The sequence below is a fragment of the Megalopta genalis genome, chromosome 11 (assembly GCF_051020955.1).
Source record: "Megalopta genalis isolate 19385.01 chromosome 11, iyMegGena1_principal, whole genome shotgun sequence".
Classification (NCBI taxonomy): Eukaryota; Metazoa; Arthropoda; class Insecta; order Hymenoptera; family Halictidae; genus Megalopta; species Megalopta genalis.
This window is the reverse complement of record NC_135023.1, coordinates 5,398,977-5,451,978: the sequence shown is the minus strand read 5'-3', so window position 1 is coordinate 5,451,978 and position 53,002 is coordinate 5,398,977. Positions and strand designations below refer to the sequence as shown.

Below are 53,002 nucleotides of genomic sequence, written 5' to 3'. Positions count from 1 at the left end.
GATAAATATCTGAATACCTGGAAAAGAGATGGCCTCGTATTATCTTCGAAGCCTCGTTCGACGCGGGTGGTCGAGCTGTCAAAAATCGTGAATGCCACCGGACGATCGAATGCCACCGGCGAAACCGAACGAAAGGGTTGGTCGCGATCCGAACGAGGAAGCTTCAGGGGTTGCCGAAAGGGGGAGAGAAAGAGAAACCCGGCGACCGACGACATAGTGGGGGCACAGAGAGGAGAGGCGGTGGGCACGATGCACTCTCTCGCGTCTCGCCTCGCGTCTGTTTAGTTTAGTCGTTCGCCGTGCGCGCGCCATGCTGTATCGACGATGTTAGTTCCCCGGTGTCAGCTGCGAGCACAGACCTTCCCTTCCCGGTGTGATCCTCCTTGGGGATCCCTAGGGTGCCAGTGATCGTTGACAGCGCTTTTCCGTCGGGGGGTTTGGGGGGTCGTTCGCGGCGAGTTTCGTCCCTTGACCACGAGCAACACGAATTGTGACAGTGTCGAGTGCCGAAGAGATTCGACAATGTTTTCGAGTTGTTTCGGCGCGTCGGAGCTGCTCCGCGGTGAGGAACAGCGGTGAGAGGCTCGGTTTGTCGTGGTCGGACCGATATCCAGGTTGCCGGACAGTCGTCGAATCGGGTCGCTTGTGAAAAGTTAACCGTTCGCACGTATCGCGTGCTGACCGATACCCGAGCTCATTAACGGCTCGTCGAAGGCGAAACCGACCGATAACGTTATCTCCGGCAATTCCAGGCTCCGTCGCGACCGCCATTGTCGTGGGACGGGGGCGATATCGTTTACCACGACGTCAACAGGTGATCCTATGCTGCAGCATAGAGCCAAAAGCACCGCCGAAGCTGCGGGCCTCGGTTTCCTGTCGGCCCGTCGAACGAATCCCGATAGCGCCGAGCGACGACATCCGATCGCGAGACGAAAGACGAAATAGGAGAGACGAAATTTCCGTTGGACCGGACTCGGTCGTTCCGACGGCCGATAAGGTCACGCTCGCATGTGCCAGGGGACAACGGAGATAAGCCTCTAAACAGAGAGTGGAAAGGGGCCCGGCTTCGTCTCGTCTGGCGCCTTGTTCTACGCGCTAAAGTGACACGTCGCCTTGGCCAATAAAGCGACAGACGGTCTAAACTGAACGGATCGGCAGCTGCACTCTTTCGCCGCTGTCCCGGTCCCGGTGTGCCTCGTTCGTTGGCCCCATACCCGACCGGGTTAATTTCGGACCGAGTAGGCGGTCCCCGCGAGGGAGAACCGATCCTCCGCGCCGCGCCGCGCCGAGCCGAGCCGAGCCGAACTAAACGCGCCGCTCCGCGCCGCGCCGGAAAGAAAAGATAGAATAAAGCAGTGGTTGTGCCGGAGTGCCGGATCCGAAATGACTCGCCGGAACTGAGCCACGGGAGAAGGGTTCCCGAGGATTTCGCCAGGATGATGATGGCGCCGCAGGTTGTGGGTGTCCTGCTGAAAAAACCAGGACAGCAGAGCCACCCACGGTTCCCGCCGCTGGATCCGCAGGAGACCAAAATTAGGGGTGAGTTTTGATCTCGCTTACCAGCGTTCGTCCTCCTCGGAATCGGCGGAGCGACAGGGGTGGTTTTACCACAGCGCAACATCTGCCACCGTATCGTTTCATCGCGGCCACACTTCCGTCCTTGTTCAGGAAGTTGTGCGTGCTTGATATTGTTAGGCAACGCGAGCGTAATCATTCCTAGGCTTTCACTTGTTCAACCGTGCTGTCTCGGCTTGCTTCGAAAACTATTCCGAGTTCACGGTGCGCTTAAACGAAACGAAGCTTCCGAGGCGAGCTGATAATAGAGCTAAACGACGTTTTCAAGTAGCTTTTTAATTTGGTTTTTCGGTCAGGTGTTATGTCAAGGTTTCTTTGATTTAGCATCGTCTAGAACTTGTTCGATATCGCATAAATTTCGAGCACGTCCTAGGATCCGTTTCGACGACGAACAACTGTCTCGATTTAACCAATGTCGTTCGCGTTCTCGCTAAACACCGCGCAGAACAAGTACACATCGGGACCGTCTAATTTGTTCACTGATTTAGACACTGCACCACGCTGCACTTTGAACGCTGCACTCCACGCTGCACTCCAAATGAATCGACAATCGCGAGCAAACCATGTTATATGTAGAGCCTGCTCAATGAAACAGCCACGCTAGGCTACGCGAACTTTGAATGAAGCAGGCAAACCGAACGTTCACTGGAGAGATACCTAATCTAGTTTAGATAGAATAGGGGCTCTATCGGACTACGAATGTCTCCTAGAATTCCAGAAGTCGCCAAAACTTCGTCAGCTATCCTCTGATTCATCGTCGAAGCTATTTGAAATCTATTCCTCTGCGATCTCCCCGAAATAATTAGCGAAACGAATGAACGAACACCTTTTCAAGCGAAAGAGGAATCACCGAATCCGCGGAGCACGGTAGTCGCGATAGAGCTACGACACGAAGACATTGTACAAAGTTTCGGAGACAGCAAACTGTTCGCTCGGCAAATATTAGCCTAACTCTTAACTAGAAAATCGACGGCCGAGTCACGACCTAGGTCACTGTTCCGCCGGCCGTCTAATCTTCGTTATCGCAACGGCTCACCCGGGTATGGTCGCTCCATTTTTCACGATTACCACTTCGTTTGGAGTGCTTGAATCGATAACTAATTGATCGATCGAAGGATCTCTCGCTCTCTCTCTCTCTCTCTCTCTCTCTCTCTCTCTCTCTTCCTCTCCTTTTCTGTGGAGAATCTATCCAGAATTACCGTACTCCTGGGTACTGTACTGTTTCTCTAATTGACGCCCAGGTTGTCCAGAAAAATGGACAATTTGGGAAGAGGAGATACGATTATTCGAGCCTTGCAGCCAGCTGTTGACAATTCGTGACTATAAAAATGAACCGCAAGGATCGAACAATCGTATCTCCTCTCCTCAAATTGTCCATTTTTCGGGACAACCTGGACGTCAATTAGGGAGACATTACTGTACCCGAGAGTACGTAGATTAGAAGTTTCAGGGATCAAGCGAGCGTTCACTCTCGTTACAAACAGCGCCTCGAGTTACGACCTGATAAGACCGAGTGTTGTAACAACACGGCCCAATGAATCATAACATCGATAATATTACAAGGATCGGGGCCGAGGAGGCCGGTGAATGGTGAGTTGGTGTTTTCGCGTGCGACGAGGAACGTCCTCGCTCTCCTGTCGCCAAGCGAGCCGCGTTTCTTCGTCTAGTTTGTAGCACTTTCTCGTTGCATCTTCGTCGGGCCATCCGTTTGATCGTTATTCAGGCTCGGCGGGGGGAAATAATTAGAACCGTTCGATGAGAATGCGAGTCATTAGGACATCAATCGCTAAACGAGTCTCTCCATTAACGTTTCCCTCAACGTTGAGCAAACTTTGCCTCGTTGTACTATTTCTGACAGGCTGAAATCGTCGGAGGGAACAAATTCACTTTCGTTCAACTTCTCTTTCTTGTCGAGATCAAAAACTACGATAGAAATCGAATAAAAATGTCACAGAACCTCGCATCAAATTCTATTCTAAAAATTCTAAAAAATCTATTCTAAATCTATCCTAAAATTCTATATTCAAATTCTATCACACTGTGTTTCGTTTGGCACAAGGTTTCCTAAGTTTGATTGTAGTAGGATCTTCACAGTCTTTATTACTATTTTGTAATAACAAATATGAAACCAATTGTTAGCGTTGAAAATATCCTCTGTCGTAAGTCCGATAAAATTCGGAGAGCGCGCTATAGAATGGCGCCATAAAGTGAACTGTGTCAAAAATTCCAAAATAGCCTGACCCGTGACAAATCCAAAAAGGTCTCGGCTGACTAAGCTGTTTGGAATGGTAATCCGAATTCGCGTATCGCGTATGGAATGCCGGGTCTACAGGATTCCGGAGGGCAGGAGGAACGCGAAGGACTCGCATAAAACTCAAAGTCGTCGCCGGTTATGGCGCGAAATTAGCCCAGGTGTCGTCAACCCTGACATTACGATCGCGGAGACGGTGTCAGGGCTAGGATCACGATCCTCTCCGAGCCGGCGCTGGAAAAAGAAACGGCGATCAGGCCGCGCTTACTTAGGCCAGCCAGTTTTCATGTTCCCCGGTGCGGGTAACCGCGTAAAAGTATCCCGTTACACCACGGTAGCCCAGATACCGGGTTACGGTGCACGAATTGTCAATCGAACCAGAGGTTGCGAGTTTCCGTCGACTAGCCGGCGGAAAAACGCAGACCACAAGAATTTCGTGGCGCCATTTTTTCCCGACGTCCGCCTCCAGGCTGTTTAGAAACCTCCGTTCCGAACCCTTGAAATTCTGCTTCGATTCTACTCGAAACGGAGGTCGAACGTCGACGCTTCTGCGCAATTTTCAATCCGAGGTAAAATAAATTTGTAAACGCTTGCAATTAAGCAGAAGGTGTTGAAAGTTTGCGTACAATTTTAGGACAGCTTCGTCGTGCTTTAAACCAAAATTTTCCCCCAGTTTAACAGAATTTGCAACGACGAAAGTATTCGACATTCGGTGCAAGGCCGGTAGAACCTTGTATAAAGTTTTTTAGACAGTTCAATTCGATCCGAATGTCCAATCCAGCTTGGCAAAAAATAAATCTTGTTCCATGAAGCTGATTTTTTGCTGGCGATGCACGGTACTCGCCGAGGAAGTGGATTACGCGGTAACGTTCCTTTTGTACCGATTATTCTAAAAATGATTGAACTACATAACTCATCACCGTGTCCTCGCAACGTTTATCATTAAAGTCCGCTAACGAGAAATGGGGCGTTACCGTTTCCAGTTCGCGCGAAACAACGCTGCGGCGCGTAGATGATACACGCATAGTATTTCGATCGTGTCCGACTCGATTTATTTGCGCATCGATAAGGAACATATCTAATCTGGGATATACGACTTGGAGTATTTGTTGCGCGGCTTTGTGGACGTTGTGCGATTACAATTAAAGGAGTCATCGACGGAGAACATAAGTAAGCGGTCTGACTCGAAATCTATTAAAATTGACACAAGAACGTTTATCGTTATTTCCGAAAAGATTTATCGGGCACGCGGAAGTTGGTGCACTCGAGAATCCAATTAGTTTTTATTCTCCGGATAATCGAAGCTCTCCGCTCGTTGTTCCACGAGAAAGATAACCGATTGGAGCGTAAAATTGCTATCTCGAATACGATATTTGATGTGCCATTTTATTTCATTCTTTCGACTGGAGACCTAATCCTCGACGTTTTTATCGCCATTGCGCGCAATTAAGGAGACTTAGAAACTCTCGAATTTTCTTCGGAAATGAAATTTTCTTCGCTTGCCGCTGCCGAGACGTTTCTACCGTGCGGCGTAGCTTAGCAGCAGTTAGATCGAAACTCGCTTCTTCTCCACAAAATATCTGAACAAGTTAATGACAACGTACAGCGAAACGTTATCAAATTCCCCCGATACTTTCCCCGTTCTATCTTTCACTCGCCCCCTCTCGCGAACGCGTGGATTCGCAGTCGAGCGATTCGCGGTCCGTGTCCGCGAGGTGAAAATTAGAGCCGCGCCCCGGATACGTCGAAGTTGACGGATCCCGTCGATGTTTAGGTCAGAACGTTTGTTATGCGGATGGTTAATTGTAGCCGGCAAGTGGAGTACCTAAATTCCATCGTTTACGGCAGGTCAAGAAACAGTAAAAGGAAAGCAGGTGAGTCTATTAACGCGTGTACACACCTGTACTGGTTCTGACGCGGTCGAGACCGAGACACGTCGCGCCGCTGAATCCCTACCAATCCCTGCCGTTCCTCCCCGCGCGCGCAATTATCCTAGGCCCTTTCTCTTCTAACGGTCCTCCGAGAGACAATTAATCTAGAGCGATGTAGAGGAAACGCTTTTCCCTTTCCACTCGTCGTTATCGCGTGCCAATGAAGATTCAGCGAGCTTAAACAATTCGTCGGAAAATTTGATCTCATGATCAGGAGTCCTGCTATGAATTATATAATAATTATATAAATAATTCGTCGATGCTCTTAACGGATTCTTAACGATCCTCTCGGGAAGCTTTTTAAATATATTTTACACTCGAGTCTTATAAAAAACGAGCTAGAAGGCTCGAATAATCGTGTCTTCTCTTCCCAAATTGCCCTATTTCTCTGCACAATCTGAGCGTCAGTTACGGAGACATTACTGTAGACAACTTAGAGAGGTAGCCACCCTTCGGATTTCGTCTCCCTCGGACGCTCTTCCGTTTCTGTCTTTCTCGCCTCGGGGATTCGCGGCGATTTTTCGCGAAACGCGAGTCGCAGCTCGAGGGCCTGTAGACGGTTTTTCTGAGGGTAAATAGCCAATGGGGCCCCGTCGAAGGGGCACGCACGAGTGTCCGCAAATGGTGACACACGTTTCACACTTCGGTGTCCGCGTGTGCGGCACAGGAACAGGATCTTCGAGGTGTCGGGGCTGCTAACTCGATTTTTTTTGCAGCCGCTGCAACCTTGCCGGAGGATTCCCCATCGAATCCCCATGTCTGGGCTACTCGAGGCATCGATCTCGGAACGAGTGCCAGTGTGAGACAATGTTGCGAGAATTGCTACTGCGTTCTCTGTTCTTCGACCCTGTCGGTGTTCGTGTATTTTACGATTTTTCATCCTCGATAATAGCATCGCAGTTTTTCTGCGAGATTAAAGCGATCCGCGCGAGTTCTATGGGAAAGCAGAAATTCGGTAGAAAGTTGCTTCTTCCTGCAATGATTTTCATAAATCATCCTTGTACTCTCTTTCATTTCTCTGTCGCAAATCCATCGAATCCGAAGCCTAACTGTGTCACGCTTCGAAGAAATATATCCTACAAGAACACGTGAAAGGAATCGGACGTTTTACAGTTTTTATAGCAAATACAAGCAATTTCGCATGGAAAAATTGAATTCAACCTCGAAGAAGACGCGCATATCGTCGTGCTTCTTCTCTCGACAGAAGGACGACAGAATTGTTCGACGGAAAAGCAGAGACGCGTTCGATCGAGAACACGGAATCGAAGTGGACGAAGAGTAACTAACGAGGCAACTGGAGCGTGCCCGATTTATCAAGATCGTCGAATCGATCGGAGGATCCGGATAGATACGTGGCTGTTGAACGATCGCATCCTCGAAAACCGCTTACCTACGGGATTACTTGCCGCAGAACTATTGACGCAAGAGGGCAAACTTCTCAGGAGGATCGGCCGTGTGCTGTGAAAGGATTCGCGGACAGTCGAAGAAACTCGACGAATGGGGTCCAAACATTATCTCCGTGTATACATCTTAATCCCCGGTCGCAGCGGGTTTTCGTCAATAGCACTTGTGAACCGTACTTAATTCGACGCTCTGACCTAAATCCCAATGGCGTGCACGCAACGGGAATCACGATCGCGATCGCGACGACGATCGCGATCACGGTGCGCAGCGCTGTCGGCGCGAGGGTACCAATTTCCGACGATCCCGTGGAAACGACATTCCTTCGGCGTTTTTTTTTCGAATTTAACCTCGCGAAACGACCGAAAGCCGTGTCTTCAAATTACTTCGATTATCGGATCGCGCGCGAGACTGGTTAATTTCGAGCGCTCCGCCAATCGGAGCTTCGGTTCGTTAGCTTTTGTTAGCTCTGTTGTATCCTGTAATGGATAAGTGCCGGCAAACAGGTCGATACGGCTATTTATGTAAGAAAGGATGCCCGAAGAAACTGTGTTGCAACGGCGGATTGATTAAACGTCGCTAGCGAAACGCTCCGCAAAATCTTGTCTAGCAAAAACATAGAAATTACGATGACGCCGAAGAAACGGTCGGATCTGGAACACCGAAAGGATAAAGTGAAATTTAGGAAACGATACGGACAACTGTTCTTTCTCGGAGGACAAAGTTTCACCGGGTACGTATTAACTTTCCAGTTTCAAACGTTGATCGCGGTTATTCAGGATTTCTTTCATAAAAGCCTGCGAGAAGGGGGAGCAAGATAATACTCGCGCGTAGCCAAGAACGCGGAGGAGACCGCGGTTCTACGCGAACGGAGCTCCGGCAGGCTGTTCTAACACCTAATTAACGAAATGCCACGGGATCAACGAGCTCCGGAGACGCGGGTATCGAAGCGACACAGGAAACCAGCATCGTCGGAATACCGATCGACTTGGTCAGCATCCAGGGACTAATTAAGTCGATGCGCGTCGATCGGAGCCGCCTCTCTCAAAGGCGAACGCGATCGCTAAAAAGAGACCGAAGCCCCGCGAGGCGACGCGACGATCGTTGTTTAGAATTTCCCCGGCGTCCGACGCTAATGAAACGATCCAGAAGAGCCGAGGGGAGACGATTGGCCGCGCAGAAGCGATGAAAAATCGTATGGGGAAAGAATCGGAGTAGCGACGTGTCGTTGAACGCGCCCGAGGATCGAGTGCAAGTTGCGAAGAAACGACATCGTGACTTAGGTTCGTCGATCGAATCGAATCTCGGCCACGGAAGACTCGCGTTCTGCCTTTCACTAAATGCTCGGCCGTCTTCTTTTACACTTTACACGTATTCGGGATTCAAATGGTCGACCCGGTCGTGCCATTTACCATTCGAGGCTCCTCTGTGTGTCGGCGCCGCGCGCCGCGCGCCTCGCGCCGCTCTTCTTCGCGTCGAGCGAAGACGGAGACACGAAGACCGCCACGTACGAGGAAACGATCGTCTAAAGCCCTTTCCACACCTGGCGGAACCGCGATCCCTCGATTCAGACCATTCGAGCAGATGCCTCGGCTCTTCCTTTCTTCGAGAAATCTTATTAATCGCAGCCGTGTAGGATTTCTTTTTTCTTCTTCTTTTTCTTTTTTTTTTATAAATAACAATGGTACCTTTCCTTCTTTGCGATCAGTTCGAGGATGATCGCGGAGCAGAATTTGAGAGCTGTAAAATCACGGAGCATCGGAGATTTTAGAAATCGAGTTGATTAGCGGAATGCCTGCAATCCGCTAAACAATTCGCCAGGAATCCCATTATCATTGTCCGAAAGGAAAGTATTACCGTAGTAACATAATTTATTCGAGCAACTTCATGCCCCTTTCACGGTCGACCTGTTTTAACAGCAAGAACGACTTCGCGACCTAAAAAAATTCAGCGATATATTCCTTGTCTTTGCAAAAACTATCTCTTGTCTTTGCGAAAATAATTATATTAGGCAATTGATCGAAGAAAAATGTACCTTTTTACACCGACCATTGGAAAGAAACGTACGATCGCTTTAAAAAAAGAAAAAAAAACATTCGGATAAAAGAATACAATACGCTGCGAAGAAGACAGCGATCGTTGCAGAGGAATGGAACACCGAACGAACGGACGAACAAACGAGTCCTACTCGTTTTCACACGAGAGCCAAGAACACAATCCGAAGGATTCCTCAGAAATCGATACACCTTTTTATCGCGAAGGAGAATCATAGTATTTGAAAGTGAATGCACACGAGTAGGTCATTGTATGTAGATAGTTTTGCGGTGAAAAGAAAATAGCATCAAGCCCGTTTCACACCCGATGACCCGTTTAATCGTGCAATCGCCGTAAAAGCTCGACGCTGATTATCATTAATATTGGAAAGTGAATTTATGAATAATATCGTCCTAGATAGGTAATCCCATCGGAGAAAATCGGCGACGTCGAGCCGTCTCCGCGCTGGAGCCGCGCGATCGGATAACCGTTACAAAATACAGTTCATGTATCGTCTGGAAAAGCAGAGTACAGCTATACATATACTCCGTGTAAAATTACGCTGGTGTTTACATCGAATTATCGAAGCGCTCGAGGTTGGAGATTAATTCGGTGAATTGGCACGTTGGGGAACTGTGCCTTATCAACAATGTAATGCACCGATGCTGGGCAGCTAACAATACACGTTGCCGCGAGTGCGCACAATCCGCTGTACACTCGTCAGTGAGTCATCGGCGATGCAAATGTTGCGTTCGTTGCAATTCAGCTTTAAAACTCTGCGCAAACTTACGTTCTTGCGCAAGAACTCGGGCATCCAACGATTATTAAAAATTCCGTATCGTCTATTAATCGATCCCGGTGATTCGAGAACGAGGGGAAGCTACGTTATACGGTAATGTCTCTCTAGTCGACGCTCGGATTGTCCACAGAGCTGTTACGAGCTGCAAGGCTCGAATAATCGTATCTCCTCTTCCCAAATTGTCCATTTCTGTGCGCAATCTGAGCGTCGGTTAGGGTACAGACACATTACCGTACTTCGCGAAATTCATGTTTTACGGATTCCCGACGATTGCGGCGTATCCGGGCGCAGGAAATCCGCGGAGGAAAATATTTTGCCGAGTCGAGGCACGCTCGACTACTCTTCGACGCTCGAACGAAATTTCTATCGGAACGGCGATCGAACGGCGACTGGTCAAAAGCCAATAGAAACTGTTCGTTGGCCAGGGGAAACCAGGGAAGCGGAACGACTCCTCTTCCAGCTCTTATTTGCAGGTAAACAGGTGTCCGAGAGAGGGACGTGGGCGTCCGGGGACGCCCGTCGTTCCGGTGGGCGACTTCCAATGATTCACTTTCATCGGCGCGGGCCTACGTAAAAGAGACGGAACGGCTGCTTTTGGAGGTGTACCGGGCTGTGATCGGGCTGATCTTGAAAGCGAGTCCGAGATCCGACCTTGCCGGCCGCAGAAACGCTCGCGTTCACGGCGGATCCGTGCAAAATCTGATCGCTTTTTAACGACCGTCGAAGAAATTCCATCGGGGCGAACAGAAAAGGAAACGGAGGAAGATAATTAAAATCGCAGGTGCGGCAAGGTGATCGGTAGATCTCCTTCGATCCCTCCAACGACCGCCGTGATCGGTGGGTAGTAATGATAAGCCCTGATCGCCGTGCACCGGCCTCGAAACTAATATTTTATCGTGCAGCATACCTTCGCCCGAAACATTTGCAAGCAACATCTACACAAATTCATCGATATCGACGCAAATTCTATTTACAATTTGCTAGCGACTAAAAAAGAGAATTGCGTTCTCCCGGATCCGCGAATTTGCGGAAGCCTAAATGGAGAAATTGCCGCGAAAGAATTCGCGGAGATTTACGAGTTTCTAAATGCCAACGGTGCAGGAGACTGTTGGTCCAGTAATGACAAAAGAAATTACAGTTAATCGATGGAACGCCGTTGCCGGAGTAAAAGCGCGCGAGACTCCGTGGATCGGGGATCGATCCCGGATCGATCATGGATCCTGTCGCTCGAACGCCGAGTCCACAGGGCCGCGCATTGCTACGGTGAAATCCTGTCGAAGAAAACTCGACGCGCTTCTTTTTTAATCGATCTCTCCCTTTCCGTCTTTCTCTGCGCGTCGATAGATCAGAATTAACCGACGAGAGGAGGCCTTGATCATATTCGCTTTCTAATTTCAGAATTCGCGGCTGCGGAGCCCGTTCCGCGGCTCCCGATCTGTCCGCGATCGATCCGAATCGGCACGATTTTTCGCAATCGACTCGACGAAAATTCGCGCACGGTTCTGTTCGCGTTAATCGACGAAGAGCCTCGCGATTTCTCCTTGCTCGTTCGATTCGAAATGCGAGAAATTCATCGACGGTAATTGGACGGCGATCGATCGATTTTTGGACCGAGCGAACGCGGACTGTCTCTTCGCGTTAATTGGACGAAGAATTAAACGACTATCGCTTCGACGATTGGACGGATAAAACGGAGAGGCAATTTTGAAATTAATTGCATCAGAAATTACACATTTTTTTGTCGCGACCGAGAAATTGATCGAACCGCGAATGGATCGGTAATTGGTAAAAGAAAAATCGTACATTTTTGCGCGTTACAATTTTTCTTCGTTGTCCGAAAGGAAAATTGAAATAATTGAACCAAGTTAATTAATTGGAAATTCTCGTATAAATTACATACTCGAGTAAAGAAGTAAAAGTTGACTTTCCATTGACCCAAAGAATTCGTCTGTATTAATTAGTTAACAAATTAAGCCGATTTCTTCTGTCGATACGATCGAAAACAGCGGATTCTCGGGCACTGGGAAAATCAAAGGAATTTTGCTAAATCGAGCGAGCCGCGTAGTTCGGGTTGGAAGCGTCACCGGTCGTCCAATCTCCGCGTTAATTGGACGAAGAATCGCGGTCGATTTTTTCCGCTAATCGATAGCTGACAGAAGGTCCGAAGAATCGAGAAAGCAGAGCGAATCGAGAGACAACAACAACTCCAGCCGTCGAAGGCTATCGCGGGGCGTGCACGTCTACGAACCGCCGCGCCGCGCCGTCGTTCGTCAAACGTGTATTAATTATTCGCGACGGGCCTTATCTAAATGGATTTTGCATAGAGTTCAACTGGTTAAATACGAGCAACCGTTGCACGCGATCCCGGCCAGAAATAGTAGCACAATGGTGCGCCGACTCTTGTTCATACGCAGAACCAGCCGTTATCTCGTTGTTCCTTGCTCGTTATCACGGCCACGGATGATAAAGCATCCGGAATTATTCAACGTTCAACGAACGCTGGACCGAGACTCCCTTCGTCCGCTCGCTGCTCCCAAACGGTGCTGGTAAATACCAGCTGCCAACAGATTTTTTTGTTCCCAAGTAAAAAGAACGCTCGCTCCGTCAAACGCTGCCACCGGAACTCTCGAAAAATGTTGCAGCCCCTTGCGGTTTTACGAACACCAACAAACGGTGTGTGGTGTGCTGTTTTCCGATGATTCCCTAATCGATCTCTTCGTTCGATCGCCGTTTTTCCAATGCAGGGCGCGATAATTCAAAGTCAAAATCACGGAGAAATTTCATTTTCGTTCACGGTAAAGATCAGAATAGCGCGATCTAGACGATCGAATTCGATTCCGAATCGATCGCGCGTTTCGCGAATAAGTTCCTGTGCAGCGTCGACAGACTATTAATCAGGTTTCCCTCGGCCGGTCTCGTTTCCCAGTCGGAGGCACGCGGACCGGAAACCGAGCGCCTCCGATCGAGAAGAAATCGTCGCCCGATTATTCGATCCCGCGGTGTAGAACGAGTGCTTTCGAAACTTTTTGTCGGCTCGCCGCGATCTTTTCCTCTTTGGAATGTTTATTAAGTCGCTCCCCCGTTCCTCCCGTTCTCCACGCAAGATCCTCCCTTTTTTCCCCCGGCGCTAGGCCATTTTCTCTCGACAGCCTCCGACGACGAGTCGCTCGTTGCTTGTCGCCGTTGCACGTTGCTCGTTGCTCGCAGCTCGCGTCCGACCCCCTTTAAGCTGGATTTCTACGAAGCTACAGGGCCGCATCCTGTCTCTCCTAGGCCTTAAATGTATCTTTGTCAGCCCCACCCTTCACCCCGAACCCTTCACGTTTTTACGAAAATATTCGGCAACAGGTGGAACAAAGAACGAGGGACGATACCGTTTAGAGGAGTTGTCGCGGTTGGGTTATATCGCAAGTTATTGTAAATTGAACGATTGGCTCGGTAGCAAAAGTTTTGAAGGCGAAACACCAGATACGAAGGTGAAAGGTCAAGTACAGATAGTCCCTGTACAAATTGATCTCTCCTTTGAATTAATCGGAGGCGGACCGAGTTCCAAATCGTTCTTAAAAAAAGTTCAACGCCTTTCTGACTCCTGGATCCATTTGTTTCAATGCAAAACAATCTTCCGAGTTTAAAAGACACTTTCAATCGAAGTCTGCCTCGATTCTCGATCATTCCGACACACGGACTGGCGTTCCTGGTCGACGCGTAAACTGTTTTCGCTTCTAAACACTCTCTCGGTACACGAGATCTTTTCGACTTCTAGATCCAAAAAATCTGGAGGGGACCCTCTTGGGCTAAATCATTGTTATTCGAAAACGCAGACGAAAAGCGAAGACATTGTTCGAGATTCCATTTGAACTTTCGTATAAACGATATTCGGCACGGCCGAGAATTTTTCTGAATGAAATTTCGTGGGCCCAGGATGAGACGGCCCTGGAGCTCGCAATAGAGCGGGTTCCCTCGCTCCCTGTATTTGCAACCAGTCCTCGCGAGGGAAAAGCGGTTGTGAAAATGTCTCGGCTCGGCTCGGCTCGACTCGACTCGACTCGGCTCGGCTCGCGCGCGAGTCGTGCTCGCCACGATCTACGCGATCCAGGATCTACGATCGGAGACGAGAAAAGAACGAAGCCGCTCATCGTTCTTCGTCGTCGTCGTCGTCGTCGTCGCGCTCGTTTCTTGCAGCTTCTTCCGAATCGAATTATATTTTCTTGTTGGAACATATGTGCGCGAGAGCCTTTTGACTGACTGGCTACACTTTCACTGTGTTTCAAACTGTTCCGCGATGCTTTGCGCGTTCCCTTCTCTCCCGCCCCCTCCCTATCTCTCTCTTTCTCTCTCTCTCTCTCTCGCTGCGTTTTTCTCCTCGGCTATCTCGACGCGCTTTTTTTGTTACATAATTTCGGAATTATGTTGACGGGAACGCAGAAGAAATTCCTCGCGAAAAGTTTATGGTGTGCTCCTGTACCGCGCTATATATCCCGACTTACGTAATTCATCGTTATTGGGTGCTGATCGCCGATACCGTCCACCGAACTATCATTGAGGTATCACTGCTGCAGGTTTTGCATTTTGTCTGCGCGAATACCGACGATTTTTATGCGACGTTTACTTACAGCGATCATAAACTACAATCGTAACTCAGAATTTCTCCGGTAAAACGTCGATAGATTGTACGAGATCGCGTTAGCAATTTAACCGTGCTCGTTACCAATTGGATGGCACCGGGCGAGATCGATCGTTCCCCGTTCAATTTGTTCGAGAATCGGCTTGGGAACTAAAGAGTAAACAATGGCGAAGAAAAAGCCAGATTTCCCCTTAGACAATCGGCGGCAGTCCGCCATCGTCGTCGCGCCGTGCCGCGCCGCATGTATAATTAATAAACAGACTGTTTAAATGCAACCGGTAAATATTTTCGCTATTGTTTAATCGCGATCAATATTAATGACCGCGCGATTATTTTCACGGTTCGCGGACGGAACCGTCTGAAAACGCGAAATTGTGTACGATGCATATACAGGCGCGCGCGGGCGAACACGCGCGTCCACACATCCGCGCGTGCTTACACGTACGTATCTCGACGAGATCGTTTTCTATTCGGACGCACCGTTCTTGGCTTTCTCTTTCCTCTCTGTGCACCGTCGTTTACATCGCTCGTCGAGAGCTTTAGCTTTCTTTTCGCTTCGTACGACGTCGCTCGCGGTCTCCGCGTCGCGCCGCGCTGCGAGCGCCGCGAACGAAGCGAGGGCGTCTAATTACACCCACTTGAGACCGGCTGCGCGACTCCTCGTTCGTCGGCCGTCGCTAATTAATTTGTGGACGACGGCGAAACACGTGCGCTCGCAAAAAATCCGTCGACCACGCGGCAAAAAGCCGCGAAACCGACTCCCGACGATCCAAACCGACTCTGACGTTTCGCAGACTCGCCAGACCTATCCGCGGTTTTCATAAAAAGAAGTTCCGCGGAATTCCTCGAGTAGCCTCTTTGAAGTCGGACCCCGAGAGGCAGACGCTTTGAGCAACTCCGAAAGATTTTTTCCTCGAACATTCAAGTGGACCGCTTTCAGACTTTCTCGAATTTCCAACGAGTCCTCTTCGCCGATGTATATTTTACTCGAGAGGCCGTTTCATTGTACTTATTGTGCGCGGAATCTGCAAAAAGAAGATTTCGCGACGGCTTTCTGCGAACACGCGCACTCGCGGAATGCCGTACACAGTGTATTAGTAATAATTTGGGCTTCGAATAGACGCGAGATACGACGAAGATTGTTTCATCGAAGGGGTTAAATACAAAATAAACAATAAAAGGATTTTCGACTTATTCGAGTTATCGAAGGAAGCACAATTCCATTTAATTTCTGTGTCTTACGATCGAGACAATTTTCATTTCGCACGAAGATCCACGGTCTAACAATTATAATAAAATATCCGCTTCGATTATTGCTCGATCGTTGTCCAATTTCTTAGCAAGAGAAAAGCAACTTCTTCCAATTTCATTTCCATCGTTCGGATCTTCCAGTCCGCTTCCGTGATTTCTGTTCTCGTTTTCTCGTCTCTACCCAATCGATTTTCTCGAGCTTTTCAGTTCTTCGCGAGCAACGGAACAAAGCGCGGAGCTCTCTTTCCCGTTTCCTGGGTTTCTAGTCCCGGCTGGAACGATTCGACGGTAACGAGCAAACTCGCCGGAATATATTTTTGCCGCATGCAAATCATTTTTAGAAAGCGGCGTCCGCGGCTCTACGCTCGAAAACTGATTACAGTAAAATATGATATCTGCCGGGAACTAGCCGGTTCTACCGGTGAAATGCAGACATCCTGTATCGCCGTTTCCGATCAACTTAACGAGCTCTCCTCGAATGCCTGCGTTTCGGAGAACCCTCTCGATAATGCACCGCGGACACAGATAGCGAGCATAGTTCTGTCGTTGCGCAATAACAGGTAGGAAAGGAAGCGTGAACCTAATGGGGTTTCTGTTTCGGATTCCATCGTCCTTCGGAAATACTCTGAATCACCAGGAATTCTCTCCAGCTCCGCGATCGTTCGAGCCGGCCGAAGAATTTCGATTTTTCCAACCAGAAATATAATTCGTCGTTTTTGTCTTTTCTTTTTCAGTTACGTATTTACGGTCTGCTACTTCATTCCACTTTACCTCTTGACATACAAATTCAACGCGACGTGACCAAACACGCTATACGTTTTTTAGCTTATCGTTCGTCCAACGCGTTCGCTGCCGCGACAACGGCGAGCTCAAAAATTTCATACAATCGAAGAATTTCATTCGATCGAATAGGTCTGCTGTTCTTAATCAAATAAGGAATACGCAACGGATCGACCGATAGATCATTAAAAATAAATTTTGAATTCCGAGAAAGGAATTCCGTCACCCATACACGGGTGACGCGACGCTCGAAGCATGTACTCAGCTGACGAAGAGCTTTCATAGAAATAGATACGTCGGCAGAATCGAAACAGTCATGCATCGAGCGGCGTTCGCTGGCTAAATTAAATAACATCTGACGTCGACGTGCAGCAGCGTGTCCACGTTAAGTACGAACGTTCCGAAATTGGCAGGCGATAAAAATCATCGACGCCGTCCGCATCGACGCAACGTACCAGCATTTGGTGAAACGTCCGCGGCGTTTCTAATCCACGGTGTTCTAATCGCGGCTGTAATCGGATAATGGCCGGCCTAATCGATTACGAACACCGCGACTTTCTTCGTCGATCCGAGAATAATGGGAAGGTCGCCGATCTAAACCGGACGCGACGCGCGACGGTCCGCCGTCCATTAATTCTGTAAAAGGACCGTTGCCAAGTGCCGGCCGAGCTTTCTCGAGATCCGCGAGTGGCCAATAACTCATCGAACTCGGTGCCTAGAAGAGGTGTCACGCGATTAATCATCGTTTACGCGGGTTTCTCTGGCTCGGTTCCGACCCGGGCCCCGTTGCCGGGTTCGCGCGTTGCCGGCGCGGACTGTACTTCATCAAGATTGGGTTAACCATGTAGATGGGAAACATCTTGCATAGCGGGGCGTTGGTTCAATAATGATAGAGCAGACGCGATAACGGGAACGAAACAGACGGAGCCGAGTTAACGAGACGAGGACGCCGAGTCTAATCGTTCTCTAGTATGCCGTCGTCCCCCGGCCTTCTCTTCTTCTTTCGCTGCTCTTTTTCTTCTCGAGAGTCTCTCTTTCGCTCTCCTTTCCTCGTCCAGCCACCACTGTTTTTTCTTCTTTCTCTTCTTTCGCGTACCACTTTTTCTCTTTTGCGTCTTTTACTTCTCCGCCCTGCTAGTTCTCCGATTCCCTCTTTCTCCACCTGTCCTCTGCTCTTTCTCTTTCGGTCTTCCTTCGTTTCATGCCACGTATCTTCTTCGTTCTCCGTGGAACTTTATTTTCCAGCTGCGTTCCTTTCGTTCTGTTTTTTCCTTTTTTTTTGAAATTTGTCTCTCCGCAATTTCATTTATTCCGTTCCTTGCGCGAACTCCTTCAATCGGTTCATTATTCTCTCCTTGCCTTTAAAAATTTCTAATCGCGTCTCTCCACGACTCGCTTTTTCCTTTTATTTATCTTCCTCCGCCTATATCCGCCCCATTTTAATTCTCCACTTTCTCACTCCAACGTCACCATTTCTGCCTTTTACTCCTTCCTCCGCTCCTATCTCTTCTGCCCATCTCTTTAATGCGTCCCCGTCGTCTCTATCTTCCCACCTCGATCTCTCTTTCCTCTCTATCCTCTCTCTCTCTTTTATCTTTCTCTCTGTCTCTGTCCCGTTCCCGAACAGCTGATGAGAATAATGGGTATGTTCTCGGCGGACAGGAAATGGCCCTCTCCCTTCCTTTCTTTCTGGCTGCACGCGCGCGACGATAAAGCGAGGAGGAGGAAGGGGAACGGGTTATGAAATTCATAAAGAGGAAGAATCTAGAGGGAGAGAGGGAGGGAGAGAGAGAGAGAGAGAGAGAGAGAGAGAGAGAGAGAGAGGAGGCGATAAAGACGCACGAGCATCTGGATGGAAGGTTCGCTTGTTCGCAGGTTTAATTAAAAATTCGATGCTCTACGAATTGGAGGCCATTAAAACGGGTCCAGAGGATCGCTGGGTCAATTAAGAGCGACAAGAAATACGATGCTTAACGAACGAATTACGTAAATTGGGATATTTATCTGTATTGTGCTGCTTGACACGGGGAGTATCTAAAAAAATTTATGGACAATCTTATAAATCGTGGGCCGAGCCGATTCGAGGCGTTGTTAACATCGTAACCCTTTGTATCTTGCTTGAAATTTTATCGCGGTTAATTGGTATCGCAGGATGTCGTCGGAAACATCTCAGGAACTAACTACAACGTGGTCGCGAACATCTCGAACCACTGCGGCTTGTACGCGTGGCGTCGACAATTCTTTCCGCGCGCAGATACGTCGATTAACAAAACGAAACTAATTTATTTAACAAGCACGAAAACAAAACGACCTTCGATATCGAGGCAACGTGTTCCAGCTACCGTTACAGGAGGCACACGATTTCCATACCGGAACGATTTAGTCGTCGAACACACAGAAGCGACGATCGAACGGGGGCACGGTCTCCCATGGTTGAAAAAAAAACACCGTCGAAAAACGAGTGTCAAAGGGTGTAAATGAATAACATCCCGGCCGGGGCGGAGACCCGTCGAATCTCCGTGTCCCGAAACAACTGACAAATAACGCGGAAAGTCGGTCCCAACTTTCGGAACCGGTGAAGTCAACGGAGAAAAATCGGTCGTCGGATCCGTAATGTCCTCTGCTCAACAGTCGGTCGGAAGGGCGGGGAGATGAGGAGGGGGGGATTGATAGAAAAATCGCGGGGGGACCGGAGGAGTCAGCGAACAGCTGACTGGCACGTTTCACGTGGCTGGCAAAGCCACAGGAAGTTCCGAGTTCCGAGGCGGTTTAAACCTAGAGGAAGCGCGGACACTCGAACAGGGGCCCGTAGACAAAGATGGGGCACGAGGGGGACCCGGTTGGCCGACCAGAAGGAAAGAGAAAGAGAGAGAGAGGAGAGAGATGAATGAGAAGGGTACGCGAAGATCGGAGAGACGAGGACGGGGATGGATCAGGGCGTTGCACCGTTTGCTGTGACCTAGTGTCCCTCGTGCTTGTGCTCGTGCTCTCGTGGCTCTCTCGCTGCCTCGTGGACTCCTCTTCTGCTTCCTCTTCGACCCTTATGGTCGTGGGCGATCGTGTGCGTCTCACAGTTTTTTCTGTGACACGCTCTCCGGACGCAAGATAATGCTCCTTTCAGTGACGTCAAGGCATTCCTGTTACGTCTTTCGGAAGATCTTCGACGATCTTATTTAGAGTGTGCTCGATAACGATGAACTTCGTCGATCATGCTCTAAGGAGATAGCCTCGCCATCTTCTCTGTGGGTTATTCACCGTGGACTTCGACGAGGAAGTTATTACAACTATGACGCATTACTGCAGTACCATTTTCTTTCCTTGAAAATGTGCAAGCGAAAGACGAGACAGCAAAGAATGAAAAGTCAGAAAAATGAGCATTTTTTATATCGCTATATACTTGAAATGGTTGCGGTAAACTTATGGCTTTCAAATTACGTGGACATAGAGCCGAAGATACGCCTTCCAATGCTGCGCAAACGAATTTAGCTTAACTCTTAACTGCGCTAAAATGTAACGAAGCGAAGGACGCCATTATCGTGGAGCAAATTTACAGTTTTTCTTCATCTTGAACGAAAAATCGTGTACGGTGCGATCCTCGAAGAGCACCCACCAACAATTTCGTGGCGCTTCGTCCAGCACAATCGACGAGGAAGATGTTTGCCTCTCGCCAAAATACGCGGTCCGATGTAACGGTACGAATGAGCCAGGAATAGTTGCAACGGACGTCCCTGTGCATCGCGAACGCGTAAGATCCGCAGTATGGTTATACATAGAATGGTTCGTGGGTACCGGTGTCCGCCTCTCGCCGCCTCTCGCCGCCTCGATTCAGTCTTGGATTCGTCCTTGAAACTGGTCTAGGCATCGAGGAGTATCGATCAAACGAAAGAAAACGGCATCGTCGGCAGAATTACCTGCTCGCTACCGCGATCTGTCACCGCGAATGGAAACCGCAAGCCAATAAATTCGCCACGGTTCTACGCAGTCGGCTCCTCTAATCCGTTAGATTTTCCACGTCTCGAACTTGATAAACAAGCATTTTCTTAGACAAGAAGCCAACTGGAACGGGGCACTCGTGAAACGGAAGCGGGCACTCCTGAACGCTTGCCCTCCTTTCTGGATCTCGATGCCTCGAAATCCAACGAGCTCCTCGAGATATCTACACGGCCTCTACTATCTCCGTGCATTTTTATTCCTACCTTGGATAGTCGCTGGAGCTCGTCCAAGAAAGTTTATGACGTTCACGGTGACACTTTGCGTACAGGAAATTTGCTAACAGGCCTCCGAACGGCCGTGCCACTTTAGATGGAAACTTTTTCGATCGTGGAACCGAACGATCGCCTTTCGAAGAATGTTCGAAAGCTTCGTAAACGGTTAATAGATCGAGCGAAAGCATCGAAAAGTGGAGAAAGAGGAAGGAAGAAAGAAAGAGAGAAAATGTCGGTGTTGCTTCGGAAAGGAACTTTATCGATCGAGAGACCGCGGAATAAACTGCTAATCATTTTTGAAAGGTTCCGAGCGCGGTTGATAGATCGAGGATTGAAAAATATTTAATAATCGCAGGAAGAAAGAACGTTGTGTGCAGCGTTCCAGCGTTCCGTGTGCGGCCGTTCCACTTATCTTTGAACATAGCGGAATGCCGGGCTAGTTAACCCACAAAAAAAAATCAAATGCAACAGCGGATTCGAGCGCAGCCTTGCTGAAATAACGAGCACGTGCGCGGCCAGTCGCGTAGGTTCGCGAAACGCGAGGCGTCTAAATCGTGAATGGGGAACGGAAGAAAAAGCGACTAAACGATTGTCGTTCGACTGGCCCGGCATAGCAGCGATTAAATCGGAAAAATGGAATTTTTCGTTCGGAAATGATTTCGCATCGCGTGAAAACGGTCTGCCTCTGCCGTCGATATTAAACACGATTAACTGGTTCCGCGTTATTAAAGGATGCACTCGTATTACGTTTTAATTCGTTTCGCAGCTCGGCTTCCATTCCCGGCACACGTTCCTCCCGAACGCATTTCATCGGATCCCCGTAGAATCCGTTTCTGGAATTCATGAATTCTCATTTGAAAAATCAGTTTGTTGCATCGCCAGTTTAATTAACTCCGATCCTGCTTAATTGGACGGTCGGACTTTTAATGCAGTCCCTCCTCGCAGCGAATCTCACTCTCCGTTTAATTTGCTTTATCAAACGAACCTGTTTAAATGAGGAATCTCTGCAACGTGCTGATTCGAAATCGTAAAGAGATAGCCGCGGTAATTCTCGAACGGAAATATTTCATTCGGAGCTGCCCGGAGAACGGCGGCCGTTCCGATGGAAACTCCGATGTCGTCGCTATTATTTAAAAGCCGTTGTCGATAATGGAGATAGCGCTCGAAGAAAATGTTGGTTCAAGAAAAATATCGCTTCGAGATAAATATGACTCGAAGAACAACGTCGCTTCGATGCCGGACACAACTTCGAAATAAACACTGCTCCGGAAATAATCTCTCTCTCTCTCTCCCTCTCTCTCCGAAAGCAATCTCGTTCCAAAATCAATGAAAAAAAGAAACTATATAGCTCCATAAACTGGGAGCACCGAAGCAGAGCAACGAACTGCCAATCGCGGCGACATTTCAGACTTTTTACTACCCAATAAAACTCAACCGAAATCAAATCACGGTACAATAAAAGAAGCAACGTTGATCTCCAACGTTGTGCCAGAAATCGCCGCAGCTGCAACAAAGAACCGAAGGAAATCGAGTTGAACTGGCCTGTGCAACAAACTGTTGGATAACGAAATGGAAAAAGAGAGGCGAAGCGAAGAGTGTCCCATAAGACGGCGCGGCGCAGAGGGAGCAATAAAATAACAGTTAAGCGCGGTCGAAAAACGACGAGAGGCAGGGGGTTGAAGATGGGAAAAAGGGCCCGATGAAGGACGAGGCGGCTCGAGAGGAGCTCGAGCGCGGGCACTGGCGCGCGAGCAAGAGCGCTAGGCGCGAGTATGAGAGCACGTGGAACCGAGAGCGACGGTTATGGCGATCGGGCGAGTTAGAGTTTCTACTCGGATGGACACGCTCGAAGGGACACCGTTCCGAACTTACGGGAGCCCGTAGCGGCGTAATTGCCGGCCTGGGCGCGTTGGATCGACGTGATTGCACGATTGCGTGCCGCTTTCCTTTTGCACGTTACGCCCCTGGTTTTGTCGCAACGCTCCGCGGGCGGCGCGGCGTGTCTTTCGCTGCACAAGCTCGCCTCCCGACTCCGATTACAATTTCTGGGCCGTGTCCTTTCACCTGGCCGCACCGCCGTGTTTTGGGTACAATAATCGTTTCCCTCCTTTGTCCCTTCCTTTGTCCGCTGACCCTTGAGTGGGCCCACCGGGGAAATTGCTGCGCCGCGAGATCATTAACGACGGGTCCCGAAAAGTAACTGGTGCCGGCTCGATTCGCGACATTCGCGAGCCTCGATTTCTTTGGACGTCTTGGAACAATTGTTGCCACTATAGTGCAGGAGACGAGACTTTAGAAATTACAAAGACTTTAGAATATCGATGGGAGATCTGTCGAAAATGTGAGATCGATGCGATGGATCCTCGAGCGTTGCACACGATGGATGCATTCGAGCAGATTCGACGGATTGAATTTTCTAGGAAATTTTCCAAGGATCTGCACCAACTTCCCAAATGACGTTGAACAGTCGAAACGTTCGGAGCGTCTACTAATGAAAAATTGCAAGGGTTGTCGCTTGTTAATTTTTCCGAAATTCTTCCCGCTTCCGTTTCGGCCATCGAGAGGCGCAGCCCTCCGCGTCCATCGTCGAAATAAATCCTCACCGTCGGAGGTGCCGTCCTCCTCGGATTCTTTTCGAGAACCAGAATTACACGCAGAACTGGTCCCTCTGTCTCTGCCAGCCGAAAAATCCGCTCGCACGATGCACACGTGCATAGCCGTGCCATTTCGTGCCGGTCTCGCTGTTCTTGCTGCAGACGGCTTGACGTCACCGCCAGGATGTCTGAGAAGCGGTGAGAATCTTCGGTCTGCTCTCCCTCGCTTTTTTCATTTGCACCCCCTTTCTCGTCGGTCGCGTCCTTCGCCATTTTCCGGACGAACACGCGTGCAACTTTCGAGACTACGTCCTCTTCGGACGTCGCGCGATTCCACCGTCTTACGAAGATTGCGCGTCGCCTACGTTTCAGTCGGAATGCTTGAAATACGAGGGAATACGTCGCAATCGGTTTTATTTTAATGCCACGGGATTTTCGTTCGGATTCAGAACTGTTCTGCCTACGGTGTTGCCTAATACATAATAAAATTACATCGAACGATCCGTCGAACGGAGGGAAATTGCTATATCGAGCATACAGCATCCGTGTTGTTGCCGAGAGCAGTGTAATTACTTGTTACGGTTTAATAAAAGTGCGTGATTACGTGCGGAATATGGGTGCGGGTCAGCGATAATTGCTGCTTCATTATCTAACCGTACTCTAATAACAGTGTTGCATAAAAGTCACGTACGTCATGATCTGTTGGACGAAAAAAAAAACCATAAATTGCATGAGATTAAATGGAACGAGATCGGACGAGTTCTCTCCGTAATCGTAGCCTATGGAAAATCGATCGATCGAAAGAGTCCCGCCGCTTTATCTTCGGTACAGTCGCAGCAGATCGAATATACAGTACCGCGTGCGCGTGCTTTTTATTTCGAAAAAACTCCGGGCAGCAGCTGTATCCTAGCTGGCAGACACGAGCCAGTGAATCATTCCCCTAAAAGCTTCCTGCTCGACGCATGTAATTTCCTCTTTTCCGGCATTGTCTCCGGCGGCCGGGCCCGCACACGCGGCCACCATGGGACGCGAGTCCATTACAATCATTTTCATAATCCTCCGCGTCTCGGCGATCAACGGGGACTGGTGGCCTCCATCCAAAACAAGCACGGAGCAGCTGTCGCAACAACGGATAACCCAGATCCGTCTAATATTTTCGAAAGAAAAAAAAAATGACTGACGAGCGAAAAGAGAAAAACGTAGGTTCGTTCTTTCTCTCCTCTCTCTTTCTCTCTATGCTGTGTGCATACGGATACCGCATGCAACGACCCCGGCTCTCGTAATCCAAACTACACGGTGCCCCTCTAATAATTGTCACGTGACGAGCCGGTACGCCGCCAGCTGTTGCTTCAGTTTCGCCCTAGCAGAGAGAATGAGAGCGCTTCGATGATTCGACAGGGCTCTGTCAACCCTTCCTTCCGTCCCAGTCCCCCCTGAAAATCGAGCCGAAACCAACCCCCCCCCCCCCCTCTTCCTGGCAAATCTATGCACGCCCACGGTGACTTCCCGGTTACTTTTGCCATTCCTCTACGTGGGGAGATCTCGCAGAATGTCTCCAGATAGCTTTCAGCGCCTTACGAACTCTTCCGAATCGACTGTGTGCTCCACCTCGAAGAACCGCACCGCCATAAAAGTCAAATATCGAACGATTCCGAGCTTTTCAGCTTGGAATTGAACACAGACTTTCGCAACTAGATCAACTAGCTTGGCTAGTGCTAACCCTCGTGCTAACTTAGTCGCCACGTTTACGCTTCAACGTCTGTATTTCTGCAACCCTTTCGTTAACGAAACAGTGGAGCACAGCTACGAAGCATCTGCCTTCTTCGATCATTTAAAAAATCGCTGCAGGCACTCATTAGGAGCTACTTCAGCAGGCTCGAAATCTCCGAAGAATCGCTGGAGGACTACACCGATGGCCAATTTACAGTGCTGTCTCCCCAATTGTCGCCCAAATTGTGCACAAAAGTAGACAATTTGGGAAAAGGAGATACGATTATTCGAATCTTGCGGCTCGTTTTTATAGTTACCGATTGTCAACGACTATAAAAACGAACCGTATATATATAATAATAAATAATTGTATCTTCTCTTCCCAAATTATCCATTTTTATGGACAATCCGACCTAGGCTATTGGTAGCCTCGGCTACCCGGTAGTCCCGCGGCAGAAGATTAATTAAAAATGTAACCAGCGAAGAAGAAGCGTTCTCTGCGGATCAAATGGCTGGTTTAATCCAACTAGGTGTCCGCTCGAATAAACGACTCGGAAAGAGCGTCCCGCGGGCCGAGGTTACGGTGGCCAAAGATCCGGCAGCCGGTTCTTGGCGCTTCCGCAAAGCGGATTACACCCGAGTCCCGTCATCCGATTGTCAGGCTCTCCGACGGATTCCCTCAAATGGACAGCCAATTTGTAGGGGCTTATTTTTCATCGTCGGGGTGTAACGGTCGCGAGGACGCACCCCTCGAGGTCAATTAGGCGTCCTCGAGGCGTCCGGGGTTGCGATACCTGCATCGTGTTACAGCTACACGAGATCGTGGCAGCAGGGTGAGAAAAGACGGCCTACGACGAAGGCCCCGGAGAGAATAATTGGATTCGAAGCCTCGACGGTACCCGCGAAATGGCGAATTTCACCGACGATCCGAAATAGATCCTCCTTTCTTTTTTTTTCCTCGGGGAGGAAAAAGATCCTGGAAGTCGGGACCGTGGATTCGTCACGGAGACGGCGCAGTGTGTTTTTCCGCACCCCAGTGACCATTAATTCTGGAAAGAAAGAGTTGGGCCGTCTTCGGTGGCTTCTGGAAGGGTCCGGGGCCTGATATCCGGGGATCGAATCGACGTAATGGCGGCGCAACCCTTTGACCAGATGCTCGGCACAATGGTAGTCACGAAAAATCCGACACGACAATGTTATCTCGATCTGCTCGGCTCCTGGGGTCCTGGATTGAGTCGTCAGTCGGGGATGCTGGCCGCAGGGGTTGCCGAACGGGAGCGATCGCGATGATAAACGGCGATCTGTGTTCCTCAACCTCCGATTCGTCCCTACCTTTTTTTTTCTCCGTGTAATGGAAAATCGTATCCCGGATCGTGCGCAATGCCACCTACAAATCACCCCATCGGTTCGATTCGTCCGAGCATCCTCTTTATTTTGGACGCGGATACCGACAGGGGAGGATTGCTCGCAGCGAACGGACGAGCAAATCCTTTCTCGAATTGCACGCTGAAAGGATCAACCGAGCCTCCGTTTTTGCTCGTCGTTCTTGACAAATATCGCATATTTTAGCTGCTTCTCTGAGTGCACGAAGCGGGTCTTTAATCTGGATTAATTAAATTAAATATAATCTGGATCTGCATCGTTGTATTTTTGTCTCGATAAAATGGATAGAGTTTCTACGAACTGTTCTACTAAAGCTAAAGGAAGATAGGGCAGGGTTGAACGGAGGGTTGTTGAACGGTTGAACTCCAATTTAATGCCAAAAACGGGATAAAAATGGGAGGCAATTGTAAGAATGGAGGTCGACGAAAAAGCAACAAGTAGATCTCGAAGACAGCCCGCGATCCTCTAAGCAGGGCTTATCTAAGCACTCGAGCTAAGACAGAAGAAAACTGGCACAATCGCGAGAAAGGGGTGAAACTTGCGGGTCCCTGTTAGGGCGGCTCCCATAATAAAAGGGCAACAAATTAGTCATCATTTGGTGTTGTCGCCGGTGAAAAGGATTGCCGCACAAAGCGGTGGTTTGGCTTTCAGGAAAAAGCAAACAACAGCCTAGCCCGAACCCTCCTGTTGCTTTCTCTGGAGAGGGGGCGAGAGGAAGAGTCAATAGGAAAGCGTATTTTGGTCAGCGATTCTCTGAAGAAAAAGTAGGGTAGGCCTCGAGAGAGAAAGAAGAGGGAACAACCGGTCCTCGACCACCGTGCCACTTTGTCCTCGCTACACCGTCTCCTTTTGCTACCGCAGTCTCGTCCTTGGCGCTACTAATTCGGCCGGCATCGGTTCTGGTTGACACGGCTCCGCGAGAGTTCCTCGGGCTGGCCGGAGCAACCACGAGGAAAGGAACTCGAAGAAAGGGTTGGAAAAGCGAATCAGGTTTCTGCGCGGATGGCTCTTCCCGAGCTTCCCGCCGAGGAAGCAGGCGACAGAAAATCGTAATCACCGACAAAAGGCGTCATGCCGGGCTGCCGTGCCGCGTAGACGAGGCGACTGCACCCCTTTCTCACGCGACACCTTAGCGTCCTTTCTTTCTTGGGGACCGTGTCCATGGGGGGTATCGGTGATTACTCGATCCGAGCACCGCGAGCAACGCTCTGGTTCCTTTCCACCCGAATTTTCGCTTTTCCGGGAGGAAACTTTCTCTCGAAGTTTTCTCTGCAAATTAATTTCAACACCTCGACGCTCGCGAATTTTTCGCATCGCCGCGATGTTATTAATTTTATCATTTGTTCGATCCAAGGAGAGGCAGAGAGGGGACGGAATAATTTTCGCGTCGGCAACGGAACAGTGTTTCACGGTCGGCGATCCTGAAACAAAGGGAAAAGTTTGAATGGCCGCGGACCAACAAGGTTGATTATTTCACGGGGTGCAGTGGTGCAGCATTCGTGGGGTTCGTCGGTTGATTGGCCCGCAGCTTTCGTACCACACGGCCGCTTCTCTGACGCGGCTGATTGTCATGCAAATCTCGATCACACGCGTACACGAATCCATCCCGGTGCACGAGCGATATTTTTGCCACTTTATTGCCATAATTCCGTAACGGCACGCCAGGGGCGTCCCAACTTTCGGCCATGCGATATTCCGTCGAAACACGACTCTGGATCCGCCACCCCTCCGGCCTCTCTACCCTGTCCTGATTTATGAGAGCCGGCATCAATTGTGCGCAACTATGTGGCCACCCCTTTAACGCCGCTTTCGTCACTCCCTTCGATCGACGAGGGTTGCCGCCGAGATCGAGACGAGCGTGGAACGAGCGATTCTACGGCTTCCACTTCCGTCCACATTGCGTGTTTGTTTTCTGGGGGGATTCTTTGAAATTTCGGATAATTTATCGGACGGAGAACCCTTTTCGAATTTGGTTCGAACGATAATTTCGATAAGAAGTCTTTGAGCTCGTCCGATCGCTCGATGAGAATTAACAAGAAGAAATGCATGTTTAAATAGAGCTCGACGGATGGATTTTGTTACAAAAAATTCAACTCAATTCAACGATGAATACATCAGCTTCTTATTTATGCTGTCGCAAGCGAAAATTGGAATTATTTTTCAGGGGTAATTTACCCGTCGAGGTGTCACGTGACAGAGTCCTCGGAACAGGGGCGGCCCAATATTTCAACGAGGTCCAACCCGCTCTATAAAATTGTTGCTTTCGTCCGGAGCGGGTCGTGGTAGACAAAAGGGCTCGGTACACCGTCGAAAATCGGCGCGACGGTTATGCCAACCAGAAAGAAAAAGAAAGAGAGAAAGAGAGAGAGAGAGACCCTCTGGGCGAACAGTTCGCGATCGCCGGCGCCAATAATTCGCCGAGTAAATTGCTGGGAAGAGAGCAAAAGCCTCGTCCAGAGGCGAATGGAGGAAGCCCCGGTTTCGTAGTGGCTTTCGACACGGTCATTTTCCGACCGGTAAATTTCCATACAAACAGCGGACCGCTGCAGCTTCGCAGCGGGGTTAAAATTAACTGACTTTCGCACCGCGCCCGTTCCTCCTCTCTCTCTCTCTCTCTCTCTCTCTCTCTCTGCATACGTATTGCCAGTTTAGAGGCTATTACCGCGATCATTAGAGCAACCGTCGCCGGGGACGCAGGGATCGCAGCGCTGTGACACACGGGGATCACGGTCGGTTTCCATGGCGAGAGAGCAGATTTAATTGCGGCCCCGGAAGCTGGTACCTTACCGTTTTGTCCCCGGGAATATGGTGACGATGACAATGATTTCAAACGATATATGTATACGGTTCCCGGGGTGAATTCATTCGCGCGTCGATCGATTGCACGGGCGACAGCAAGGAAACCGTGGAAAATCGAGGGGTGCACATATTTGGGATTTTATCGCCGAGCGTTTATGCCGTGCAATCGTTCGCGATGTTTTCCGTCGTTCGGATGCACTCTCGAAGCGCATGGAAGAATGTTTTTTTCATCGTTCTCGTGTCATGGTTTTTGTAATGAAAATACGATGGGAGATGACTGTTCGGAATCAGCGAAATCGTTTCCGTAATCGCAATAATTATGTTTCATGCCAAGACCGGTGATCTCGACGAATATTATACTTTCCACGGTTCTCTACAGGAATCGCATCGAAAGACGATTGCAGCATCGAGTTCCTGCAGAAAGCGCGCCAGAGATCCGATTAATTTACGTCGAAAAAATCAGGAAGAGACCGCTAATTGAGAACCTAGATAGATAGGTAACGCGATCTCTCTAATCTGGACACGCGTTTGTTATGGTTATGGTGCAAATCAGGATTTCGTTGGGATCTACGAAACGGGAGAAAGTGGAAAGAAAAGTCGCTTTAAAGCGAATTTTCTCCTTTCAGTTCCTGTTTCAATAAACCGCTCTGCTTTTGTGAGATTTTATGGTCTAGCGCTGGTTCGGTATTTTTTACTTTCTTTCTCGCCGAGCCAGGCCATTCATTCGGACAATGAGCTACCATTGAATTTTTCGAAAGCGAGTTCGCGATGATGCGATCTTGCTTAATCGTCCGCTATCTCGTCATAGAAATCGTGGCGCAGCTTCTCCTTTCGTTGAAAAGCGAGTTTCGATCTTTGGAACATCGACTATTCTTTGTCTCGAACATTATGCATTTTCGATCACTCGAATTGTCGATAAAAATGAACAGAAGAGGAAGGTGGAGAATGAATCTCGCGAAGCAGCGTCGGTTATCTGGAAACGAAATCTGGTAGCACATGGCAATTACAACGGACACGCAGCTTCCTCGACACCTTTTATTAGCTCGGAACGCTCGTAATCGCGATTAATCAAGGGCCGAGGCCGCAGATTCCGGAAGTATCTATGAAAAACCGATTCCCACAATTCACCGGCAACGCGAACGTGCCGAATCATCGAGCCACATTGCGCATCCTCGGCATTGTAACAGTAATCCAAGGGTATCTGTTGGTTGCGCGATCATTAGCGTTCTCATCGAGGTGAACAATAACCGGCCGCGGCGCGGCGCTTCCTTAATTAGCGCCGAATAACGCCTCCGGTTGCATAATCCCGAAACGTCGCGTTTCAACGAGCAAGTTCACATTCTCACCGTATCCTAGAAACCGTATCAACCCTTCTTTGTCTTCTATTATTCCACCCGACTGAATGCAAACCTTTCGAACAGCGTTTAATAAATATGGATGCCGCCTTATTCCTTAGAAATCGAAATAAAATTAATTATGCTCATCCAGCGCGAAGGGAACGACGTTTAAATTGTTAGTCGAAAGCGGCGGCGGGTTTTATGCATTCATGAGAGAACTAAGTGCATGCAATTTGAAGCGGCAGAGAACCAGATCCGTTCTTTTCGGCTCGTTAAAATTATTATATCATGTTTCTCCTAACCGATGCGCACAATTAATATTTCCCATAAAGATACGAAATCTGTTCATTAAAAAAAAAAACAATATCACCGACCGTCAACTCCGCGGACCGTGCAATAATTTCTCTTAGAAAACAATTTCGGCTTTACAGCGGAAAGCTGTCTGCTCTGTAAAAGTCGACCCTCTTTCCCTACGAATTAAACGTACAGGTTTGTTCGCGCAACCCTCGTTGCTAATGGATCCAAGACAGGATCATTGATCGATCGTCGCGGAGAAATGAAAGGCGAGCCGGACCTGGGGAAAAATCGACGGGTGTCGTTGAAAGGTTTCGCGTTACTGCCCGCATGCTGCACACACCCCCATGGCTTCCAGCTCGGACTACGTTCACCGTGAACCGTGAACAGGCCACTGAACAACGTCTTAATAAAACTGTTGCGCCGTCGCCGTCGTCGCGACCGTCGCCGTCGCCGTCGCAGTCGTTGCACCACGGCGTACCGCGTGAATCGCTCAAAGAGAAATGGATCTTTCTTATTCGGCCGGCTTGTCAACTGGCTGACAAAAGATTCGCAACGCTCACAGAGAGATTGCAGGCTGCTGCACGGTGCCGGTTAATGACGAGTGACTCGGCGGAATGACGTCGGACAGATGGTAATCGGGGGGCGACGGTCTTACCGTGTCGCGTTCCTTTGAAAAATGAAGACGCGGTGAATCTTGGACAGAAAATTTGCACACTTTTTCCGTGACGAACAAGGGATTCTAACGATGCGGCCGCGTTCTGTTTGCTCATCGCTCCGCCGTGGTATTTTAATAGTTCTCACCCTCGGGTCTGCCTTCGTTCATTAAATTCATACGGTTTTTTAGGCGGCGCGCTGAATTTGGGGAAGCGGGGTGCACCGTGCGTCCCTTTATTATTTTTACACGATGCGCATCCTGTTTGAATTTGTTCGTAGCCTCGGTTAGAGTATTCTGTCTTTTAATTGTTCGATCGCTTTTCTCCTTAAATAACGGATTCATCGATCGAGTTAAAAATTGCGCAAAATTCATGCTCGGCATCTGCATTGCGAAGCGATATTTAAAGCGTCGTGTTGCTTCGAAAGAATAAAGGACGAGCGATCGAGGGTAGTTTTAACATCCTACACGTTTTTATGCAGGAGTTCCATCGGTCCTGAAGCAAGCATGACTCAAGCAACGGGCAAAAACTGTCGATAGGAATTAGTGGAAGTAATTAGCCGACCCCTGCGGGTACCAGAGCAGCGTTAAACAAAGGCTCGCGCCAGATGTCCAGTATTTCAACGATTTCTCAGATACAGTAAAAATTCTAGCAAAATTCCGCTGTCGGCAGCTGTCGCTGGCGGGCCACTCGTTCGCCGCACGTGAGCACGGCAGGACCTTTGTGCCATTGTTTCGCCGGCATAATGCACTCGAATTGTGCGCGACAACCACGCCAGTGGGAGCAAGAAGCTTGAAGTGAAGAACAAGAAGACCAGGAGAGAAAAAAAAGAGGGAATCGGTTCGGTCACACGATCGATCGCGAGGAAAAGAAAAGCTCTCTCGACTCGAGCTCTCTCGACGAGTGCACTCGGGGAAAGTTGAATCGGTCCCGAAGGAGGGAAAAAGCGTAGGAACGTTTGACAGATGCCGTCTCGCCGCAAGATGGCTCCTTGTTTAAAAGCACCCTCGGTCCTCCACCTCGGAGACAATAACAAACACTGCGCAGCAGCGCTAAATACTCGGCGATTAATTTCTTGTAAACGAGTATGCTAGGATCGATCGTTTCCTCCAAATCAGTTCCCGTAGATCGACTAATGCGTGCACGTATCTACGCTGAACTACCCTGCCGACATGGCTCCTTGAGTGGAAGAAAAATTCCCACCCGATATCGATCGACACCGAACCCTTGGCTCAACCACCAGGAGAGGTCCTCGAGCACCAAGGAAGCCGGAATAAAAGATCCGGCAGGATCCGAGCAGTCCTCTGATGGCGATCGAACGATCGCCCGGAACATCCTGCCTCGTTCTCAGGACCCTTTCGGATCCCGATAATTTCCTGGGTAAACAGTGACATTGTCCTGTTGCGTGTGTTTCTCGTCACCCTTGCAGGAACTGTCTATTCTTTCGCGACGATGCCTCGTCGATCATTCGTCTATCGGCTATTTGTTCGAGCGACCGTTGCATTAAACGCTAAAGGATCGCTAAACGATTGTCCTCTGCCAATTCTTTCTACCAGTCATCGAGACTCGATCCATTACCAGCCTGTTGAACTTAGTGCTGCTGTTTCCTTTTTTCTGGCTTCTGCGAAATGGAAACATTTGTCCTGAGGGAAAAAGAGAGTGAGAGAGGGGGGAGGGGGAGAATAGCAGCGGATCGATGCGTTTCTTCCTCGCGTTTCTTCTCCCCTCGCCGGTTCGTGTGTCACCTTCTTCGTCGGCCACGTCATTTTCTTCGTTTCTGAATCCCCGACACGTTCCCCGGCCGAAAGGGTGGAGACTGAATGTTTACCGTGAGTCATCGTCTATTCACGGCCCTGCTTTTCCCCGGTTCGGATCAAAATCCTGCGCGTATAAATAGATAACGGCAATTAATCGCGTCCGGCGAGACGCGTCTCGCCGGAAATCGACGAGATTTCCGAGTATGAACCGCTGGGATCCGATCGCGGCGATGCATCTGCGTGGGCTTGATCGATACGGGCCTCTCGATCCAGGGCCTTCCGCTGGAATCGCCGTTTCAGGGTCGATTGCACGCTCCGGAGTTTTACGAGCATGGGCTGACTCACTGGATCGCGGATCTTCGCGCAAAATAAAAATATTCAGCGCCGACCGCGAGGCTCTGCTGTCGAGGGAGCAAACGAAACAGCTCTGCTGTTTGTTCCTTTGCGAATTTCGACGCGCCCGTGCCTCTAGATTCTCCTAATCTGTCCAATGTTTCACGTTTCGTCCAGAAATTCTTGCCGCAGACGCTAAAGCCTGCGATTTGCCAGTGTCGTCTGGACAAAGATCGCGACAGGAACATTCCCACGATGCTAATCGCGGCGCGAGCTTTCCCGGTTCGTTAGCGGATTAATTTCGCGTGCAATTAGCCAAGTTTCCCCGCGGACACTCCCCGAGGATGGCAGAGTGGAGTGGACGGAGAGGAGAGGGGTCCAACAGCGAGGAAACACGTGTCGTTGTTCCATGAATGCTCGCTCTGTCTTCTCGCATCCGTTGATCCCGCGATCTCCCCCGCCTCCCGCGCTTCTTCGCGCCTTCCTTCCACCCTCCTTCCTTTTTTCGCTTCTCTCCGCTATCTCTTCACTCTTCTCTCTCTCTCTCTCTCTTTTTCTCTTTCCTCTCGTCGACGCCCGCGAACACGGATCGTCTCGGACAAAGTGCGTCCGAGGAAAAAAGCGGAACGCGAGATCAAAGCACGGGAGGATTCGAGAGCGACCGTGTTCCGGGAGCACGATAATTGCGTTACTGTTGCATTACGCCGATACCGAGCGGAACAAACCGCGTCTCTGTCGGAAGAGTATCTGAAACGCGCTCCGCGAATGCCCCGCTTAATTATTCCGCTGCCGAGTCGACCGTCCCTTTTCACTTCCGCGACCCTGCTGCGACCCTGTTGCGGCGACGTCTTTCGCAGTTTCGTTTCGTTTCGAAGCTTCAGAGACCATCGAGGCACTTTTTCCTTTCGATCCTCTTTGCTCGAGGAAAATTTTTTTATCCGTTCTTTTTGCATCCGCGAGAAAAATCCTTTAACTTCGGCGCAAGAAATTTTGCAGCTCGTCGGATCGGTCTGCAAAAATTTCTGCAACCCCTCGAAATTTTCTGATCAACCGTTAGGGTTTCTATCGTCCGCTTTCGCATCGGTTCGTTCGAATCGTCCGAGGAAAGTTTCGCTTCTCCGGCTCAACAAAACGGCAATGGAACGGGGACAGTCGCGGAGCGTTTATGCTCGCGGAAGAATGCTCTAGCATCGTTGCTCCGGTTCAACGAGGATTGGTTTACCAAGACTTCTTCTTCCCGGCGATTGTCATTCCCGATTGTTCCTCCGCGACGTCGTTGTCGAAGACTCGCAACAATGGCCTTTGTCGCGGCACGAACAATCCAACGGTGTTTATCGGTGAATTTTCCGGTCGGGAAACATTTCACCGGACGGATCAATGGGGAAACAGAAGTATTGTGCGGATTTGCATGTCGCCGACAACTATTTTTAGGCGGAGCTGGTTTCACCGGAGAATCGATATTAATTCTCGGCGCTTCGAGAAAGATTCTACGGTGGTTCGTCAAAAATGCCGTCTCGCTCGACGACTCTCTGTCAATTTTCACGGGGGTTCCATTTTATCGTGTCCCTCGGACTCGTGTTCGAAGCGTATGAAGTATCTGAATTGAATTGAAAAGCACGTTCTCTAAAATGCTCTGTCTAGAAATATCTTTCTCTTTTTCGATTCTAGCAGCATAAATTCATCGCGTTCCTCGTACTCGCATTTAAAAGGTACAGAAGAATCTTGGCGATCAGCTTAATTTTCACAGCCTAAAGGATACATCGCATTTAATTGCGATTCCCGATGTTCTATGTATTAATATTTCAAAAGTGTCGTAATTAAATTAAAACAATTAGAGGCTATCGCTTGAGAAAATCTGCGAACCGAAACGATCACCGGTAACAGTCCATAAACGCGTTGAATTAAAACACTCGGGAAATCGAGCGAGCCTGTAACCCCGGTTAAAAGACGACCATGAAGCTTCGTATTAACGTTAAAATCCGCATCGCGGCTGTAGTCCGCAGCCAGGCTCGAGAATTCATTATTCCCGAGCCGATGAAGCCGGAAGGAACGGCGTCGCTCGTTAATTATCGGCGCGGCATCGGCCGATTCTGATCCGACTCGGCGTACAAGCGATCTCTATGATCCTGTTCCCGACGATATTCGGGGATTAAAATATGCGAGGAAGGGAGAGCGTCGTCGGCGAGAGTGAAAGAAAGAGAGAAAGAGAGAAAGAGAGAGAGAAAGAGCGGAACTGGCCGAGCATCCCCTTCGGCTTCCTCATCAATCTTCTCCTGTGAATCGAGCGCTCGTCTTCGAGCTAGTCATTTATTATCATCCCGCTTTTCATCCCCTATCCGCGTGTCTCTCGCAACCATCGTACTCCCGGCTCTTGTGTGTTGCATTTTTCCTTCCCTCGATCTTCGTCCGTGAGACACCTTGCGGCGACTGGATCCGCAGCGACGCTTCCGGCAACGATACGCGATCCGTCCTTCGTTCAAAAACATTCTGTCACCGTTTTCATTCCACCTCGGGCTTCCCCTTTGAATACGATCCGTTCGATCGGATCGAATTTTCGCGGAAATAGCAGCGCCGAGTTCGTACGAAGGACGGTATTTCGACCGAATCGTTCTCCGAGGAATTTTCGGATCGAAACAATTTTATTAGCGGGTTCAAGAGCGATCCGATTAGGAAAAATACACCTTTGTTCGGATCGAGGGTTGTGGATGGAAGTATATCAACGGAGTTCCTCGGTAGAGACGGTAAGATAGAAGTGTTACCTTAATTTCAAATTAATTCTCTCCGTGCCAGGAAGCAATCTTGAAATCGTTGCAAGCAGCAACAGCGTTCAAAGTCGCAAAATTCTGTTACGGATCTACATAGATAGGTGTTCCTCTGTCCACGATTGTCTGGCCTCGCCGGCGATTTCCATCCGGTCGATTAAATCCTGAAGACGGAGAATTGGTCTGCCGGTATAGAGCCGGGTGAAGGCGCGCGACCCATGGAAATCGTTGAAAACTCGGAAAGCTTTCTGGAAAGTGAGAAAGGAAGGCTCGCCGACGAGGGGACCGAGAAAACGATCTTTCTAGGCGACCGGATTCCCCTGGAGAAGTGGTCGTCCCCCTCTCGGAGCTCTCTCTCTCTCTTTCTCCTTCTTTTCGACTTTCCTGCTCCATTGTGCGCCAGGCATTCTGAAAAGTCAAAACGTACCGTTGGAAGCCCGAGGACCGGGGTGGCAAACGCGTCCCACGTGGAGTACGCTGTTGCGTGTTGCTCGAGGTGGCCTAATAGCCAAAAAACAGTGGCATCCATTACGGGAATCGAGCCTAAGATGGAGGGTTCAGGGCTTTTCCGGAGTGGGAAAGAGAGGCTAGGTCGACTGGAGCGTAGGCCGGCGCCCGGCGCGGCGCGAACAAGCCGGCAAAAACAGCCGGGATCCCTCCAGAGCGGCCCCTAACGGGTTCCGCCGTGTAATTACCACTAACGAACCGTTTGTTTCGCCCGACGAGACGCACGGTGACTCGCAGGTGTGCCTGCAGAGCTACCAGGAGCCCGGCGCCTAACCGCGCTCTTGCTGTTGCATAATAAACGCCTCGTTGTCGCTCGCGAATCGCGATGCCATTCCGCGGCGAAACGGGAATCTCGAAGCAATTGCTCGTTACCGAGCCCTCGATAACGATATTACTCGCAATCGGAGTGATCCGACGCTGAAAGCCGACTCCGGCTACAGGACCGTTCAAACGTGGCGGATAGATCGCGATGCTCTCGCTTCCGAAACGGGAGCGTTTCATTGACCAGGCCCAATTCCGAACAACTGATTTCACCGCCCTTTTATAGATCGTTTTTGCAACGTTTCAGAATTTATTCGACTCGACATTTGGAGAATTTTTAACGCTGTCGGGACATTCGCGATCATTTTTGTGGATGCATTTTAGGCAGCACGCATAGAGCGTGTTTGCGCTCCGATGCACGGAGCGGAGGTTGATCATGCTGTAACCAATTACGTTGTTCTTCTTTTCGCAAGTACGGTGGATTACGGAATTACGTAAACGTTTCCGGTGCTTATAGACATCCCAAGAAAAACTACCTAATTTATTTTGATTGCTCCTCCTACCGCGTTCTTTATTTATCGTGCTCGTCTCTCGAGGTTGCTCGTTCCGAACCACCGACGAGTCGATAGATCTGTGCGAGTACGGAAAAAGAATTGCGCGATCTCATCGAAGAACGATGCGAATGATACGGCTGTCCGTAATTGCATTATTTTATAACGGCACAATCGCGTAAACGTTAGACATCGCATTTGGAGAAGTCGTTGGAAGAATCGAAAGGTTTTGCGGCGTTTGGCCGGGCGACCTGAATCGACCTGTGGATCGGGCAAATTTCCTGGCCACGGCAGTTTCGAAACAGAGAACCGTGTTGCCGGTGGAAGTTATGGGGTTCCCTGGAAACGACATCGTTTTCACCGCTCGCCACGATCGCGGGTTGACGCAAGGGGTTTTCTGATCGGAGCGCAACGCGAAATGCAACGGGAAACGCAACGCACGCCAGTCGGAACTGATAACCACTGATGCATTACTGTTGCGAGGAAATTTATTCCGGAGTTGGTTCACGTGTGCGCGGCCGTGTTACGAAATTCCTGTCCGGACCAACGATCGCTGATAGATCATTACCGGTTGTTTCGCGTATCTAATTAACAACAATATGACGTCTTTGTTGCACACCGTTCGACGCGTCTCACGGACACGTGCGAATCTCGAATCGGTGGCGAAACAACGATTAGCGAAAATTCTATGAACAAGTTCGAGAAAGGGAAACCATTAAGCCGGGGATAACATCGGATTATTCTAGCATGCGCGAGCAGGGTTCCGATAATTAGCGATGGTAGCAATCTGGCTCGAAATTAGGTTTCACTCGACGCGTATTCGCGTGCGAATTTCACGAATCTATTGAACACACATCGATGATCTCTGTCGTTTCGTTTAAAATAAATTCCGCAAATACTCGGACCAATTCACTCAACCCTTTGCACTCGAGTGGCGACTCTGAGGCGACGCTAGAAAATTGCTATACTATTTTCTCAAAAGAATTTTTACATTATTAAGTTTGTCTGTATTCGATAAATTGTCAAATAATAGAAATCTTCTATAAGCGTACACGTTCAATTTCACGTGTATCAATTAAAAACAATTGTACCAGATGGAAATACTGTAGGTTGAAACAAACTTCTTCATTTTCGCGTTAAAATAGTCTCGAGTGCAATGGATTAAACGTTTAATCGCAGCCGTGCAATTCGACGATGCGCGAGACAAAAGGACGTTTTTTTAACCCTTCGAGACGGTCGAGCGTCGAGACAAATATCGTGCTAAAAACAAATTACAACGACTGTTTCATCGTTCAGCACACGCGTATTTTAATTCATAGCGAATAGAATGCGATCGTCGAGGCCCTCGGGGCGACCATGTTGTCGCAGGAGAGCAGCGGGTCGAGCATAACAGTAAACTAATTAGGATTTCGAGCATAGATGACAATCACAGGTCGGTATAATGCCTAGCTTGGCTGTCGTGCTCGCAGAAGCGCACGGCACTGTCACGGTAATTTCGTGGATAGCAGTGCAATAGTGCGCACAGCGCAGAGCATAGCAGTAATACACGCGGACGGTAACGGTCGCCGTTTTTCCGTCAGCGTTCCTCGTTTTGCCTCTCGTCGACAGTCGCTCGGACTCGCACGACGACTGCCGATGCGTATATATGCGTGCTCGTTCCCACCTCTGCTTCCTGGTTCCTCGCTGGAGAGCTTCCGGTCTCGTGACAGCCCGTCCTGGTCCACCGCCCGTTCCGTCCCAACGTTACGGGTTTGTCACTTTCACGTCGCGTTTCACCTCGACGTTGACTCGGTGCACGCTTCCTTCCTAGTGCATTAGCGGCTGCAGCACACAGCCTGCGCAGAGAAACTCGACGATTCGGTGGCCGTGGCCAACCATGGATCGCCTCCCCTAACCTTTGGATCGTCCGGATCTTTCAGACCACGGAGAGTACGATCCCGCCCACTGCAAATTCACCGATGCATTTGACCAATTTTGAGTCTCCGAACTAGCATTTCTCGGACGTGGAGAGCTGCAACTCGAATCAAGCAGACGAATCGAACCGTCGATCGCTTTCCTGATCTTTGAGAAATCGATCCAGACCTCTCGGACTAAACAGGATTCCTTTGAACATGCGACTTTGACTCCTCGACTTTTCCGATCAACCTTTTCGCTTGTAAATTGACGTCTTGTTAATTTTTTATTTGTTCGATTTGTTTCCCTAAGAAATGGTTGGCATTGGAGAATGGTTTAACAGTCTCGAAGGAAGTTTAAGGAAGCGTCTCGATAGCGAGTCGGAATCGAGGAAGAGAGGCGTGACCCGACAGAAGGGCCCGCATCGATCCCACGAAGATCAGGGGTCGTAGGTCGAGGAAAAAAGGATCGGTTCCAGCTTTCCGTTACCTCGGTCAACATAGAAAATCCTGTTCAACAATCCGGCATTTTTCACCTCGTTCGTTCACGGTGCTCTGCCTCCTGTCAGGCCCGGCACATCATCCTGGTCAAACAGGACCCCACGTGATTCGTTTTTGCCGCGTCCTTGCGGAACACCATGAATTATTTATTCACTGGGATCATCAGTGGGTACACACCCTCGATTTTCCACAGCCTTCGTCTGGGGCTCTCTCTTTCTCTCTCTTTTTCTCTTTCTTTCTCGTCGCCAAGAACGATTTTTTGTGCGCCAGCACGGAGCCCCTTGTCGGTGCAATATGCGCCGAGGTGACTGACGCCGATGCACAATGCAATCGAATTTCCTGAGGTCACGTGTTCGCTACGGACGAGACCTTTCTTGTCCTATACAGGCTCTCCTCTTCTCGGAAGATCATGGCGCATCGAGATTTTCGAACGTGAAATCAGATATTTTCGGTCTCGTGCGAGGATTTGAACAAATATTTATGTCAATGGATTTCGACGATAGATGCGGTCGAATAAAAATACTTAACGACGTTTCAGCCTGGGAATAATAAAATAAAAAATTATTATAAATGCCCGTACCGCCATAAAAATATTAACAGTGTCTGATTCCTTACGATGTTCGACACTAGGCCCAATAAAATAAATAGCCTCGAACGAAGTTTCGTAATTGCAATATTAAAGTGAAAATATTAATTAAGATCCTAGAGACTGCGAAATAAAAATCGGTAGGACATACAGTAATGTCCCTAACCAACGCTCAGATTCTGCACAAAAATAGATAATTTAGGAAGAGAAGATGCAATTTTTAGAGCTTTACACCTCGTTTATTATAGTTACCGATTGTCGACAGCAAATTGTCCATTTTTCTGGACAAACCGAGCGTCGATTCGAAACGACAAATAGAAAGGATAAAAGTAACTGCTCCGAAGGCGATGGAAACGGATTCGCGGAGCGCCGCGTGTCAACGGGAACAGGTTAACGGTATCGATCTCGTGGGCCGGCCGGAACGAGACGGACACCCGGTATACGTGACAGCCGTGCGTTATCCCAGGATCTAAGGAAATAAACGGTTTCCTGAGTGAAACGTGCTACCGCGGGCGTGGGCCCGGCCGGGCCCCGGCGCAGCAACGCCAGCAACAAACGGCCAGATAAAAGCACGCGTCGTGGAACCTCTTTCCGCGCAGAACCGTGGAACGATGTTCGTCCGGGCTCATAAATATTCATGCGCTTCCGTAATAAAAAATTCGTGAATGGAAAAAGGGAATTGTCCTTGGCCGGGCCGTGTCTCGCAGGAAGAATCGCTTCGGTTACGTTCACCTCCTCGTCCCTGTCCTTGGACGCTTGAAAAACTGCCGTCCACTTATGGCAGATGCGGCGACAGCTCGCCATTTTTTCCCCCCTGCTCGATTAATAATCAAGGCTGCGGGTGGACGACCGCGACGAAAGCCGCATACTTCGCGCCAATTTCGAAGAAATTCAGATTCCGAATTTGTCGTTGCGCGCGTTGCACCGGCAATCGGCGAAGCCTACGCGAAACCGTGAAATCTGAAACTTTGAGAATTCTTGAGGAACGATTAGGTTTACGGAGAGTTAAGAGTTTCGATCGGACAATGTTCGGCCACAAAAATCACGCACGGAAAAAGGAGAATACAAAATAAAGAAAATATGTACGGACCGGATCGAATAAACGTACAAAAATGCACGGTGCAATCGTTGCAACGGCGAACCGCAAAAATATACGGCCGTGGTTAGAAAGTACAAGTGACGAAGAGAAAATCTGAAACGCAAAGGAGAACACGGCGGAGACTGGTTGGAAAAAAAGAGGCTCCGGCGAGAGATCACAGAACGGAATCTAGGATAACAATAATCAGATCGACGGCAGTCGATTACAAACAGAAAACGCGCGTCGTCGGCTCCAGAAATAAGGTCACATTCTCGTGTCAAGTATTACTGGTTTATCCGAGGAACTTTCGGATCAGCAGGATGCGGGTCTAGAGAGGATCGCCTTATTTATGGGGCGTTCACACGAACGCCTCGCGTACGACTTCTCGGGCTTAATGGACCGTGAGAGAGCGGACGCGTTTTCCTTCGGGATCCTCGAGCGTCGAACACGTTTCCAGCTACAGCGATCCGTCGAACGCGAACAGGAGCATCGAGTCCGTCCATCGAGAGACACTTTCGAAAATCGAATAGAAATTTCTTCGACCAGAAAACCCGATCTCGGGGGGAAACGTCGGACAGCTGTTTTCCACGGTCGACCCAGAGCCGGTTGGCCGGCTGTGTCGCGAACGACCAGCGAATTACTGGACCAATTAACCTTAATGGGTCAATACCGAGCGCGTCGACGAGTTTAGGCGTCGTGGAATTTTTATGTTTGCTCGTCGTGTACGCTAAATGTTACGGATCGGTCGCTTCGCTGCAAATCCTGTAGCTCGCGTTTTCCCATTTTCTCAAATTTAGAAACGTTTAATCGTCGGCTGCGATCCTTTCTCGAACCTGTTTCAACTTCGATAATGCTAAATAAAAGTACACCGTTGTGTTCGGGAGAGTCCACAGTACAATCTTCCATAGGACTCGGTTCGATAGTTCCGCTGGTTGAAGCGCGAAAAATTCCCAAAGTTGGAGATCGCTTTACAAAATCAAAATCTGTCGCCAGCATTTCTCTCGGAAACTGTGCGCGATAGAATCGAACGATTTTCGCTGCCGTGTCCGACGTTGAAAGATCTAGAGAAATGAAATTCGACTTTTTATTTGCCAAACGGGATAAGAAAGTTGGGACACGTTGAGCACCGACACCGACAAATCGGCGAGCACCGCGCGGTGGACGCAGCGACACGAGGACCAGTTCGCAGCGCGGCGCGAGAAAGTGCGAATTAAAAATCGCAACATAAATTCTTGGGGCTCGTTCGCCATGGTCCGACGACCGCCTCTCGGCGGGCTCGCTCGGGAAATCGGCACGCGGCGCTTGCATACATTACTCGAGGGGAATATGCGGCGTGGCGCGGCGGTCGGCGCGGTGACACGCGAGCCTAACAAGCCGATCGTGACGTACGTGACAGCCTGGAAGAACTATCGGGATTACGGTTGTGTCTCGTCGGGCCCGAGAAATCCTGTCGTCACCGTGAAAGTTCCCGAGAGAGAGAGAGAGAGAGAACTCGCCTCGGTCGTCGCGCGCCGCTGGAAAAATCCGCGGTTTCACGCGCGACACGCCTGGAAAAGCCGGCCGCGCCGCGCCGCGCCGTGTCTCTCCGAAATCGTCCAACCCATTTTCTAATTCGAACCGCATTCGCGGCCGAACCAGTCCGACGACGACGACGACGACGACGGTGAATCACGTTTCACGGTCAGACACGATCGTCCGCAATTAGCCGCGAGATTTTCCTGGAACGGCCGCCGTTACGAAACCCCGCGTGAATCACGATCGCGGCCGGTGAAACCGGCATCGCGCCGCCACCTTTTCGGCTCGTCGCGTGCACCTGCTTAGGGGTTGAATCGTCACGCGATCGTCATGGATGTTTCCTCCCCTTTGGAAAAACGTCTCCGTCGAGTCTCTTCGTTAACCGTTAACGCGGTCGTCGACGACTCGGCATTGAAATTCGCCTGCACAATTTTGCGCCGATTCCGCGTCAACCGAAAGCGCGATTCGATCGAACGATCTCGAGGGGCCATCCTGCGATCGCCGGAGATAACCGGCGAAGATCCAACCACCGCCCACGCGATCTTTATTCTATGTTCGGTCTCATCGATCGGCGAGCTCGCGGGGGGACGTTAGAACGGGGTTGGCATTGAACGTAACCCTTCGAGTTCCTCTATCTTTAGCCATCGGATCGATGCGAACATGGGAATAATCGCGGGCTATTCGCGAGCCATCAGCTGCTCTCCGCGAGAGCACCAGGTGGGGGCGTGCGTGTCGCGTGCACGGTGTGCAACGTGTGCAACGCGTGCATGGCGGTTCCCGGTGGAGCAACACGCGGCCCACGCTGCGTTGTCCATCTGTGCCGGCGCGCCGGAATGCAGGTGAAAGACCCCGACGCCAATTTGTCGGTATCGGGGCCGAGCACTCCAGGAATCCGGTCGATCGCGTCCTTTCGATAACGAGCGCGAGCCGCGAACGTCCTTCGGGGCCGCTGATAAGACATTCCTGCGTCGGCGTTTTAATGGACGTGCCCCAGGCCGATAGTTTTCCGGCCACTTTGTACGCTTCGGCGCGACGCGCCGCGACGGAACCGGCGCGTGCTCGATACCGCTGCCGAGATAATCGACCGACGATTGCGCAACAGCTTCCGGCGACCGACGATCGCCGTCGGACCCACCGACGATCGATTTTTGCCCTCGATTCCTCGGTAATTCAGGATTCTTGGGTACCCGGTGCGCTTCGCGTCCCGAACGTGTGAAACTGAAAGTCGCTCAGTCGAGGATGCTGTGCTTTTACAGCATAATGACGACGATTTTTCCGGAGCTCATTCCAGGAGTATCGTTAACGAAACGTTTCTTCGTCTGCATTTTCTCTCGACCAAGATTTGCAGCATTCCGCAAGGTTCGAATAATCGAACGAAACGAGCTGCAAGGCTCGAACAATCGTGTCTCCTCTCCCCGAATTGTCCATTTTTGTGCGCAATCCGAGCGACAATTAGGGAGACATTTCTGTATCGTGTTTAAAGTTAGTTCGGAGAATGTCGAGGGGGCGAGAAGGTTAATTAAAGCTTCGTACGGGGGTGTAGACCAAGAGCGGAGCCTTTCCCCGCGAGGATTAATAAAATTGTCGCGCGTCGACGACAAGCATCCCCGAGCAAACAAGAAGCCCTGACGTAGAATTTCTATCTTTGGGCCGAGTGAAAATAGTCACGACTGACCGGCGCGGCGCGGCGAGGCTTCGTGGGCGTGCCTCGGTACCATTTCGAGCGGTAATTACTCGACTGAATAGAAACCGGCCTAAGGGAGACCACAGGGTGTCTTCGTGCGACACTTGGGTCCATCTTCGCTCCCACGCTGCTCGCTTCGATGACGTCAATCTCCGGATCGTGTGTGCCCGGACTTACGTGTGGTTTACCCGTTTTCGCGATTGTACCGGGTCGCTCGGATATCTGCTCGCACGTAAACCGATCGGTTCAGCCGTGAACCTTCGCCGATTAACCCGATTAACCCTAGCATTTCCATGAGATCCGTCGCTCGAGAAATACAGGGACGATGTACCTGTATTTTAGACCAACGTACGCTTTGCTTCGCGCATACTAATCGGAATTGATCTCGACGAGCTGCTGTCTCAATTTACCAAGAAACTCCCGGTTAATTAAATTTAGTCTCCGAAGGATCCTTGGGCGTCAGCTAAAGCGGCGAGATCGACGTAGGGTCAGAGGCAACCCCTTCGGAAAATTCCAATCTCGCTGGAATTCCAAAAGAAAGAAAGCCTGTATTTACGAGCTCGACCATATATCCGAGCAGTCAACTATGTTTACACGTTATAAATGTCAAGAACAGTGTCCGCGTTCAAAGGGAACGTGTCCGTTGGCCGTCGACGTGAACCGAGTCGCACGACATCGTATAAATTATGCACAGTCCGAGGGGTACTTTTAATTAGATATGATTGGGGGCAAAGGTCGCGGGGCCCGGTATCCTCAATTACCCTGCCAGGAGCGATCAATAAGTCCGAATCAACGTATCGCTCTGTCTGATTGATCCTCATTAGACCGGCAATTTTTTTTTGCTTGTTCCAGGCGAGCTGTACGTGGAGGATCTAGGCGAGAGACGGGTCGTGTCCATCAGGATGGGTTGGCTGTGGGTCGAGGGTACGCCGATGAGGCTGCCCCTGAGGGCGTTGAACCTGAGACAGGCTGTGCCCAGTCTGTGTCAGCCGCACGCGCTGGCCCTTGGCTTCACCCTAAGCAACTCGCAGGATCATGCTCTTGCCACATTTTGGGTAAGTTCGACCTTCGTCCTGCTTCTACGAGAAATGACCCATGCTCGCGTTCTCCGTGGATTTCCATGGATCTTGAAACGAAGGTAGCTGTCGGAATGATTCTTCGAACGAAGGCGGAATAGACCGGATTAACCCCTAGGCTGCTGTGGGCGCCCATAGGCGCTTAGGAATTTTGCGTTTGTGACACCCAGAGCGCCTGTAGGCGCAAAAATACATCCCTATCCAAAAGTTCGCCGTTCTCGGCGTACATCGTAACTCAATTTCTGCCGTACGGTACGGCCGACGCGTCTCAAAGTCTGCCGTAGTCAAGGGGTTAAACGATCTATAATATTTTGGTGGTAATGACGCGCCGGATAAGCGCGGATAACGCGGCGAATCGCAGCGCGAGCAGAGAAGTACTTGGACGATGAAACGTTGGGATCTGGAGGAGGAAGTCGAGGAGCCGGTATAGGCGAGACAGTATAATCGCTGCGGCACGCAATGTAATCGCATGTAAATGACTTTTATCTGCGGCACGATCCGTTTCCTTGCCCGTAAACACTTTCTCGCGCCGCGCCGCGCCGCGGCCTCTACCAGGCTCCCGTTTTGTTGAACGCTGTAACTTCTAATTACGGCCCCGCCGCCGCGCCGTTCGATTTCCAGATCGTTATACAATCCCGCGGCCACGATCCTAGTCCCGGTCTCGATTCCTAGACCGCGCCAAAAATTTCGTTTCGTCCGACTTTCTCCGCGCTGCTTTGCATAATGTGTCTCGGAACCGCGCTCGATCCAACGCGGTTCCGTTCGACGACGATCCGGACAATTTTTTGAAACGTTCACGGACGATGGTTCCTCCTTTTTTTAACATCTACGAACGTCTGAAAAATTTCCGGGAGTCCACGCGTACCCTTGAAACGTTTATATTCTTCGGGGAACTTTAGATCGAATATCGCTTGGCAATTTTGGTAGTTTTTGTTAACTAAAGTAATTAATAATTGTTGATCAGGTGATTTTGAGGCAATTGCAATTATCAAGGAATCAGGGGTCAACGGGTAGTCGAAATTTATCTCTTTGCAGCAAAGTTCGAGCGTCGAGAGTTCCTTGACAGGTACAATTTTTAATATATTGTTTAAACAAAACGATATACGCACGGATCGTTTAGGCGGGTATGTTCTCCTTTCAAAAACACACTGCGAGCAATTTTTCTTTTCCCCCTGGCTGCAATAGTTCCCGAGATATCCGCGAAAGAAGTTAAGCAGGGGGTTCCAACCCCTAACTTCGAGGCGTCGGTTTCTCCGCTTTCCCTTGGTCGATTTCAAAAAAGAAAAAACACGTGTCGGTTATTTTCCGACGCTGGTTGCAAAAAAAATTGTCCGGACCTCGGTTTCTATCGCATTTGAAATCGACTCGGCCTTTCGAGAACCTTATCGACCAGATTCCCAGGAAGAACTACTTCCGACGTGTTCGCAGCGAGGCGGATAAGAGAGGCCGATGGCTATCGGCGACTTCCCCGAAGGTCGATCGGATAAGATAAAGACGAATCGGCGAAGGACGCGTCCGAGATGATGTAAGCCGCATCCGCGCGTGATTCGTAAGGTAATAAGGTCAGTAGGCAAGGTTAAAATCCGCCGGCGCGGTCTCGGCGATAAACGGACGCGTGGGAGATCCGCGCGCCATTCTCCCGTGACCCGGCATTGTCAAGGAGTCCCACCATCCTCCTTTCCTGGCGAAGTTCCTTCGCCCCGTTCGCTTAGTCACCGAAAGGACGTCCGCGCCGATCGTCTCGTAATATCTTGATCGTGCCGGGGATTGGATTGCCTGGCTGCTTTCGGAAATCCGACGATTGGAACAGTCATTTTCGAAATTGCTTCTGTTACGAAGCCTATCCCATCCTCCTCCGAGACAATAGACCGCTCGGAGAGGTTCTGCTACCATTGGATCGCATTGTCGAAGCCTCGCGTGGGAGTATTCCTCTTCCTCTCGATCCCACGATCCGGGATTTCGAACATTCTCCTCCGTCGGCGTTCGAGGTAGCCGACGATCCACCGTCGTCCACCAAACAAATCCTGATCGATCTCAAAGATTCGACTTTCCGTCTTGCAGGCAGACACAGAGCCGATCTACTGGTCCTGGGTGCGAGCGATCGCGGCGGAACTGGTCAGGCAGACCCCGTTTCGAGCCCAGCGCTGCCTCAACTTCCTGGAGATCCTGACGATCTGCCCCAGGGGGCCGGTCCCGCTGCCGGACAGCCCCACGGAGTCCCGAAGACGTTCCCGAAGCGAGCTGCGATGCTGGCCGAGCGACTCGCCCACGGAGAAAGACACTCGGACCACCGCCACGATCCTGGAGGACTCCCGGAGAAGAGCGAAGAGCGAGCTGAGGGGATGGTCGAGCAGCAACTCGAGCGACGAAGACCTGCTGGGCGAGTTCCGCAGCATTCCTGCGATCATCGCGAAGGAGCAGCCCGTGACGAGGACCTGGGGTTGCAGCGAGAGCAGCGAGGGCAGTGACGACAGCCTACCTTGGAGCGGAGTTTGCCGGTCCAGCGTGGACTCGGTGGACTCGGCGGTGTCTCTGCCGGAGCCGGAGACCAGGGAGCAGAGGATCCAGCGGTACAAAGAAGCCAGGCGACGGGAGAACGAGGCTAGGAGCAGGAGGGTCCTCGAGGAGGACGCCAGACGAAGGAAAGCGAGAGCTGCCGAGGAGAACAACAACGACATCCTGAAGACGTACGGGTCGAACAGGTCCAGGAGCAGGATTTACTCCGGCAACGACAACGACGACCTTCGCCTGACGTCCCCGAAGAAGGACGAGGTTCTCCACGACGTCTCCAGGCTGATCAGCACGAGGAACGAGAAGAACGTGAGCAGGCTGCCTCCGGTGAAACCCACCGAGTCCACGGTGAGGTTCGAGGACGACCAGCGCAACGAAGACGACAAGAGGAACAACAACAACAGCAGCCCGAAGAGCGGCTCGAGCCCAGGGATTCTCAGGACGGACATCAGCGAGAGGAGGAGCAGGGCGAGGGAGAGAAGAGTGGTCAGGAAAGAGGGACAGCTGCTGACCCAAATCGCGAGCCCGACCGTGGAGACTCTTCAGGAACGCAAGGAGCGGCTGGCGCAGTTGTCCTCCAGGATACCGGTGCCGCGACAGGCCAGCCAGACCTCGAAGCTGCCGGAAGTCGCCAGCCCGACCGGTCTCCCAAGGTCGTCGACTTCTCTGACCGTTTTGACCGAACCGCCTTGCGAGGAGGACGTCGCCAGGCTTCTGGAAAGGTGCCAGAGGGTCGACCACTACGTTCCGGTCAGGGAGAAGCTGACGCTGTTCGAATCCTTGTCCAGATTGGGCGGCAGGCTCGCTAGAAGTACCGAGGACCTGGGCAGGTCCTCGGCGAAGCCCAGTCCCAGGGGAAAACAGCGGGCCAGGTCTCTTCACGACCTGAACAGAGGGGCCAGAGCGGTCCCTGTCAGGGAGATGTGCAGATTCTTCGAGGGCGACGTGGAGCACGACACCGGCGTGAAGGTTAATCTTGCCAAAACCAGGTTCAGCGACCCCGTCACGCCGACGAGGAGCACGTGGAAGGACGCGAGTTCGAGGGCCAGCGAGGCTGCGCCGTGTGTAAGGTCCTCGGCGAGGAAAAAACATTACTTCAAGTAGCGATCGTGTTAGGTGCAGAGCGTCCTGGTGAATCCTTTTTGCAGCTTCGTGGCCGATTCCATCGGCGCATCGATTTCGCGCGGACACTTTTGCGGCAGCCTCGAGGTTTTGCGAGAAAGACTGAAGGAGAAGCTTCGGCCGGCTTATTGCGACGGCCTCGAGGCTCTGTCGACGGTGTCTCGACAATTGCGATTATACGCTCGAAGTCGAGTCGAGTTTCGATGCGAGAAATCGAAGGAACGGATATTTGTAGGTCGTGTGCGACGGAGAATGAGTGGGACGCTTGTGGATAATTGCTTCGAGGATGTTCCTAGGAATCGGCTTGATTGTTTTCGTTTTTTTTTATAAAATGTTGGAGCTGTCTGTTCGTTTCGTAGCAACCCCGTGCTGTCTTAGACTGGAAGCAGTCTGCTCGCGGAGAATCGTCGCATTCGTGTCGGGAGAAAGTCGCTGCCCGGAGCAGCTTTTTTCCTGGCAGCGCACAGGAGTCGATCCGGGCTCGATTCTCGCCGCGGCTCGAGTTAAATCGGCTGACCAGTGTCCTCGATCATCGGGGAACCTAATCGCAATCGATTCTTCGCGCTTCGTTGTTTCTTTTTCGGCAATATTTCTGCGAACGGAGAACGGTCTCCAAGACTTTGGAGAAACATTGAATGGAAAATTGTCTTTGATACAAAGGCAGGTGGTTAAATTCATTTTCTTGTTCGGCGTTTTCTTTGTTGTTAAATCTTAGCTATTTATTTCGATTCCGCGGAATCGTGAACGTGATCCGACAGCACGTGGATGGTGCACGCGCGTGTCGGATCGAAAAATCTAGAGTGAGAGAGGAAGGGAGGGAGAGCGAGAGAGAGAGGGAGAGAGAGGCAATCGGAGAAACCAGTAATATCCATTCACCGAGCCATCGCCGCGATCTTGAACACCTGTCGAACGCAGCTCGCAGATTTTCGAGCATCTTAGCTCCTTTACTTTCGGCAACTCGATCTCTCGATTGTTTCCCGACTGCGGCGACGCTCGATTTTCGCTCTCCTCGGTGTAATCGATGATATCCGTATCGAGGTATAAATTACAGGTTGCGAGGAGGAGCGAACAAAAATCGTTTTGGAAAAATTAAAATCGATGCTGTTGGACCGTGGACGTTCGCTGGCATAGAAAGTCTCTGAATTTTTCGTTCTGGATCATACAAGATCGACGAACGAAGCCTCGAAAATTTGATAAAGAAATTAATTCATATTTAGCAGGTTCTATTCGAGATCTTTGAGAAGGATCTGTTTATTTTGCGAACGTCCGCAGTTGAATCGAGCAATTTTAACGTACGCCGCGCTGCTAAAAATTAACGCAATCGAGCTACGAATTGATTCTGAACGCGGACGAACGATCAAATTCTCTTGTACAGTAAATTCTCCTTAATCGACGCTCTTATTGAGCGCAGAAATAGACAACTTGGGAAGAAGCGATACGATTATTCGAGCCTTGCGGCTCGTTTTTATAATTGTTGGTAATCGGTAGGTGTAAAAGCGAGACGCAAGGCTAAAATAATCGTATCTTATCTTTTCAAATTGTTCACTTTCGTGCACGATTTGAGCGTCAATTAAAGAGAATTTACTGTATCTGAAAAATTCGTGCGAGGTAATCGCGTTGCAGCGGACTAGCAGATAATTGATCGAGACGAGTTTTGCCAGGGGAATATCTGTCGCTCGAGTTTCGAGCATCCGTTTCGAGGACCGACTAACGTCAGCTTCCGGTCGTTTGGAATCGGGACGATCATTTCCGTTCCCATTTCCCGTGCTCTCTCTCTCTCTCTCTCTCTCTCTCACTCTCTTTCTCTTTCTCTCTCTTTCTCTCTCTTTCTCTCTTTCGCTGTTCCCCTTTTCTCTTGGCGTTCAATCAATAAATAAATCCCGTCGGCCGGGTCCCTTAAATCCTTAGCAATTTCCACGGACGGATTACTACGGCGAAGCTGAAGAGGGAGCTCGAAGGACGATATTAGACGACGACGCAACAATCCCGTTTCGTTTTTATGGAAATTACGCTGGCTGTCGTCGCGATCGCGACAGCCTCGACAGGCGTTAAAAAATTACGTTGTTCAACCAAGTGCCAAAAAGAAAAAAAAAAAGAAAAGAAATAAGCTAAATGTTTTACGTTTCTCGCGATGAAACGAGAGGAGTCTGTATAAAATCGAGGAAATGGAAGTGTTACGGATATTTGTACATATTATATTGTTTTGTCTAGGACGTAGACGAAGGATAACGAATTTTCGTTGAACAGAAAAACACTGGAGATTCATTATTTATTGTACACGCGTAGAATGAAATCGATACCGTATCGTAGTCACGTTTTATTCTCTATGGAGATTCGATCGATTTCCGGCGATTTTTCTAAAACAAATCGAACTCTGTTGGCAAAAGGTTTCGATTCGCGTCGATCGAAGACGCGCCACCCTCGCTGTCTGCCCCGCAACCCCTTCTTAATTTTCGTATCGTAGTATGCATAGAAATTGTGTACGATCGTGCGACCATGCGCGCGGCGGATCGGTGTGCTTTACGTATAAAATTGTAACCCGTCGGAGTAAAATAGAATTATTTAAACGTTGGCGGATCGATCGAGCTTTGTAAAAATGTCGAACCTGTCGATGCTAGACAAGAAAGAACGTTCGAGAACAGTTGATCTCTTGATGAATATTAGCAACAGTGTAAAAAGAGTTCAGAGCTTAAAGTAGAAGAATTGTGCGGCGGATGTTCACCCGTTTCAATGTCTGTCTGTGCGGAATAATAAAGCAAATGTTGGAATGATATCTCCTGTCGCTGATGTACGTTCTTCCGATCAACAATTCTTCATCGTCGCGAGCCGAGTCTGACGCGATTGTCGGAGCAGAGACCGAACGCGAAAGCGTGTTTAATTTAAAAAAAACATAACAAATATAAAATACGACGCAGACCATCCGACGGAAACGCTAAATTCAACGGATACAGCGTTCTGGAATAACGAAACCAGTTATAAGAACTACTGACTTTACTATCGATCCTCTTTATTTTTCAAATAATTTTTAAGAAGATTATTTAGAATCGAACGGAAAGTATTCGATCCATCCTTCCATTGGAAATCGCGCTAGGCCATCCAGAGCACCTCGATCCACTCCAACCATCCATCCACGAGACCATCTATCACCGGCAATCGATTTCCCTTCGAGGACCAATTTTTCCACCCCTCGAATTGCACAGATATCCACGGACGGACACCGATAGACGACAGGATCGCGAAGA

At 49.9% G+C, this 53,002-nt stretch overlaps 1 protein-coding gene across 1 annotated transcript; it reads left to right on the top strand.

The window, feature by feature from the left end:
- The first annotated feature begins 276 nt into the window (after positions 1 to 276).
- Positions 277 to 52,533, top strand: LOC117226075 (uncharacterized). Its single transcript, XM_033480052.2, has 3 exons — positions 277 to 1,539; positions 45,904 to 46,106; positions 48,189 to 52,533. Exons 1-3 carry the CDS (start codon positions 1,437 to 1,439, stop codon positions 49,740 to 49,742), a joined length of 1,860 nt encoding a protein of 619 aa, XP_033335943.2. The 5' UTR covers positions 277 to 1,436; the 3' UTR covers positions 49,743 to 52,533.
- The last annotated feature ends 469 nt before the right edge of the window (positions 52,534 to 53,002 follow it).

Excerpts from the sequence above, each read along its gene's own strand:
- LOC117226075 (XM_033480052.2), top strand. The coding sequence starts at position 1,437 with ATGATGATGGCGCCGCAGGTTGTGGGTGTCCTGCTGAAAAAACCAGGA. Across the intron at positions 1,540-45,903 it reads GCAGGAGACCAAAATTAGGG|GCGAGCTGTACGTGGAGGAT; the intron begins GTGAGTTTTGAT and ends TGCTTGTTCCAG. Across the intron at positions 46,107-48,188 it reads ATGCTCTTGCCACATTTTGG|GCAGACACAGAGCCGATCTA; the intron begins GTAAGTTCGACC and ends TCCGTCTTGCAG.